The sequence below is a fragment of the Telmatherina bonti genome (genome assembly GCF_933228915.1).
Source record: "Telmatherina bonti genome assembly, chromosome: 15".
NCBI classification, from domain to species: domain Eukaryota; kingdom Metazoa; phylum Chordata; class Actinopteri; order Atheriniformes; family Telmatherinidae; genus Telmatherina; species Telmatherina bonti.
The window spans coordinates 33,350,071-33,411,328 of NC_136613.1; the positions used below are offsets into that span (position 1 = coordinate 33,350,071).

Below are 61,258 nucleotides of genomic sequence, written 5' to 3' on the forward strand. Positions count from 1 at the left end.
AATAACATCCCATAAAACGGGACGTTTCCTGTTTTAGTCCAAACATGATCAATTTAGTAAACTATCCTTTTAGAAAACATTATGAAGAAACTATTTCTGCAGCAAAATAATGAAGTTTTAACAGCTACATATTTTATTTACTACATTGCTACATATATATTTAAATCAATTTAAACTTTTTTCATATCATTTACATATTTTATTTAATTTAAGATTTTTTTCCACATTTATACATTTATCACAACCTCCAGATCTGAAAAATCCCCAAACATTTGATCCCAGGTATCAGAAACTGCAAAGTACAGTAATTTACTCTGATTGTCGTAACTTTTAAAGGTCTACAAGTTATTTTAAATGTCCATATGTGTACATTTCCACATCTGCAGTAATGAGCTGACTTTGAGTCAGAAAGATGGAACAACCAGTTTAACTTCAGCTTTGCTGCCTTCATGTAGACGACAGGAAGGAAATCAGCCTCTCTGTGGTACATGTGACGATATGTGAGCTGACGCCAACATCTCAGGGTTTTTATGTGACTGTTCCTGTGTGACAGTGGAGTGGAGCACCTCCATGGACATCTGCCTGCTGCTGGCCGACCCCCTCTCCGACAACATGGCTGCTTTTGGCTGTCAAGCTGGATCCACTGACTGTAAGCACATTAAAGTTCATTTCCCAGTAAAACCTCTTCCTGGACCTGTTCCTATGAGTCTGACTCTGTTCCCTGTGGGGATCTGAGGTGCGTGGGGGTCTCTTTTCCTTGTGGGGGTCTGAGGTGTGTGGGGTTCTCTCGGGGTCTCTGTTCCCTGTGGGGGTCTGAGGTGTGTTGGTGGGACATAACACGCCCCTGTTTGTGACTTCAGTCTCGTTTCGCCGTTGTCTCTGTTTTCAGTGTTTGTCTTCAGGCCCAGTGAGCCCCGGCCGCTGTTTTCCCACAAGGCCGTGTGTTCGGGGAGCGTGACTCGCGCCGTCTTCGCCCCGAGGGAGGTGATGCTGGAGAGCTGCGAGGAGAGCAGCCAGTGGCTCAACTGCTCTCAGCTTTACTTCCTCACGCAGCACATGGTAGGTAAACACCAGATCCAGACTTCTAAAGACTTTTTTAACGGTCAGACCGTGATGGGAACGAGGCGGTGCATACGGCTTGTTACTGATCGGCATCTCTGAGTCCAGCGTACAGCTTCAGGTTGAGTTGATGTCATGCAGGGGCCGCGTTCCAGATGCATTGATGACAGAGTTACAGCTAACAGCTACTTTCCATCCAGTCAGCTGGAAGCCGATAACAGAAATACACGGTGGTAAATGGACTTTTATAACAGTCATACAGACCGCTCAAAGCGCTTTAACCTGCCCATTCAGGGGGGAGGGGGCGCTCCGGGTCACATGATCCCATAAGAGACTGATCCGCTCCTGCAGTTACAACGTCTGGTTTCTGAAGGTTTCAGCCCCGTCGGAGCGGCGACACGCATCACGCTCTGTTTACTGACCCCAGAAATCCTCCACTGCTCGCATCAGACTGATGTTTGCCTCAGAAGTTGCTTCTTCATGCTTTTTATAATTAATTAATTAGTTTATAAGACGACGGTGTGCTCTAATCTTCCATGGGAAGCTGTGGAGCGTCTGAAGATGCTCCAGCGGGGGTCTAGTCGGCATCATAAGACCCACTGTGTGTTCAGACATCAGAGCTGATGAAAACCTCCTGCTACAGGGAGGATAGTTGTTTATGAGGCTTTCCAGTTAGATTAATGGGATTAAACAGAAACCAGGAGACTGTCTGAACATTTGTTGGACCAAATAAACTCTTGTTTCTTTTGCAGGACCTCCTGACGTTTACCACCAAGGCAGAGGACGACAGGCTCCATGCCTCCAGCAAGCAGGTGAGCAGCTGTCGGGATCCGAAAGCTTGCAGACCTTTGGGAGATGAACACATTCTGGTGATCTTACAGCTGACGTGAGGCGGTAAAACGTGAAGTCAGACGTGGTGAAACTGTTAAACCTGCAGCAGAAACAACGTTTGCTTGCAGCTGAAGCTCAGCCACCCGACTGCCAAGAGGCACTAAAACTGCCAAGGGGTCAAGTCAACCATGGACTCATGCAGCTTTTGTTCTCCAGTCTCTTCTGTCCTAATGAGGAAGAAAGAGCCGAGTATCCCAGTATTCCCAGTTTCTCCCAGCGTCGCTGCATCAGAATGACATGAAGGCTGAAGACGAACCTCAGAGTCGATGTTTTAAACCTGTTTTCATCCTCTGTAACGTTTCCCCGTCTTTTCCTCCCTCTCTAAGCTTGTTGTTGACGACAGCGTTGCCATGACGCCGTTCTACCTGTTGCTGGGGAAACATCAGGATCAGCAGTGGAAAAACCGGGAGCTAATGAGCAGCGAGTCCGCTGAGACGGCTCTGCCTCAGAGCTCTGCCGCCATCAGAGAGGTCGGTGGTTTTAGCATGAGGGGGGGGGGGGGTGTACAGAAACATGAAGAGGTCTGACATGAGTCTCTGTCCAACAGCTCCTACAGACCCCCGCCCACGTCCTGCCCTCCACCTCCTTCCTCTGCTCCATGTTCGTGCAGTCCCTGCTGGTCTCCGTGGGAGACCCCAGGTCAGTGGGCGCTCCGTGTGATCCAGAGCTGCACGAGGGGAAATCTGGGTTGGTGGTTTTTCATGCAGAGTCACGTTAACGTGTTCTCTCTCTCTCTCTCTCTCTCTGCGTCCTCGCAGCCTCGGGGAGGAAAACAAGCCAGCAGAGGAGGAAATGGACAGTCAGAAAGAGGAAGAAGACTCAGAAGGGGAAATGGAAGCCAGAGTCTCAAGACCAGAGCAGGCGCCATCGGGAGGCCCGGCGGCAGAGTCCGCCGCCCCCACCTTGACTAAAGCTGAGCTTAGGGAACTGAGGAGGGTGAAGAAACTGGACCACAGCTGGCTCACAGGCCTCCTGGACTCCTGAGAACCCTGCGTGTGAAAACAGACACTTCAGCGCCGTCTGCAGCCATTTTTGTTTGTTTTACTGTTGGAAGCGGATTCCTCGTAGACGGGAAGGCGGCCGCGGCCAGGAGGAAACGGATTGCTGCAGACAGTAACCCGAAACAAATGTTGGAGAAGCGTCTGCTGCCTTGGCAGGACTGGAAGAGTCTGTTGGTGTCTGAACAATAGAAATTCCTCCGGTTGAAAGCGCTGGCGTTGTGCAACAGCCAAGTTCTGGACTGGAACCCAGTCCCACCAGAATATCCACATTACTCTGGTCTAAGCCGCTCCTGGCCAGCTGTATGTTTGCAGACTTTGTATCGTTTGATATTAAATGTTTTTTTCCACTTGTTCCTTCCTCCGACAACATATTTCCAGGTGGTGTTTATGCAACATAAAGTGTGTGTGACGCCTCAGACGCTGCTGGGCTGGGAAAAGCAAATGTTTGCCGTGTGGAGGCAAGAGAACGTGTTTCCATCCATCTGGGCCTGTAGGGAGCAGATAACGACATTTCTTTTCCCTCCATGCTTCACATCATGGCTGCTAACATATCCAGGAGTTGCTGCTTCCTGTGTCGTAGTGCAGGGATCCTGGTCCTGGTCCTGGAGGACCGGTGTCCTGCAGGAACACACCTGATTCATGCTCAGACGAGCTCTACATGTCTGCTGAACACGTTGCTGAATCAGGTGTGTTGCAGCGGGGACACTTGGACCGGACCAGGACTGGGGATCCCTGCCGTAATGTGTCCCACGTCCCTCCAGTCTGGTCATTCAGCTCATACAGCGCTGGTTGAAGGTATTTGCCCCCCTTCTACTTTTTCGTCACACTTGAATGAGTCGGATCGTCACACAGATTTCAGGACAACCTGAGTAAAACACAACATGCAGGTTTGAAATGAGGATTTTATTTAAGTCTCCAAGTCGTCATGATTCTGTATTTGTCCGCTGAATCTAACAACTGGTTGTTCCACCTCCTTTGTGAGAACTGCCAGTGAAACTTTCAGGTACTGGCGAGCTGTCCAGGTTTACCCCGCCTTTCCCAAAGACTGCTGGGATAGGCTCCAGCTTCCCGGCGACCCTTCATCGGACAAAGCGGTTAGGATGATGAATGAATGAGTCTTTGAAGTGGCTGTGGAGGAACTTTGGCCCCCAGAGTGGTTTTAACTTGGCCACATCGGAGGGTTTTCCAGCGTGAGCCGCCTATTTAAAGCCACTCCACAGCATCTCAGCTGGATTCAGGTCTGGACTCTGACTCGCCGGTCCAAAACCTTCATTTAGTTTTTATTTAAGCCAACTTGCTGGCGTGTTTCTGGTCGGTGTCCCGTTGCGGTTCCATCAGTCGCAGCAAGTCGTCCGGGTCCTGAAGCAGCAGCGCTGCCCCCGACCATCACACTACCACCACCGTGCCTGACTGTTGGGATGAGGTTTTATTTTCTCACCACATGAAACGGGATACACGCCTTTGTCTCATCAGTCCAGAGAGTATCTTCCAGAAGTCTCAGGGATCATCCAGATGTTTCAGGCAGATGTGGGAGGAGTCTTTGTGTTCTCTGGTTTTGGTCTTGGAGCTCTCCCATGATGCATTTCTGTCCCGTCTCTTTTGGCTTCGGCAGAAGGAAGAGTTAAAGCTGCCGATAAAGTTCTCCTATAAAAACATCTCCTTTCTGCTGGAGCTGCTCCCCAGCTGGAGCCTCACAGCGTCTGGCTGGAGGACCATCATGTCAGCATCCTGCCATCAGCTCCAGATCTGAAACATCTGGAAAGACCGCAAACGGAAACTGGATGGTCACAAACCAGCAAAGCTGAGATGTTTGATCTGTAGCAGGAAGAGGAGAAAGCTACTGGTGGAGAGAAACCAGAGCCATGAAGGCTGGGATCACTCCCCAAACACTGATGGCTGAATGTTCTGTGGTCCAACCACTATTTGACTGTTTATGACTTTAACCCTCGTAGGTCCTTCAGTTTGCTCTTTCCTTGCTTCCTTCAGCGGCTCTGACCTTTCACCAGTTAAAGAGAAACATGGCAACAGTTTTACAGTCTGCAAACATTCGTGAGTCTGACGGCTGTTTATCCTAACAGACTTCCTACGTACAACTTGAGGAGTAATCTCAGAAGGTGAATGAAGCCCATTAAGTGTCTCGCTCATGGATGGGTTTGTGTAAGTGTAGTGGGAGTGGCCAATCGGTAAGTGGGAGGAGTCAACATGGTTAGGTTAAAGGCTGGTTTTTACTCTCACAGCACAGCATTTGCATCACTTTGGTTGTGTCGTAACCACCGGAGGCTCTGTGTAGGTCTGCAGGTGCTCGATGCGCCTTTGTGCATCCCGGCTACATGAACACAGCTGTACAGAAGTACTCTCTTGTGATTGGTCAGAGTGTGACCAGATGGTTGGATCTGGCTGAATGCAGAACAGATATATGTATGTATATTCATATGAGTGTAAGTCTATGGCTGAATGCATGATGCAATTAGCTGCTGCTGTTGCACTAAAGCAGGAAATACTTGCTGGAGGTGAAGCAAAGCGTTTAAATACCCTGCGGTGGAGTTTACCTGCAGATACCATGCCTGCTGCCATCTGCAGAACCAACGCTAGAGAACAATCACACTCTCCACCTACGTCAGCTCTGCAGGCCTGACCTGAGGTCCACTGCACCCTGTTCTTTACAAAGACACAAAAAACAGGGTCATCATGTTATCAGAATATATATATTCTGTTAGAATAATAAGAATAACATATTTGATAGTTTTGATCAGGAAAATATGATTAAATGACATTGGGGGGGGGGGGGTCCTAATATTTTCTATTGCAGTTATTGGGAAAAACCTTCTTTCCCAGTAACTTATGGGACAAACTGTTGTTCTGAACAGAAAACAAGTTGTAATTCCAGAGTTCTTTTAAGAGAGGCGCTTTCTGATGGAAAATAAATGTTTCTGTTGAGTTTCTAAAGCTTCATTCTCTCTTTTTATTACAGTTCAGCTCCAAACAGTTTGATTTAGAAACTAAGAGAAATATTGTCAATTTATTTCCCCAAACTCGCTCCAATCGAAGAGAAAACCTGAGGAGTTGATCATGTTGTAGTCTTGTTTTCTCTTTTCAGCGCTGCTGTGACCCTTTTGCATAACCTGAAGTATGAAGTCTGACGCTGGGGTAATAAAAGTACTGCTGGTATGGATTACTTTGCTCCAGAGTCCTTCAGCCTTTGTCCATTGTTACTATTGTGATGTAATTCATTAAAGTAGAGTAAAGGTTACAGATTCCTGACAGAACTCTGCTCAGGCTTCAGTCTTATTCATTGTCATTAGAAACGTGTTGCGGGCAGCTTTTCCTGTAACTGTTGATCAGTTTGTTTTCTTCCAGGAGCAGCACATTACGCCCCTGCCAGGTCAGCTGGTGCAGAATCTGAAGCTGCAGTCCTGAGCACGCTTCCTGCACGGCGACGGTCACGTTTTGTTCCCAGGGTTGGATAAGACAGCAGCTTTTCATCTCAGCAAATTTCAGTTCCTGCGTGGATCAGGCGCTGCGCTCCTCCAGGGGCTCCTGACCTCTTCTTTCTGCTTTTCTTTTAACATCTCTGTGTTCTACAGCTTTTAGTTTCCTCTAGCAGATCAAACTGGGCCATCTGCAGGTCCTTATCAAGCTGCACCCTCTCACTTACTTTCAGTGTAGAAGTAGATGTGATCGCAGATAGCAGACATGTCTGGGCCAAATCCAGGCTGCTTTCAGCTCTTAGCCTCAGCTGCAGCCCTGGCCGGTGTCATGTGGGCCAGAAGTGGGCCACGAGTGGGCCAGATGTCCGTTGTTAGCCTGGATGTGAGTTATGGCTGGTATTTATACGGGAAGCCTTCCTTACAGCAGCTTCCTTGTGGACCACATCAGGGGATGGTTTGGTTTATTGTTTATTTCGAACAGTAATTAGATTATAACTCAAACATGAATATAAAATGACAAAGCAAACTAAATTAAGAAGTCACACGTGTGACACAAAAAAAAAAAAAAAAAAAAAAATTATATATATATATATATATATATATATATATATATATATATATATATATATATATATATATATACAAGGGAACAATCTATGTGTTTGAAAAGGAGTAGGAAGAAGTGTAAAACCTATTAACTGTTAATTGACTGTTAACTGATATGCTATCAGTAAGGTATCATCCCACCATAAAGACAGTAAAACTGCTTTCCTGGAACATCCACTTTCATTAAAACCAGTGAACGGCTCACCGAAGCAGGAGATTCTGACAAAACAGCCTCAGTATTTCAGAAAATGGATTTATTTCCTCACACTGATCATTATTTTAGAAAATGTGCACATAAAGAAAGATTTCTTTGCTTTCCGTGCTTATCTAAAGTTCCAGGTCCTGCCTGTAGACGTTGGACTTTCACCAGTCAGTAGCATCCTCCTCTTCCTCCTCCTCATCACCACAGGTCTACACAGTTCACTGACCTTTCATATTTTCTGTGCAGTCATCAGTCCACTCAGTTTGACTCTGAGTGTTCAGAAGGACGGTGCAGAGCGTGTTCTGGCTGTCCCAGCGCAGAACATGTCAGAGTTGCAAAACAGCCTTTAATCAGGGAAAAGTGTCACGTTTTTAACACACGCCTGGGATTTTATTTTTTAATTGTCTTTTTGTATGTTATTTATTCTGTTTTTTTAACCCCCCACAATGTGGCCCTTTGGTCAACACTCTTGTTTTTAAAGTGCGTTATAAATAAAGTTGTATTATTTTCTCTTACTAAATATAACATGCCTCTAGATCTTTCTCTGGTCTAATTTACTGGTCAGTTTCCAGTTCTCAGCTCCAGTCTGGACCTTGTCAGGTTTCCCAGACTGGGAACCACAGCTCTAGGTCACCGTGCAGCAGTCGACCACCAGACATGATGACTGCACAGCTCGATGATGCTGAAGGTAAAACTGCTGATTTGTTGCTAAAAGTGTTTTTTTTTTTTGTCTTTATAACTGAAAACTTTGTGTTGCTGTGATTAAAGTCATTCAAACATCCAGTGTAAATGACTTTTTAAAAATAAAAACAGGTGAATCTGGTCAAACATGAAGGAAGCTCAAACTGAATAAATCCAGCCGACTCTCCAGCCTCGCTTCAACACCGGCTGCCTAAAGGCGGGGGGAGGGGGGGCTCGCTGCTAATGCTGCTGTGGTATGTGACCTTACACAGCAGCAGCTGACTTACACACACACACACACACACACACAGCACAAAAGACTTTACAGACAAGCAGTAAATGTTTTATTTAACACGTTTCACTCATTACAAGCAGTACCACGGTGTCATGCCAAGCAGAGTGCCATTACTACAGAACAATTTGTGTGATTTCTTACTGATTTCTGGCTCTCACATGGCCTGTAAAACTACAGTAACACTGCATGTATGTATGTACATATATGCATACAGGTAGATAATATATACACATATGTAAATAAAGTCATGTCAGATTACAGCAGGGTACTGCAGATATATTCCGATGAACGGCACACAAATTTCCAAAAAGTCTTAAAGAAACAAAGTGGCATAAGGAATATAAAAACACGTAGAAAAAAAACTCTGACAAACAGAACAACAACATTAACACAGATTTTTATGTTTATTTTCTAATTACACAATGGCTTAATCTACATAAACTCCCAGCTAATGTTATTTATATTAAAAATATAAAGTTTCTGTCCTGAATCAGCAGAGAGACGCTCAGCTGTTTGTCTTGTTTTCATGCCCAGACGGGTCGGACCCTGTGGTCCACCTGCGGACGCCCCGTCAAAGCGGGCCCTGTGTTCGCCCACATCTGGCGAGTCTGCTGCTGTTTCCAGACCAAACATTTCCCCCCACCAGGACTGGAAACCTGGCTAGACGTGATCCCAACATGTGTGCGTTAAGCAGCTGTCAAGGCAGGTTTTTTAATAAGGCGTCTGAAATTACGGTCAGAAAGAGGATAAAGCTACATCAGGTTCATTTTACAGAAAAAAAAGTGGAACTTGGAGGCAAACTTGCCTGTTTTTTCTGGAATTATCCTCGTTTTACCTGCCAAGTTCCATCAGTTTTCCACCACAGCATGCAAAAACAAAGCCACACACTCTGACTACACTAGACTCACAAGGCGAAAGGTTTAAGCATATTCAGCCTCTGTTGAAGCTCACGGCATAGAAACCCTGACCGAGTTATAAAGCAGTGCGATGTTCTGTAAGGGTGCTGACTTTTTTTTTCTTTTTTCTTTCTTTTAAACCCACAATCCTCTCACATACGACACATCACTGAAATGCGGGTGTGTCGGCCGGGGGGGTGGGACTGAGGGGCAGTCAGGACTTCAGCCTTGTGCAAAACATAATGAACTAATACCTGATCACGCATTAGATGACGGATGTCAATCACTTAAAGTGCCTGAGTAACGACAATCACAAATGAAAAAAGAATCACAGAAAGAGACGAAACAATCAAAACTTAAACGTAAACTAGCAGATTTAAGTACAATCTCCACATGGTTAAGATATATTCAGACAAACTAAGGTTTTTACCGCTGCCAGCAGATGTAAATATATATTTGGAATGATTCAGACAGAGAGCTGGTTTCCCTCACTTCCTTTTACACCATATGCATATGGACTTTGGTAACTGAGAGCTGTTATTACTATGGTGGGTCGCAACAAACACAAGACTGACGACAAAATATATATAAAAACCACCGTCTGCATTTGCTGAATAAATAAAGTTAAACGCACAACCCTTATAACCAATATTAAAGAGACTAGATCCCATTTGTGTTTGGTTAAATATAAAAAAAAATCCACCTTCTCTCTATGAAGGCATCCACAACCTGCTAGTCGTACTATGCATGTACAGCCTGGAAGCTGAAGCAACCAGAGGAAGGTTTTCAGAGAAGCGTGAAAAGACGCAGCACCAACAAACTTGCTGAGAAGCCGCAGCACCTGCTTCCCTGCAAAGACTTCTCCCTCATGTTGCCCGTTTGTTAGCTGAAGCACCAAAGTTCCAACCAGCAGCAGGAGAAGACGTCACGGCGCTGCGTGTTTTACAACCCAGGTGATGGATCTTTGTTTGATGCTATGTGCACATGTGAATCCAGATTTCCTGACTGGAAACGTTACAGGAAGCTCGCCTTATCTATAGTTACACTAGAGTTTAGTTTCCTGCGCCTGGAAGCTGTTTTCTGGTCTCTGCTAACAATGAACGCTTTGTTAAAGACTGGTTAGCATTAGCATTCTGCTAGCTACAAGCAGCGATGTTAGATGGGTAAATACGATGCAGAGTAGGGTCGAGTTTGGAAAGAAAGCACCCAGGATGGAGTCTCTTTAATGGGCTTAGACGGTGGTTGGAAGTGAGGGGCTGTCATCCGTCTCCACCTTCTGCTCCGGCGAGCAGCAGAGGAAGAGGCGGCTGCCCAGGCTCTTGAAGGCAAACTGAAAGTACATGATGTGACCCATGGCCACAAAAGAGACGGAGAGGATGACCAGCAGGCCGAAGGCCTCTGGGTTGGGAGCCAGAATCACCATGATGAAGTGCAGCAGGTCTAAGAGGTAATTCATGGAGTTCTGGACGCCGTTGATGACACCTCGCTCCGACTCGATCACATTCTCCTGGATGAGCTGGATCACTGTCAGGTCGAAGGACCACAGGCCTGCAGAGCGAAGAGCAGCAGTCAGTAAAACAGACGCACATCTCAGTAGCCGCAGTGGGAATCAGGAGCGTTCGTGGAATCAAAGACTGGGAAAATGGCTCGGATATCTGTGACAGATTCTGGTCACGTGTGAAAACGACCTGTGAATCGGCACCGTAAAACGTAACACCGCTAGAGGAAATGCAGAACGTCGGTAGGACATAAAACATCATTTCATCTGGTGTTTTAATAAATCACCACTTCAGCTTAATCAATGCGATTACAATGAGTAGCAGGGGAGGGAAAATCTAATGGAAAATCTGGATCTTTTGCTGAAATTAGCTGAAATTACCAAGTACATTTGGAAAGTACTACTCGGCTAATCAATACTTCAAATGGCACAAAAAGGATTCTTATGGTTTCAGTAGGAGGCAGAAAATGAGAAACAAAATAATAAAATGTGGTGGCGTGACGCCACGGCTCTGCAGTTACTGTCGTCGCTGCAGCGTATCTGAGGGGTCTGACGTTAGTTTAGAGAGGATCCCACCAACATATAAATCCTAAAACCACCATGTGTTAAAAGTTAAAACCAGATTTTGTGACTTTATATGGAGTTTATGTAAAATTTATTTAGTTTGTAAAAGTTAATGAAACTCAGTAACGTCAGCACAAACTTGGACCTTTTGAAGCAACGAGTATGCACATTTTTTGGAGAAAAGCCAACTTGTCAGGTTTTACAGTGTGCTTTAGTTCATTCAATCACATTTTATCGTGTTATAGAAGGAAGTGGATGTGCCATTACTGCCCCTCTGACTTCCTTTGGAACATGACTTCCATATCTCTCAATCTAGGCTGAGTCAGAGAATTTTTGCACTTTGGAGCCTCCGTTTGGCTCCATTTTACTCACCAACTCTAGCAGCGATGACGCCAGCAAACAGAAGACTAACGGACATGTAGGACTGCAGAGGCGGCACCTCTTCAGCCGGCGCCGCAGTGGTCGTGTTGCCTCCGCTGAGAACGCCAGTGAAGCTGTGGTCCACCTCCGGCAGGGCCTTCTCTCCAACCAGGTGGGTGTAAAGGTCCTGAAAGGGCGAGACGCTGAGGTCGAAGTGGCTCCCCGGAGCGAACACGGAGACGACACACAGCATGAGGCAGGAGAGCTGGGCCATGCCTGAAATGAAGCCGGTGCGGATCAAGCCGCACTTCTTGCGAACCCAAGTGAAGGCGACGGTGCCGCAGATGCCCGAGATGGCTGAGGCCCCCATCAGGAGGCTGAGCACTGAGCCGTTGAGGCCCTGCGTGTAGGCGTAGCCCGTGGTGATGCAGTCGAAGCCAAGCACCGTCATGTAGAGGAAGGCCAGGGACATGCCAGCGTAGAAGATGTTCTGGTTGTAGTAGGCCACCCAGCCGGTCTTGAACGTGCGCAGCGGCTCGGTCACCTGGTAGCAACAGCCCGACTGCTCGGGAGGGTCAGAGCTGGGCTCCACTGCCGCTTGGTTCATCAGTGGCTGAGAGGAGTCCTCAGGGCTTTGGCCGTTCTCCATATCTGGAAGAAAGCAGAATAAGAGATGATTCGGGTTTGTTCCTACAGCCGGAAATGGTTCAAACGAGCAGCTAGCGCACCTCTGGAAGGGCTGAGCTGCTTGAGTTCGTGCTGCTGTTCCTTTTGTCTGGCTTTCATGGCCAGTGCTGGCGTCTTCTGGTACACCTTCCACAGCAGCGCGTACTCCACGCACATGGAGCACAGGTTCCACCCAGAAATGAAACCGCAGCCGATGAAATGGGAGCCAAAAGCCATGATCTGGCCCACTAGCATGGGAGCCAGAATGTTGGTCAGCTGGTCGATAATCCGCACCGTGGCGTTCATGTCTGTTTGGACATGGAAAAGTTTCACATTTTAATGTCTGACAAGAGTGAAGGTACCAGCGCAGCACATCAGTTAGGGTCAGCAGGTTCAGCTGAGTGTTCTGCACCATGTGAGCAAATCTTTTAAATAGCTTATAACAATCGGGAGAAACTGCAGGGATATAAAAAGTGGAAAACCAGAGTGAGTCACCAGCTGGGGTTCAAAGTCTTCCCAGCTGAGGAGGTCATGTGACGCCTGATAAGACACACTGACCTGCCAGCTTGCTGCTGTCCTGACCCGCCACCACCACCACCCAGTCCCTCTGGATGGTGATAGACATAGCCGTGCTGGCCAGGTTGGCGATGTTGGCGATGGTGATGACCAGAATGTAGCAGGTTGTCTGAAAACAAGCATTTCCACACCTCCGGGTTATTGCTGAGAATCACTGATTCCTTTTTCTTTTCCTGATAAAGATTTTTTCAATAAATTCCATGAAGAAGAGAAAAATAATAAAGTAACTGGGCCCCGCTGTCATTTCTTTACTGGGAACACAGACAAACACTCACTTCGCTCAACATACATTGACCTGGAGCCAAAAACAGTCGAGCTTCCGCCTGGCTGAGAACCACCGCAGCTTACCCGTCTCTACCGGATAAAATAACAGTTTTAACCTGCTGGTGCATGAAACAGTGCCAGTTTTCCTTTTCATACTCAATATTTAATATCCACAGACGTGTTACAGTGATGCTTTCTTACAGTTTGTCATGATAGACTGAATATAAAAGACTGGTGGAGCCTCCATGATGTTAGATATCTGAAGAGTTCAGAACTCCGAGCTGCCTCTAGCTAAGAGTTACCGAGCTAATCTCAGAGCTAACAGGAGCTAACCAGCTAATGGAGGTAAGCGGGCTAAAGCTAAGTCACGTTGTTAACCGGCTAAAAACCGCGGTTGTTCTACATTCTTGTATCTTGCAGCGGGATATCGAGTATCTGTCAATCAAAAGGACACGCCCCTAAATATGATGATGTTTTGGGATTAAATTACTTTTAAGTAATTTAATCCAGGTAGAAAAAAATTCACTCCCCCCACAGTTGTTATGAAGGTAAACATGACCTATTAAATCTAAAATGTTTTTTGTACATGTTTATTTCTGCTGTAAACATGTTTATTCTTGCTGTAAACATGTTTATTCTTGCTGAAAACATGTTTATTTCTGCTGTAAACATCTTTATTTCTGTCTTTTTAACATGGGAGTCTATGGAGATTCACTTTTTTGGAGCCCCTAGTGGATGAAGGGGGAACTGCAACATTTGGCACTTCCATATAGCCTTCACTTTAACCTGCCAGAGGTTTCCGCTTGTTTGTCTTCATACTACTACTACTATCTATTTCTTCTTTACCACCTTTATAAAATATTCATGAAACAATAAACAGTATTTTATATCTATTCTATAAAATTATTTTGGAAACATTGTGTAACATTTTCTGTTGTTTACTGGCCAAAAGTGTGTGTTTTTACATGTTTTATCAGTGGTGTATTACAACCTTTGCTAATAATCTGACACCTAGTCTTAAGCGAGGAATTTTAGACTTGTTTATACACACTACAAGTATGCAGGCAGGAAAGTGTCATGACAGTCTATCATTTTGACACTACAGCTGCCAGTAAGGGACAAAAAGCACCAGCGTGAAGTGGCTAAGACGCCAGAGAAGATCGGTGAGAAAAACTTACTACCCTGGCAAGTTGGAAAATATGTTCGGCAGCTGCTTTCACCATCACCAAGAAAGAGAAAAGGGGACTTGAAAGGCAGCGTGACCAAAAAAGTAAGGATCAGTGTGCGGCTCAGGTGGAAAGAGCTGAAGAGTTTAAAAGGCGCTGAAGTTGCAGCTTTCTCCTTTACAAGTCAACTGTCCAGCCTAAATTAGCCCAAAGCTAATGGTTTTCAGTGGGTTTTGTGAGACAGCATTAGCATGGTTAGAATAACAGTAGATTCTGCTAAAATACACCTCATTGGTACAGGAGTGGATTCAACAGGTTTTCTAGTCACAGTAAACGCAGCTTATAAAGTCTTCCCACTAGTTTTTAGTTCAGCTTTAGCACAACTTGAAGCTGCTGCAACCATGTAAACATGCAGTTTAACCAGAGGACTATAACCAGATGTAACCAGACTAATGACGCACTGCAGTTTGTACTTTCTATTAAATCACAAACCTTTTGGCCTGAGTGAACACTACATGAAGTGTGGGATGGCACGGTTTCCTCAGTGTTTACGTGGTTTTTTGATGCACGGCAGCTACCGTTGTTGCGACAGGCGTATGAAAATGTGAGGCTCTACAATGCATCATTTATTTAAATGTGATTCAACATTAGATGGGAGTATTTCTTACAAAATGTCTCTTCAAAATAACATATGTATATAAAATAGGGGTGGGAAAATCAAATCAGTTTTTTGCTTCACCATTTAAAAATGGATTTTTTTTGTTTAAAAAAAATCTACTTTTTTTCCCAAATAAATACAAATATTCCATTACAAAAATTTTATTGATCTTTTTACTTGTCTTCTTTAGCATTATAGCAGCAGAATGATGGTCTGGCAAATGTGTTGTTTTTTCCTAATTAAGACCAAGAAAAATGACGGGTGAAAAAAGGTTTTGTGCATTTTTTTTGTTTTTAATCTACAAAAATCAACTATATCAAAGAACTGTGAGAATTGGAATTTAAATCAAATCAGCACCCAAAAAAATCGGAATCAAATCAAATCTGTACAAAAGCATATTGTTACAGCCATAATATAAAATCTAACCTAATCTATTCCATAATAAATAATAAAATACTATTAAACCTTTATATGTATTTTATAAAAGCGGAAAGCTTTTAAATGGCTGTTTACTGGTGTGACCACGGCAGACCAAAGGGTTAAATAACCCAGAAGGTCTTGGATTATAGTGAGACACCCAGTACAGAACACGTGGCTGCAGGGGATTTGTTGGAAATAAGGCATAGAACAAACAACTTGGCTCTTTAAGTTAAATGTAAATATACAGAATCAGACACAGAAATAAGCCTGAGATGAGGGAGAACCTGGTTCAGAGATTGTTGAAAAGGAAATTATCATTTATGGCAAATATTTTATCAATAACTAAAAACGATAGTCAGGTTTTGTTTCACATATAAACTAAAACAAGCGACTTTATGCTGCAGAAAGATTTTCTGCAGCATAAAGTCGCTGCAGCATATGAGTTGTCTGGCATAGTGCAACACTCTGCAGACTAAACACTGAACAGGTTTCCCGTCTGCAGCAGCTGCTCTGCTCGTCACGCCATCACTAAGTCACCCCCCCACACTCATTTAGTCATGTGATAAGCCTTGAAGAACCTGCTGACTAAACAGCCTTCGACAAGCCACTATCTCCCATTTCACCAACCTCTCCCCAAACCTCCACCACCAGCCGTCTTGCTGAAAACCGCCCCCCCTCTTTTTTTTTCTGGGGACCCAAAGGCGTCTCACAATGCAGGGCATGCTCTGCTAACAGACAGGCTTTTGTGTGTGGTGAACAGAAACCTGACAAAGTTTCTGCATCTCAGACTGAAACCTCTTTATATTTGCCATAATTTTAAAAAAAAGCTGATGTTATTGATGTGAGAGCTCCTATCAGCAGCTTCAACCCGGGGTCAGAGGTTTACAGTCTGACAATAAACATGGCACAACTGTTTTCAGTGAAAATCCTGGTCAAAGCCGGCTGAAACAGTGAGGATCTTACCAGAATCCATCCGTTGTAAAGCTCCACGAGCTGTTCTTTGAACTGGAAAACAACCATCAGGAGGACCCCGCAAACGATGACACAACTGTTCTGGACAAGCAATGAAGTCTGGGCCACTGTGGAAACGCCACAAGAGGTAACAGAGAAACAAGTCTTCATCAAAAGTCTTTCAAAATATGGAAGGACACGTTTCCCGTTTAATCTAATAATGTCTCATGGATAAACATTCCTCATGAAGTGCAACCAGGAGTAAAACAGCACTCACTTCATTTTCAGTTTTCTGCTTCCTCACCTTTGAGTCTGGGATTCCTGTCCACCCAGTCCCCGATGATGGCCCCCAGCAGGAGCACAGAGCCGGCCACCACCAGCCCGTACACTGCAGTGAGCAGCAGGCTGTTCCCATACAGCTCCACCAAGAACACAGCCACGGCAAAGTTCCACATTCGGTCCCCCTGGAAAATCAAACTCTTATTAAAACCAGGCCAACGATCAGTCAGGACGTCAGGGTGTGTCAGGAAGGTGCTTCAGATTGTGGCTGTGTTCTTTAAAAAGCTGACACCCTGGAGGCTTGAGAGTTATCTGGACAGACCTGTTGTTGTGATAAATTACACATGGAAAATGTGATTTATTTTCTTTTTTATTGCATTTTCACTTTTACTCACATTCCATGTACCAATAAGGCATAAATGCAGCGTAAGCACAGGTTGGAACCTGGACATGTATATAAAAAATACTACCCAAATGGACAAAATGATGGTTCTCCTTTAAACTCAATGATGTTATCAGAGCCTAACTTTCCTTACCCATGTTGACAGCGCGTGTCCCATGTAAATAAGGAATTTAGCTGAAGTGAAGAAAGTCTGGATGGATCCTGTAAGGAAAACAGACTGTTAGAAGAGTCTCCCAACATGTTAGAGCTGGTGGTCGATGTCCACCCCCCACCTCCAGACATCCCATCGATGAATAATCATCTGCTTACAGAAGAAACAACTCACCGCACCATGTCTTCTTCGGTCCAGAGTTATCCATTTTAAAGCTGTCCGGAAGGCAGAAACGAAAAATAACCAGGTGCTTTTTTTTTTTTTTAAAATTATAAAAGCTCCTCTTTTGTAATGTAAAGGAGGTCAAACCCGGTTACACGAGCGTGAACAAAAATAACATAAACCACGCGATTTCTTCCCTTTTCTCCTTTCCAAACTTAGCTATCACTGTAGCTGAAGTCGGAAAGAAATAATCTTATGGTCTAAAGAACCGGGGGGGGGGGGGGGGGGGGTTACTGAAAACACAAAGACTGAGGGTGTGGGGCGAAGGTGTCCTCTCCGCAGCGTACCGATCGACGCTTCCCTTCTCTCTGCTGCTCTCTGTTTACGTCCCACCTCTTATATATGCCCAGCGTGTCACGTGACCGGCAGTTATTTACACAGCGTCAAAAACAGATGCGGTCCGCCCACCGCACGCGCTCAAAATAAATAAATAAATAAAAATAAATAAATAATAAAAAGTCACTGCCTCAAAAGCGCAGATAGACCCTGTTAGTTCCCACTACAAAAGGACTGGTGGCTTCTTATTTTGTTGGCCTCTTTTTTATCAAGCTGTTTACTACCTAGCAACAGGCACGGCGCGCGCATGTCACCTTGTGTGAATGTTTTCATCTGGAAATGACAAAAGAATGAGTAAAAGAAAATAACTTTATAATAACACGTAGATTTGTCTTCTAAAGGTTTAGTTTTCAGAGTTGCTTGTTCCACTTTAACAAACCACTTTATCCCCGGCTCTTATCACAGGTCACGTTTTTAACGTGTTATTAAAACACTAACATGTTATTATTATTAATACAAATGTATTAGGTAGCAGGAATGTGCCGTTAGCCTTAGTGGAATTAGTGGTCACTTTGTTATTTAATTTAATTTAATTTAATTTAATATCAATTATATATATATATATATATATATATATATATATATATATATATATATATATATATATATATATATATATATATATATATATAGATAGATATATAGATATATATATATCTATATATATATCTATATATAGATAGATAGATAGATAGATAGATAGATAGATATTCCCTTCAAACTGTAAATACACAATAATTTGCTTCAACCACTAGTAAAAAATTATGAAATAATATATTTTGGAAGATGTTAATTATATTTTAAAACAAAAAAAAAACCCCAAAAAAACTATTTATTGTCGAACATGTTGACTTTGTAAACATTCCTAAAAAGTAACACAGTTGTGATAAATTTTCGTTTGGAATCATTCATTGATGAAGAAAAATGAATGACCTTCATCAATAATCATAAAAGAAATCTAAACTTTCAGCTGACAGATGAGCTTTGCAGGATTGAATGTCTGCATCAATCATTCATTAGCTTTAATGTTCAGTTAGTTGTTCATTTCTAGTTTCAGTGCATATTTTCCTTTTGTTACGACTGGCAGCTTTGTGCTTGTTCCAGATTTTACTCTCAGCTGACGGGGGACAATGTTTTTCCACATTTCTTATTAAGTTCCTTTCTTCAGGAAGTTTTGTTATCATTTCCATGTGTTCACTTTCATCTGTCCAATGGGTGCACAATCTGGTCAAGAACTGTAGTACAAAAAGGGTTGCTTTCTTTTCATACTACAGACTCAGCATGCTCAAACCTGGGAGGTTTGGAAATTATGCGGTGATACCATATTTATTTTTCAAAACAAATGAATGATTTAAAATATTTCTCTCTATTTATTTTATTTTATTTTATTTTATTTTATTTTATTTTATTTTATTATTTCTGTCAGGTGAAAACCTTAAGTGCGACTGGGTTATGTAATAAGAGAATTATTAAAAACCAGCTGGATGATCAGCAAAAACTGCTAAATGTAATTATCTTTTTTATTATGCAAAACTAACATAAAACATTTTCAGTGAAGAGAAATGTTTCCAGAAGTTCTGCAGAGCGAGAAAAATATTTTCCAAAACTTGTCACCAAGTTATTAAACGTTACATAGTTTCACTTAAAAATTAGTTTATTTACACAGTGTATGAAACAATTCCACCTTAAATGAAATGTTTTTGCAGCTGCAGCTTTGCAAATTCTGGTTACATCAATACAAATGTTTCAAAATTAGTCTTGCACTTTTTAATATTTAAAATGGATCTTAGAAATACTAAATGAGAACTGAGCAGCAAGTTGTAATTACTGGATGAATGAAAAGTTGTAGTGATGCATGTTTCTTTTAACTGCACGATGAAATGGACTTAAAACAGCATTAATCACCTGAGTAGGAGCCTTGGTGTCATACAGCAGGTTGAAACCTCAGGTTTTAGGATGAATGGGACTTTGATAATCAATACACCCACACACGCACACACACACACAGTCCATTGTGGGGTTTCTATAGCTGGGAACAAGTGTTTGGCTGTGAAGTACTTGTACATACAGTCCTGTTTTATGACTAGTCAAACTCAAAAACACTCGTGATGATTCTGGTCTTGGCAAGTCCACCCTGGTGTGTTATGAAAGCTCAAGTATGACAGCAAATATGCACTCCATCAAGTTTCAGTTCTCCTTTGAGCATAAAGCATCTTAAGAAAGCAAAAGGGATGTTATACATGTAACATACTTTGCAAATAAACTTGAGGTTAAAGCTTTCGACATGTAATCTCTTCTATCCTCTGGCATTTTCCTTACACTTCTATCAACCCCAGATTTTTCACCAAATACATCCCGACATTCACATTCATATACACACACAATCTAACGTCTAGTTCTCTGTTTTCTTTTAAATGTACTTTTATGAATGTCACTGCAATCTGGAAAGTGATATTTCTGGAAAAGTGCAAACATCAGTCAGCTTGTTTCTTGCCAAGATGCTGACTCCCAGCAAAATGAACACACCACCATCTTTAAAGGTATAAAGTGAATTACAGACATCTAGTGGTAAAGATGGGGATTATAAAGTACTTAAATCCTATAAAGCAAATTGTATCATATTTAATACATAGAGTTTCTGAGACATTTGCATCACTTCATGGAAGAAACTTTATTCCCATGGTACATCATATAATGCCAGACTCTTGCCCCCTGTTGGACACCAGAAAGCAGAAAATTACACTACAATAATTTTGACCTATCATGTGGTAATAAATAGAGAAAATATCAAAAAAATCAACTGATATTTTTTCCAATTATTGTTAAAAGGCCAAATAAAAACTTAAGGTTTAAAAAATGGACTTTTCTGCCAAGTTATTTTAGGGTTGGTCTTTAAAAGGTTAAATGCAAAGCACAGTAGCAAATGGACGGTGGCCATCAGTGGCCAAAAATCAACCAGACATAACATGTTTTTATCTGTGAGTGGCTCAATTAGCACATTGTTCACATGTGAACTGTCTTCCTCTATGGTCCTTTTAAGGTTTTACTATGGTGCTCTGATAGTTGCTAAACAGAGCCAGTACTGCAGTTGTAAAGCTCTCACTTTACACCCAGTTATTTGTCCTTTCAGAGACACCATACACCAGCTGCCACGTGTGTAAGCCCCCAGGAAGTTTATACACAGGGATTCTATCTATCTATCTATCTATCTATCTATCTATCTATCTATCTATCTATCTATCTATCTATCTATCTATCTATCTATCTATCTATCTATCTATCTATCTATCTATCTATCTATCTATCTATCTATCTATCATTAAATCTGTTTAGAAGCTGAACGTAAAGAAAGCAGCTGGTACAGTAAGTCATTAAAACGAGCCTAACAGCCATCAGTGGAGACCACTCATATGAAAGACAACAGTATGAAAGAGATGTACGTAAACATCTCAGTTTCATCCTAAACTCCAGTTTCAGATAAGACAACTTCTTTTCCTGGAGTTGTTTTTCTTCATTGTTCCTTCTTCCTTCCAGTTTACATTTTTATGAATCAAACCTGCAACAGTAGGCTCTAAAACAAGCTGGTTAAGATGATTTCACAACATATCTAAAGTTAGGAAGAGGATAAGATTTGTCCACACTGCATCTGGACAGTATTTGCTGGTTAATGCATCAACTGGAGAAATTGTTTCAACGCTGTCTAGAAGCATTATCTTTCCATTTCCTTTCCTATCATTTATACTGGAGTTTACAGATGAGAGGAAGGGTATGGTGGCCTGGTTTCCAGTCCACCACAGTCCATCAACGGAAATCCTGCTTGGACAAGCAGACTGTTTTAGTGTCAGAAAGTATGAACCTTGCTGAAACTATATTAACAGATGGGAAATGATCTTTATTTAGAATTTCATGAGAAGAAGATCCTTTCTGGACAGAATGTAGTTTGAAACACGGATATTTCCTAAAAGCTGCTTCCAAACACGTCTTTTGTAGGCCTTTAATGGATATTTGAAAAACACAATTCAATCCTTAAATGGATGTTTTTAAACATTACATTCCTAAAAGACTTAATATGCATTTTTAACTGAACTAGAAACTAGAAACTAGAGTGGGTTGTGCACCCGGGTCAGCTACTGGGTTATAATAATACAGTTTTGCAATGCAACCACTAAATGAAAAAGTTTGACAATACTGTCTGTTCAGCTGAAAGATGCAAAAGTAAACAGAACATCTAATAAACAACGTAATTGCAGCTAATGATATTCCACCTGCACTGGAAACAAACTCCAAATGTTTGCTTGAAAATTGCTGGTTGGCGACTGTTGGATCAAATCTGCCGTTTGTTGTTTATTCTGCTAATCTAAGCAAAGTATCACAAAGGTCATTGTGCTTACTTTTGTATTCATTATTATTAGCTTCATTGATATTTTCTGTACAGATGATCATTTATCCAGTGTTTATAAAAGTGGAACATTCAGACACATAAAACAGGCTGAGTAGAATAATGCAGCATGGTGAGTCTCTAACTTATTGTTTATGTATAAATACCTCATTTTGACATGAAGAAAAATTCATTTATTCATGTGTTTTTAACCAAAGTATATGTAAAACGCTTGTTGTGTGATCTAAATAAAGTGTTTCCTCCAATGTTTTCTCTCTTAAGCAGCAGCAGGTTGACCTGCTGGATGCTGTCTCATTGCATGAGGGAGCAAAACTGACAGCACTAAGTAACATAAGCACGTATTTTGAGCCGAGTGATAACAATAGGCACATGAATGCCTTTGTCGTCTATTCAGGGATCACAGAAAGCCTGCAGCCGTTTGAAAATCTGCACACATTGAGCTGGTACAAACAGATTACCTGCCGCGCCATTAGTGGGCTGGTGTGTCAGGTAGCTGTCATCAGCGGTCGCACGGCTGCTCTGTTATTTTGTGGCCATGTGACCTGCAGGTATGTCTGCCTCTTATACAGGCCGGCTGTGGAACAACAAGCTGTGTTTACGTTGGCTAAATTTATACTACCAGGATAAAAATATGAGATTGACTGGCCTCCTGTGGCCTTACCAAAGAAAGAAGTAGTGGAGGATGAGAAATCCCACCTGAAGTGTGTTCATCTAGTCTTTACACACTTAATACACGCTGAGCTCTTGGGTCGTGTTGCAAAAGAACCAAAACGTACGTAGGAATAATATTCTTTTGCATTTCAACAAAACCAGTTGGAGCAGTTGTTCCTGAAGTCTCCACCAATCCTATGAGATGACCAACCATCTTAGTGACCAGAACGTACCAGAAACAATGATTTTTCAGATCGATACAAAGCTGCAGCTGGGTGGGCAGCAGACCAACGTGACAATTTACTCAGGTGTGTTTGTCTGCTCCGCGGCACGTTTGACTGTGTTTGATTGACTGTTGGAGCAAATACCAATAGTTGCATCATGTGTGCCAGTTGTTGACCCAGTAAAGCTCAGCTGCTGATAAATATCTCTGTAATATTACACCACCTGCAACTTCATTTACTGGAAACACAAAGTGTGTGTGTGTATGTTTGGGGTTAGAGAGCACTGCTGGCTGAGTGGCTGGTGCTCTTCTTCTGAAGAAAGGGACAAAAGTTGGTCCAAAATCTTATATTTAAACTGAAATATAATGTAAAACTCAGTGTGTAAAGATGTTAAACAAGTGACTACAGGGTTGGATCGGTCCGATGACCTGTTGTAGCAGCTTGTATTACTTTCATCTTGTCACCTGTGTGTATCGGTCTGGGTGTGGATTCTGTTTCTTGGAAGCAGCTCTGAATAACTTAGTAGGTGTTTAAATATCCAACAGCGTCAGTCAGTGCTTTGGTGTTGCAGATATGTGTAAACAGTCCCGATAAACAGTGTCCTTCAGACAAAAACGGAGATCATGTTCAAAGATTGACGTGTGAAGTGGGAGTACTTACATAAGAAAGAGGAAAACATATCATAACACCATGCTTTTCTCTCTTTGTGGTTGTTTGGGTATCGACTCTTCAGACGATGTAAATTTATCTGGAATGAGGTATTCTGAAGGACTGATGAGGTACAAGATTTTCTGGTCAACAGAATAAAGATTAAAAAGAATATTTAATATTTTTCAGTAAATTCCACTTTGCCTTAGATCAGTTTAAATCAGCTTTGTTCCAGAGAAAGGGGTGTTGCTGGATCCTGTTCACACATGGCTCTAACATGTTTATGTGCATCTCACGGTGAACTGTGTTCACAGACTGTGACGTCTGGAAGTCTTCCTGAGTCCATGCAGGGATCTAAGTAGAGAATTGTGCCTGTTTTAATGCAGTGCTGCACCAGTAATCCGCCTTATCCCATACACACCGAGATTCCTCCTGATTCTTTGAATCTATTGATCTGGGATCTTCTAAGTCTGAGGAACATTTTTCTGAAACTGTTCCTCTGGTTTCAAACCCACTTTGTCTCAGACTGGTGAAACTTTGTCCATTTTTCATCTGAGAGACTCTGCCTCTCTGAAATGCTCTTTGTACACCCAGTCATGTCACTGACACTGTTGCCAATTAACCCGATTAGTCGTCAAATGTTCCTGCAGCTGTTTTTGATTTGTACCAATTACTTTCCCTGTCATGGTTTGTGGAGCCAAATGGAGGCTGACGAGGCAGCGGAATAAGGTTTTAATAAAGACAACTGATGTACTGACAGATGAATGGGAAACATGACAGAAACATGGGTTACACACACACACACACATGCAAATCAAATCAAACTTTATTTATAAAGCACTTTTCCTACAATAAAATGCAACACAAAGTGCTTTACATGATAAAAAAAAAAAAAAGTAAACACAACAAAGAAAATCCATCAGCCCCTCCCTTCTCACATTCAGACGCATACACACCCATACACACACCCACACAATATCAATTTCAACAGTACTCTTAAACATGATGCATGCACCTACTTAGTTATTTATTGCTGAGCACAGATGAGCCTGGTAAGGAACACCACCTGCACCAGGAGTCGATCAGACCACACTATCAGGGGCACCGTTACAGACCAAAGCATGAAAGGTGCCCCTGCAGCCACGGCCATTATGACACCCAGTGCAGAGGGCTCCCTCTGAGGAAACACCGGAAAATATCCTAAAATTGATCAAATATATTAAAAGAAGAATAAAATAAAATAAAATAGTAGTAATAATAAAAACAAGAAATATTTCAATTAAAAACAATACAATAAAGATTATAAAAGCAGATAAAAAAAAAATCCCTAATTAAAAGCTAAGTTAAAAAGGTGAGTTTTGAGCCTGTTCTTAAAAACATTAATGTTCTCTGCTACCCTCAGGTCCTCCGTCAGACTGTTCCAGAGACGGGGGCCGTAATATTGAAAAGATGCCTCCCCATGGGTACGAGTCCTGACTTTCGGAACTAGAAAACCAGCGCCAGAGGACCTCAGGGTCCGCGAGGGCTTGTAAAGTAAAAGTAGTTCAGAAAGATAAGAAGGCCAAAAACCGTTAAGACATTCATAAACTAGCAAAAGAACCTTAAAATCGATCCTGAAACACACGGGAAGCCAATGCAGTGACCTTAAAACAGGTGTAATGTGGCCCCGCCCCCTGGTCTTTGTCAGGACACGTGCAGCAGAATTTTGTAATGATTGGAGAGCCGATATATTCTTTTTAGGAAGACCAGAAAGCAGGGCATTACAGTAGTCTATGCGACTAGTGATAAAAGCATGCATAAGCATCTCCCTGTTGCACTGAGAGAGAATGGGGCGGACTTTGGCTATATTTTTAAGATGATAAAAACCAATTCTTGTTGTATTCTTAATATGTGGGAGAAAACTAAAGTCAGAGTCAAAAACGATGCCCAGATTTTTCACCTGCAGAGATGGATGTAGGGACAGTGTCTGTAGCTTTAAAATGTGTTTCTCTCTTAGGGCCTCAGGACCGATAAGTAAACACATACAGGTGAACCAATGGAGAACAGGTAAAGCAAATGAGCAAATCAAACCAGTTGTACTAATGAACAGGAAGCAAAAAGCAAAACAGAATACACACAGTTAAAATCTACAAAATAAACCAGGAAACAGGACTCTGCACCAAGGGTAGCCTGGTCTGATCAATGGCTGGTTTGATATCAAGCTCTGCACAAATCTGATGTGTATCTGTGTTGCAGCAGGGAAACTTCCAACACTTGCGGGACTGTGACTCTTGAGGACCGGAGTTGCCCACCCCTGCTCTAAACCAAGACTGTAATACAACAAACAACACAGATCAGTACAGTTGGAGCCTCTGTTCTCATGTTTGCTATTACATTTAAAATGAGCTAACATATAAGTAAGCTAATATAATGTTTTCCAGGGGATTGTTGGAAGACTTCTTTGAGAATTGGGCTTAGTTTATGTTAACCAAGTCCAGAGGAAGGCCAGGTGTGTTGTTGTTGATCCCAGCCACCCAGGCCATGGACTGTTTGCACCTCTTCCCTCAAGGACACAGGTGTCAAGCTCCTGTCCTCGAGGGCCAGTATACTGCAGGTTTTTGTTGTCTCCATGCTCCAACACACCTAACCAAAATGAAAGAGCAGAACTCCATTTTAATAAAATGGATCTATTTTGTTGGATCCGTTTTATTTGAATCAGGTGTGTTGGTGCAGGAAAACAACAAAAACCTGCCGGATGCCCCAAAAAGGACAAGCAGATTGAGATGCAGCTGTTTCCACAGAACACGGAAATCTGTCTGACCACCACCCCTCCAATAAACAAACACAAATACAGACCTCCACCTGAATAGTTGTCTAAGATACTTTTGGCACCATTTGCTTCATTGCTCATAGTCTTGTGGACATTCCTGCTGCTGATCGCATACCTATGTTTGCACACTCCTGCAATTTATTGTTTTTAATTTAGTATTTTTACTATTGTTTGTTGTGGGTTCCAATTACATTTTTAAGGTGTATATCTAGCTTTTAGGTCAGATTTACAGAAAGAAATTTCATTATGTGAATACGCAATGATTTCTTAAATCTTGAAATGGTAAAATGTCTCAACATCTTTCAACATTTGGCATGTTGTTTATGTTTCACTTGGAATCAAATGTGGATAGTTTAGATTAGTTATACGCTGTATTCTGATTTTTTATTAGCAATTTATACAGCTTCCCAACTTTAAAGAAAAAAAAAAAAAAAGGGGGGGGGGGGGGGGGGGGTTGTGAAGTTGTGCAGTGTACATCACTAACCCGTAGAAGGCAGTGAGCTAAGTTTGCTACAACTAGCCAGACCTTCATTCACCCGGAAAAACATTGGTGCCCAGACATGTGTTTAAACTGAGGTTTCCTGGGTGTAACTTTTTTAAGACTATAGCCTGTTGTAGTTTTAATGTAATTTGGCCAAAATGTCTTCAAAACCCCACGAAAACAACAATAATTCTGAGGAACAGTCTGCGGTGAAAGAGGAACTGAGCAAAAAGGTAGCGTCCCTGATGTTAGCTAGTGCGGCCAATGTTAGCTGCTGTGGCTAACGTTAGCTAGTGTGGCTAACTTTAGCTAGTGTTTTTTTGTTTGTTTGTTTTAAAATTTATTTATTATTAAAGCAAAAGGTAGCATTTTCAGAACAAGTGCATGTGAAAGAGACAAAAATAAAGAAAGGGCATTATTTAGGGCCTTTACACAGAACTGTCATGTGCAATCTCCTTGCAATTACCAATCTGTAGTCTGGTTCAGGTTCCGGTGTCGTTTATGATGGTCCCCAAGAGTCAATGCTTCCTTCCAGAAGAAGAAAGGGGTATGGTGGCAAAGACTGTCCAAAAGAGGCTGTGCATACTCTGTGGGATGATGATACCTTTTAAGACCTCACTGCCATCACTACAGGAGGCTGGAACAAGAATTTAAGTTAAACTTTTCTTAGCCTGAGAGTCAAACATTGAATAATCACAGTTCTGATTAACAAATTAACAAAACTTCCAATGCATTGAGTCTAACAAATATATCTACAAATACATAAAAGAATATATATATATATATATATATATATATATATATATATATATATATATATATATATATATATAAAAATATTAAGAAAATAAACACATTAAATAAAGTTATTAATACTAGCTAGTGTGGCTAATTTTAGCTGCTGTAGCTAGAACAGGCTAACTAGTGTGGCTGATGTTAGTATAGCCAATGTTAACTAGTGTAGCCAATGTTAACTAGTGTGGCTAATGTTAACTAGTGTGGCTAATATTAGTGTAGCTAATGTTAACTAGTGTGGCCAATGTTAACTAGTGTAGCCAATGTTAACTAGTGTGGCTAATGTTAACTAGTGTGGCTAATATTAGTGTGGCTAATGTTAATTGGTGTGGCTAATGTTAGTATAGCCAATGTTAGCTAGTGTGGCTAATGTTAGCTGCTGTAGCTACAACAGGCTAATATTAACTAGTGTGGCTAATGTTAACTAGTGTGGCTAATGTTCGCTAACATGTAGCAAACAGTCATGGATGTAAAGATGACGGATAATAAACATGTTATTTACGTTTACGAGTTTGGGAAATATTAAGACCCTTTCATCAGATATTAGCAGTTGTAAACTTTTAAAAAACTTAATGACTAAATCAGAGCTGATACGTGTTCCTGTTTTTCAGATCAAGGAGCAGAAGATTGTTATTGACGAACTGTCTAATCTGAGGAAAAACAGGGTGAGTTGTGTGTTTATGGGACACAATCCACAAACATGAACATGACATTTATTCATTTCTGTGGCGTAGAAGTGAAGAAGAAAGCGCTGTTCGGCTTAATGCTCTGCTTTTCCTCTTCAGAAAGTCTACACACAACAGAGGAACAGTAACATCTTCTTCCTGGCAGACAGGAGTCACACACTCGGCACATGCAAAAGTAAGTGGAATTGTGAAATGCATCATTAACTTGAACATACGCTGTTATCACAGATGACCAAACAGATGTCGTGCATTGTTTGCAGAGGATCTGGAATATATGAAGAAAGAACTACAAGACATATAAGAGCAGTACAATGTGTGGAATATTTTGTGGGTTGAGTCTGTCGTCTGCTCATGTCCGCTGGGACAAAACGGTGGATGCATATTTGAGAAGAAGAGGACCAGACTGGAGCCAGGATGCCACAGTTACAGGCCCAGATTCAAGCTACTCCTGTTTATTTTCTGCACATGTTCTTCACATGCGGGGTCACCTTACCCCCCAGCCCGTTCAGGGTGACGACGGAAACATCCTCCTGTGGAACGGAGAGATTTTTGGGGGACTATCAGTGACGCCAGAGGAGAATGACACCACTGTTGTTTCTCGGCGGTTGTCGACCTGCAGTAGTCCCTCTGAGATTCTGACTGTTCTGTCTGCAATCCAGGGGCCCTGGGGGTTCGTTTATTACCAGAAAGCTGGAGATTACCTCTGGTTTGGAAGAGACTTCTTTGGCAGAAGGAGCTTGCTTTGGAAATATGATGCAGAGATCAGAGCCTTGGTGGTGACCTCTGTGGCGGAGCGCCTATCTGCAGCCGATCGTTCCAGTTGGCAGGAGATCCCAGCTGTCGGTGTGTACCGGGTTGATCTGAAAGCAGCATCAGAGGCCGGTTTCGTCACTTTTGAGATTTTTCCCTGGGCGCATGCTGGGAACGATGTCACCACATGTTGCAGTGAATTTACACTGGAATTTGTCCCCGGAGGCTGCAGTGCTGTGGTGAACCAGTATGGCCTTACACTCATCTCACCAGTGTGCCCTCTCAATGTCTCCGTCCCAACATCATCACACCAAATCGAAGTGGAATCGGGCTCGCATTCGTCTGCCAGCGATCTGGAGGAGCTGCTGGTCAGCAAAATGAAAAACAATGAGGTGAAACATCTAATCGATGTCCTCAGTGAAGCAGTGAGACGAAGAGTTCAGTCTCTGCCTGTTGGAGCTCCGGAAAGTTCCCTTCTTACTCATCACCATGCTGATATCGCTATACTCTTTTCAGGAGGGATAGATTCAATGATCTTGGCCGCCTTAGCAGACCGTCATCTACCCGCTCATCAGCCCATTGACCTTCTCAACGTTGCGTTTAAACGACACAACCCCAAAAGGCAGAAAGAGTCTGCGAAATCAGTGAAAAGGAAGCCAGCAGGCTCCAGAAGTGAAGAGGCAGGTTCCCAGACATCCAGTCCCTTCGATGTTCCAGACAGACTCACGGGGAAAGCTGGTCTAAAGGAGTTACAAGACTTGAACCCTGGAAGGCCGTGGAACTTTGTGGAAATCAACGTAACGCAGGAGGAAGTGCAGAAAACGCGCCAGGAACGCATTTCTCATCTGGTGCATCCGCTGGCTACGGTGCTGGATGATAGCATCGGGTGTGCCGTGTGGTTTGCCGCAAGAGGTGTGGGGGTCATCGTGGAGGACAACAACCAGAGGGCCTTCACGTCATCCGCCAAGGTGAAGCACAGACGTCCAGCAGTTTGTTTAGTTTACTGTTTTATTTCTGAAGAATAAACAGCTGGATCACAGATACTAAAGTGTGAAAATTCAGCCGCTACTCTCAGGTTCTGGTGTTTTATTCATGCTTTTACTCGTCGATTTCAGGTCGTTTTGACGGGAATCGGAGCAGATGAGCAGCTAGCAGGTTACTCCAGACACAGAGTTCGGTTTAAGATGTCGGGGCATGAAGGACTGGTCCAGGAACTGGCCATGGAACTGGGCAGGATATCCTCCAGGAATTTAGGCAGAGATGACAGAGTGATAGGCGACCACGGGAAAGAAGCACGGTAAGTTTCTGCATGTCGGAGCTCCAAACCATGTTTGGAAATAGTGGAATTTGCTTGTGCACCTTTTAAAAACCTCAAAAGGAATCAGATGTGTTAAGTTTTCAGTGCTTTTTCACACTGTGTGTTGCTGCCATCTGCTGTTTTACAGGAAGTAGCACAAACTGAGGCACTTTTAGAGGTGTGTTTTTTTTTGTTGCATCTTTATCCTTCCCTCTTTAGGTGTAGAGATACATTTTTTTCAACACCCACCGATCATTCCTCATGTCATCTTTTCCTCGTTTATAAGGCGGCGCCGTAAAACTGGCTGCTGGTAAAACTAAGCTTTTAGTTCGGTTCTGTAAACTGGTCAAATGTAAATGTCTGTATGTCTAACCTTGGACGAGCTGGCTTCAACCTTGAATTTCCCCTCGGGGATAAATAAAGTATCTTTGATCTGATTTGACAAACCTGATAGATGCTCCCGTGTATGTTGACCAGCAGGCGGGCATCATGGAAGCATTTAGACTAAATAGTGTTCTAACTACTCTGCATTTGATATTTTTATTCATTTTTCCAAAATAATAAATGTAAAAGAGTAAAAATAAAAAAAAATAAAAAAAAGATCTTTGATAGTCTATATTAATATGGACATATATATTAATCTAGATCAGTGTTTTTCAACCACTAGTGTGCCATGGGAGATCATCAGGTGTGCTCTGAGAAATAATCCAATTTCACCTAACTGGTCTGAAAAGCCGCTCTATGTTCATCCAACAGGCCCCGGTGAAAGATCATAAAATTCCTTTTTCTTGTGTTTATCTGATTTATTTCAAGACACTTTGACACCTTGGATTTTATATTAATGTGTGCTGATTTTTTTCAGTGGAAAGGTGTTGAAAAACACTGATCTAGATTTTATAAGTAGCGATGAAAAGTCTTTTGCTGCAGTCAGTCTAAATCCAGATTATCATGGAAAACTTTCAGAACATTAAATAAAACATGACTCCACCGCTGGACGTTGCATCCATGCTGCAACGTGACAGACATCCATCAAGCATTCAGAACTCGTCAGCATCCATTTAGCATAAAACTGGTTAAAATAATGGGGTTTTATGTTTCTGAGCCCACTGCAAACGGGCAACGTGTGCACGTTAACACGCTTACAGATACAACTTTGTCCTCAATCCTGGTCCTCAAGGGCCGGTGTCCTGCAGGCTTTCTAAGTATCCCTGCTGCAACACATCTGATCTAAACCAGTGTGTGTTTAGCAGACATGTGCAGAGCTTGTCGGAGTCCAGTGTGTTCCTGCAGGACAGCGGTCCTTGAAGACCAGGATGGAGGATCCCTGATCAAACGGCAACACCGCCATGTTGTTATTTCTGCTCAGTGTCTGACAAACGTGTTGTCCGCAGGTTTCCGTATCTGGACGAGGACGTGGTGAGCTACCTGAATTCCCTGCCTGTGTGGGAGAAGGCCGATCTGTCGCTCCCGCGAGGCGTCGGGGAGAAACTCCTCCTGAGGCTGGCCGCCAAGCAGCTGGGCCTCGGCCCATCCGCCATCCTGCCCAAGAGGGCCATGCAGTTTGGCTCCCGCATCGCCAAGATGGAGGACAGCCATGAAAAGGCTTCTGACAAATGCTCGAGACTCCTCCCCGGATAGATTAGAAATAAGTTTATTAGAAAATATTCATTATGAAATTACAAACAGGTTGCATCTAAAGGCGTAAAGGTTTTTAGTCACCGTTCGGCATCCGTCATATTTTTCATTTTCTAAATATGAATCTTTTTAAAACTTGATTACAATAAACATTTTTCCTGTTTCTTCTAAACCATGTAAGACTTCGTATCTCTGAGCTTTTCTTTGAAATAAAGGTCACATTGAACGTAGGAAGACAAGTTTCCAACATCGAACCGTCCGGATATCGGATGAACGTAAACGGGTTTCCTGCAAGAAGAAGCCAGAGTGGAAAATGACATGAAAACAACACATTTAACCTCCGTGCTGCTTGGAGATTGAGCAGTTGTCTGCTTTATGACACGATTTGAATGATTTTCCTGCAGCAGAACTCGCCTTGGAATGATCCAGGACACAAAGTTTCCCGGAGCGTCTTTCTCCTCGATCGGTGCGTTCTGTGAAAACAGAAAATCTGCAGTCAGGCATTAAAAAACGAGGCTCCGTCTTAGTAAAGATCACAATTTAATAAGACTTAACCTTCTTTTCATCGAGGAAGACGTCTAGGAGAGGAAGGCTTTTCTTTGAAAACACATAGAAACAGGGACACTGCAATGAGAAGGAGACGGATGTTGGAGTGAAACCCACCAGAGTTATCCGAACGTACAAAAAGACCCGAAAGCCAATGGAAATGGATTTGTGTGCTGAAGGGCGGACCCTTCCTCCGTCACCATCTCCCACAAATCCTGCTTAACAATGAAAATGAAAAGAAAAATACTTTATTAATCCCAAAGGGAAATTCAATATTGTAGTATATAATAATAATTAACTAGAGGAGGTCTTGTTCCGGAGGCTGATGGATGCTGGCAGGAATGATCTTCTGTATCTTTCAGTCTTACATCGGACCTGAAGAAGCCTCTCACTGAACACACTTTGTTGTTTCATCACTGTGTTGTGGAGAGGGTGTGAAGAATCCTCCATCATCTTCATCAGCTTGTGCAGCATTCTTCTTTGGACAATCAGCTCCAGCGGCTCCAGAGTTACTCCAAGCACAGAAGCAGCTTTCTGGATCAGTTTGTTGATTCTCTTCAAGTCTCTGGTTCTGATGCTACTACCCCAGCAGATGCTGCAAAGCTGACTGCACTCTCCACAACAGACTTATAGAAGATATGCAACATCTTGGTGCCGACGTTAAACCATCTCAGCTTCCTTAAGAAGTGCAGTCTGCTCTGACCTTTCTTGTAGATGTAGTCAGTGTTGCATTTCCAGTCCAGTTTGTTGTCCAGCTGAACTCCAAGATACTTGTATTCCTCCACCACCTCCACCTCCTCTCCCAGGATGGAAACAGTGCTTTGTTTATTCTTCTTCCTCCTGAAGTCAACAATCATCTCTTTTGTTTTTCTGCTATTTAATGAGATGATTGTCGCTGCACCATTTCACAACCTGACCAGTGTAAATAATAAACCTCTCATGAAAATCTTTGTCTCAGACGAAGTGTGGGAGATAAATGTCTGGAAACTTTCGTGCATCACCTGAAGGACCATCGCAGCTTACCTCCATTAAACCTGACATGATACTGCTCAGCACTCCATCCATCATGTCAGGGTTAGGTATACTTCAGTACAGGTTTCCTTCCTGTTGAAAGGGAGTTTTTTCCTTCCCACTGTCGCCAGTGTGCTTGCTCAGGATGGGAGATTGAGTTGGAGCCTCCAACGTGGTTTCCTTATGTGGACTATTATGAATTGGCTTTCATTATGTTTGTTTTTTCTGTCTGAGATGGCATTGCCATGATTTGACACTATATAAATAAAAAAAGAATAGAATACTTTTTCCCTTTGCTGTCCCATTTCTTTACATGATTTTCGAACTAGTTTTTCTGTCATTGTTCATACACATTATTTGTTGTCAACATTTGGTGAAAACTCCACGTTAACAGCCTCATTAGAAACGTGTCCACTGAGTAAAATGTCATTTTAACACCTATTTTACCTGCTTTATTTAACTGTTGCTGTAAAGAAAACTGTTTTCTGATGGAAGACTGTTCCATTGTAAATGTAGCACACACGTGGAACAGCATCGGACTAGTTGGACTGCAGAGGCAGAATATCTGGCTGTCGACCCAGGCTGAATCCTGGACGACACCTGCAGGCTTTGGGACAAACTCACCGCTCTCCTGGACTTTGTCTCTGAAGGAAGAGGTTTCTCCTTCATACAGAAGGCACGGAGATCCTCGTCTACTTCTAGTATTCCATATTTCTGGGTTTCTGCAGAGACGTCAACACAATTAATCTGCAGGATTCTGCAAACCAGTCGTCTTGTCTTCCCTAAACCAGAACTCACCCTCGTCTCTGCACTGGTACGACAGCACCAGACAGCTGTCTTCACACCTTTCCTGCATGTCTGAGAATTTCTCTCTCACTTGGCTGAGGCTGAAATCCTCTTTGAAGAGTGTGTCGCTGTTGAGGAAGGACAGAATCACAACACTCAAACACACACCTGACCCTGCAAGCTGAGCAACTAAGACTTACCCTCCAACTACAACAACATGGTCTTCAATGCTGAAATGTTTCACTGCAAGCTGCAAGCAGGCCACAGCTCCAAGGCGCTCCTGGTGGAAGGAGGAGAAGAGGAGGAGATGCATTTTCTTGCTTTTTGGTGACAAACTTGATCATTAAGATGATGGTTAAAATTTTATTTACATCATTAGTTCTTGTCTGGTCACTGAGAATCCTGACATTTGTGAAATGTGCTGCCCATTCTTCAAAAGCAGGCTTGTATAAAGCATTAGTCTGGAGATGGACAGGAGGTTGGACAAGGTCACACCTGGACATTACTGATGAATGACAACACCAGTTCCCAACCTACACTACGTTGCTTTTCCAGCAGAGATTACAGCTTATAGAAGTACTTACCACAACATATATGCAGTCTACACAGTCAGAGGCGGTCAGGGCCTGCACCCAGTGAGAAATGAGAGGACATGGTCCCACCTGGAGGAGAGGCTTCGCTACGCCGGACAGGTGAACGAACCTCCCGCTACTGTCTGCAGCAACATCCCTCTGGAGCCTGGTTCCGTAGCCGGCGGCGAGAATTACGGCTTTCATTTAACCCAGGAACCACAAAAAACCTCGTCGAGTTGTTAGCAATCCCACCAGGCGGCGGTATGTGGAAACAAGTTGTAAATAAAGTCAAAAGCCAAGAAGTTGTGATCAATGGTTCATAGGTCGAGTTGTCTGCTCTCGCGATATTAGCAAGATCACGCGAGAATGAGATTTTTTTTTTTAAAATATATATAACTCACATACAAGTGAATATATGCAACATAACAAACATGGCTGTGCTTTTACAATAGTAACATTTGAAATAAGGGAACAATTGTAAATAGTTCGAGCAATACATAAAAAATTTAATCAAAAGTGCAAAAATGAGGCAAAACATTGCAAAAGGTAATAAGACTTCAGTCTGAGACCATAGAGTCCAAGGGAAGCATGAACTCCCTTGAAACAATTGTACATTTATTTTGGTCTTGTCCAGCTGTTAATATATTCTGGCAAAGGTTTTGTAAACTGATTAATGATAAAATTGATGTAAAGTGTGTTTTATTCTGGAGGGATGTACTGCTAGGTCTCATAGCAAAGGATAAAAAAAAACATTTCATAACTTGTAGGTGAGTTCAAACTATACATCACCTCTATCCTTCATTCTAAAAAGCAAAAAGCAATTAAAACTAGATCTGCCTGTGATGTGTTTAAGCTGTTATTACCCCTTAGTTTAAGTTTTACTGTTATTTTCACTTATTTTACTTTTTTTTCCTACATATCTTAGTTACTTTTTTCCCCTTTCCTTTTTGTTTTCTCTTTGTCCTACTGTTATGTACTTCGTTTAAAACAACTGCTTTGTATGGATAACCTATTTGTACTACCTGTCACTGTTTTAATAAAGTTCATTATGGGAAAAAAAAAAGGAAAAATAAAAAAGCATCCCAGGGAATATCTTGTAAATAGAAATACAGAGAATGAGAACCTCTATGGGACTTCCGGGTAACCTGAATGTAACGCTTTGAATAGACAAGGTAATAACTGGACAAAAGTAAATAAAATGTAAATTTACTTGGAAAAAAGAATGAAAGAACTTATTACATATTTGTTAAACACACAATGTTTAATCTAAAAGAACTATTTAGTTTGGTGTTTAAGCAGCACAACTCATTTATAGGAGAGTAGAAGTACTTTATTGCAGCCTCCATAAACAACTGTGTTTATAACACAACAACAGAACAGTATAAAATGAAAAACTATTAGCAAAACGGTTGAGAGGAGATAAACAACATTGGTAACATTCTGTTATCTTTGACACAAGGAAGAAGCATTGAACAGTCTTCTTGAGGTGGGCAGGAATGATTTCCTGTAATGGTCCATGTGACTGCGAAGCTGTCTGAGCCTTTTGGAAAAGGTTCTCCGCTGTCTGACCAGTACAGGCTGGAGAGGCTGGTTAGGGTTATCCAGGATAGACAGCTTGGTGAGAGTCCTCCTCTCCACTACAGCTTGAAAAGTGTCCCGTCTGCAGCCGATGACAGAGCCTGCCTGTGCTGTTGGTCTTCCATTTCAGTCCGCAGTCAATCATCACACCCAGATATCTGCATCATCCACATCCCTACCCAGGATACAGAGAGGCGTACGGGCCGACCTCTGCTTCCTGAAGTCTATCACCAACTCTTTGCTCTTGTCCACGTTAAGCAGCAGGTGAATCAGACACCTTCGTTTTGTTCACAAAGCTGGTGAGAAATATTCAGGGCTCTAAAAGTAAACAGCACACTGTGTGATAAAGTATCTTTTGATATAAATCTAAATGTGATATCCTCAGGGTGATGAGCAGTGAGTAAGAGTCACATGGCTGCATACTGTACCTACAGCTGACCAAAGTCATGTCTAACAAAGAAATAATCCATCAGATTCATGGCAGGCGGATGAAACAGTCCACCGATGTCCCGGCTACTCCCCGAGCTCCAGGGGATGTTGAAGTCGCAGAGTTCCAGGTTTTCTCATCAGAGCACTTCACTGTCAGATGGAGGTTTACTTTACTGGTTCCTTAAAGTAAAACTGGGGGCAGAACCTCCAGTTCTCAGATCCTCTCTGTGGAACCATCTCCCAGTTCGGCCTCTCTGTGGAACCATCTCCCAGTTCGGCCTCTCTGTGGAACCATCTCCCAGTTCGGCCTCTCTGTGGAACCATCTCCCAGTTCGGCCTCTCTGTGGAACCATCTCCCAGTTCGGCCTCTCTGTGGAACCATCTCCCAGTTCGGCCTCTCTGTGGAACCATCTCCCAGTTGGCCTCTCTGTGGAACCATCTCCCAGTTCGGCCCCTCTGTGGAACCATCTCCCAGTTCGGCCCCTCTGTGGAACCATCTCCCAGTTCGGCCCCTCTGTGGAAGCGGCTCCCAGTTCGGCCCCTCTGTGGAACCATCTCCCAGTTCGGCCCCTCTGTGGAACCATCTCCCAGTTCGGCCCCTCTGTGGAAGCGGCTCCCAGTTCGGCCCCTCTGTGGAAGCGGCTCCCAGTTCGGCCCCTCTGTGGAAGCGGCTCCCAGTTCGGCCCCTCTGTGGAAGCGGCTCCCAGTTCGGCCCCTCTGTGGAAGCGGCTCCCAGTTCGGCCCCTCTGTGGAACCATCTCCCAGTTCGGCCCCTCTGTGGAACCATCTCCCAGTTCGGCCTCTCTGTGGAACCATCTCCCAGTTCGGCCTCTCTGTGGAACCATCTCCCAGTTCGGCCCCTATGGGGAACCATCTCCCAGTTCGGCCCCTATGGGGAACCATCTCCCAGTTCGGCCCCTATGGGGAACCATCTCCCAGTTCGGCCCCTCTGTGGAACCATCTCCCAGTTCGGCCCCTATGTGGAACCATCTCCCAGTTCGGCCCCTCTGTGGAACCATCTCCCAGTTCGGCCTCTCTGTGGAACCGGCTCCCACTTCGGCCCCTCTGTGGAACCATCTCCCACTTCGGCCCCTCTGTGGAACCATCTCCCAGTTCGGCCCCTCTGTGGAACCATCTCCCAGTTCGGCCCCTCTGTGGAACCATCTCCCAGTTCGGCCCCTCTGTGGAACCATCTCCCAGTTCGGCCCCTCTGTGGAACCATCTCCCAGTTCGGCCCCTCTGTGGAACCATCTCCCAGTTCGGCCCCTCTGTGGAACCATCTCCCAGTTCGGCCCCTCTGTGGAACCATCTCCCAGTTCGGCCCCTCTGTGGAACCATCTCCCAGTTCGGCCCCTCTGTGGAACCATCTCCCAGTTCGGCCCCTCTGTGGAACCATCTCCCAGTTCGGCCCCTCTGTGGAACCATCTCCCAGTTCGGCCCCTCTGTGGAACCATCTCCCAGTTCGGCCCCTCTGTGGAACCATCTCCCAGTTCGGCCCCTCCGTGGAACCATCTCCCAGTTCGGCCCCTCCGTGGAACCATCTCCCAGTTCGGCCTCTCCGTGGAACCATCTCCCAGTTCGGCCTCTCCGTGGAACCATCTCCCAGTTCGGCCCCTATGGGGAACCATCTCCCAGTTCGGCCCCTCTGTGGAACCATCTCCCAGTTCGGCCCGTCTGTGGAAGCGGCTCCCAGTTTGGCCCGTCTGTGGAACCATCTCCCAGTTCGGCCTCTCCGTGGAAGCGGCTCCCAGTTCGGCCCCTCTGTGGAAGCGGCTCCCAGTTCGGCCCCTCTGTGGAAGCGGCTCCCAGTTCGGCCCCTCTGTGGAAGCGGCTCCCAGTTCGGCCCCTCTGTGGAAGCGGCTCCCAGTTCGGCCCCTCTGTGGAACCATCTCCCAGTTCGGCCCCTCTGTGGAACCATCTCCCAGTTCGGCCCCTCTGTGGAACCATCTCCCAGTTCGGCCCCTCTGTGGAACCATCTCCCAGTTCGGCCCCTCTGTGGAACCATCTCCCAGTTCGGCCCCTCTGTGGAACCATCTCCCAGTTCGGCCCCTCTGTGGAACCATCTCCCAGTTCGGCCCCTCCGTGGAACCATCTCCCAGTTCGGCCCCTCCGTGGAACCATCTCCCAGTTCGGCCTCTCCGTGGAACCATCTCCCAGTTCGGCCCCTCCGTGGAACCATCTCCCAGTTCGGCCCCTCCGTGGAACCATCTCCCAGTTCGGCCTCTCCGTGGAACCATCTCCCAGTTCGGCCCCTATGGGGAACCATCTCCCAGTTCGGCCCCTCCGTGGAACCATCTCCCAGTTCGGCCCCTCCGTGGAACCATCTCCCAGTTCGGCCTCTCCGTGGAACCATCTCCCAGTTCGGCCCCTACGTGGAACCATCTCCCAGTTCGGCCCCTACGTGGAACCATCTCCCAGTTCGGCCCCTCCGTGGAACCATCTCCCAGTTCGGCCCCTCCGTGGAACCATCTCCCAGTTCGGCCTCTCCGTGGAACCATCTCCCAGTTCGGCCCCTCTGTGGAACCATCTCCCAGTTCGGCCCCTCTGTGGAACCATCTCCCAGTTCGGCCCCTCTGTGGAACCATCTCCCAGTTCGGCCCCTCTGTGGAACCATCTCCCAGTTCGGCCCCTCCGTGGAACCATCTCCCAGTTCGGCCCCTCTGTGGAAGCGGCTCCCAGTTCGGCCCGTCTGTGGAACCATCTCCCAGTTCGGCCTCTCCGTGGAACCATCTCCCAGTTCGGCCCCTCTGTGGAACCATCTCCCAGTTCGGCCCGTCTGTGGAACCATCTCCCAGTTCGGCCTCTCCGTGGAACCATCTCCCAGTTCGGCCTCTCCGTGGAACCATCTCCCAGTTCGGCCCCTCTGTGGAACCATCTCCCAGTTCGGCCCCTCTGTGGAACCATCTCCCAGTTCGGCCCCTCTGTGGAACCATCTCCCAGTTCGGCCCCTCTGTGGAACCGGCTCCCAGTTCGGCCCCTCTGTGGAAGCGGCTCCCAGTTCGGCCCCTCTGTGGAAGCGGCTCCCAGTTCGGCCCCTCTGTGGAAGCGGCTCCCAGTTCGGCCCCTCTGTGGAACCATCTCCCAGTTCGGCCCCTCTGTGGAACCATCTCCCAGTTCGGCCCCTCTGTGGAACCATCTCCCAGTTCGGCCCCTCTGTGGAACCATCTCCCAGTTCGGCCCCTCTGTGGAACCATCTCCCAGTTGGCCTCAGGAGACCCTCTCTAGCTTCAAACTCTCCTTTTAGAAGAGATGAACGGTGACAGCCGGCCCGGTGACCCTCATGCACCCTGAATCCCATCGAGTTCAGATCCCTTCCCTCTTTATTTCCCACACAGAAACATCCGACATTGTCGTCATGCATTCGTGTTCCTCCTCCTCTTTCTCAGCAGCATCTCTGGTTTAGCCTGATGGTGTTGACTCCCCTTTCCTGGACTCTCCCACTCCCACCAGTCCAGGCAGATGGCCATCTTCCTGGTTCTTATGGTGATTTTACTTCTTTGTTTTTAAAATCAGTTTTTCTTCCTCGTACAGCTCAGAGTGGAGGATTGAATCAAAGAGCGGGTTTGATACAATCTGTTTCTTTCTTTCCATCATAAGATTTAGTTTTTTTTTACTGGATCATAGAATGGATTTCTTTTTAATTAGATTATGACTGGGCTGCATCTGCTGGGAATAACTGCTGAATTAGTTTTGTACAAACAAAGCTGAATGGACGGTGAAGCAGTGTTGGATTTATTCCTCATCATGACATGAAGAAATATGGAGGCTTCTTACTCACAATCTGTTCTAAAAAATACAAAAACCTTCTGAAAATCCTGAACATCTGAGGTTTACTTGGAGAAATGTTCGTAATCTGAGTGGCTTCTTCTAATCGACATCTTGGCTTCCAGCCTCAGCTCCGGCGACATGAGCCTCAGCATCTTTCACCTGGTCCTGGCGGTCCAGCAGCTCAGGCCGAGACTCCTCCATCGGTTCCTCAGCTGGGTCTGGATGAGTTGTCGGGCTCTCGGGAGGTTTTTCCAAATCCAGCTGGAGAGAAGCAACATTAAATATTCTGTTTTAATCAACCCTGTGAAGTTTAACTGGTATCTATCATGCACTTTTAACCAGTGGAGCACATAACACGTCTGGCCTTGCTTTCAGAGGAAACCTTCAGCTTCTGCTCTCTGAGGAAACCTTCAGCTTCTGCTCTCTGAGGAAACCTTCAGCTTCTGCTCTCTGAGGAAACCTTCAGCTTCTGCTCTCTGAGGAAACCTTCAGCTTCTGCTCTCTGAGGAAACCTTCAGCTTCTGCTCTCTGAGGAAACCTTCAGCTTCTGCTCTCTGAGGAAACCTTCAGCTTCTGCTCTGTCCTCGTGGTTTTAAATCCATTTCTTCTTTAATCCGCCTCAATGGGGAACAGAACTGAGGGAACCGTGGATAATGTGACGTATAATTTAATAAAAAGTGAAAAGCAGATCAGAAGGTCTTATATTTAAACTATTTGCTCTGAAAACTAAAGGTAAACGTCTTTTTCTAACACTGAAAACCAACTAAAACAGCTTCCTATAGGAGTTACTGTTTTAAAGCCCTGAATGTTTCTGTTAACCTACAGATTTCCTCCTCCTCCTCACTCTCATTCTGTCTTCTATTTCACAAACCCAGCTTCTCAAAAGGCTGGAGGTTTTAGTTCTGGTATAACTAACTGGTTTCTGTCTGCCAGACTGGGATTTCAGGGAATATTCTGCTCCACATCTCTGTTTATCACTCATCTGAAGCCAGCTGACCTCCTACAACCACTATTCCACCCACAGGCGATTGTTTAGCGGTTTAGACTCAGTCGGGAGGCGGAGGAACACCGGAGGAGTCGCTGATGGCGGTGCTTCTTTACAAGAACGGCTCATAACCACTAAGTCGGGGCGACCAACCTGCTCTCAGACGCGCAGGAAAAAACCCTTTTAGCTGCTCTAGCTTTAACATTTTGCAGACAACCGAACCCGTCTGACAGGAGCCATGACGTTTAGCTCTTCTTGGTTTGTCTTGAAGCAACTTTTCGGTTTGTTTTTCCTGTTGCCAGACGTCTGCTGCCCCCAACAGGCCAGAAGATTAACTGCACAGTCGTCCAACACACTGCACACCCATCTATCCCCAACGAGCGCTGCAGCATTTCACACGGCACACCAGCATCTCTGCACATCTGCTACATAATCTAGGAAGTTTCCCACCTGTGAGGGACTGTCTGCGCCGTCTTCCTGAATCACTGGATCGGCCGCTTCTTGTTCCATCGGTTCCTCCTGATCCTGAACGACGGCCAGCTCTTGATGGACAGGTGTCTCGGCCTCTCTCTGCGCCACGACCAGCGTGTCCTCTACAACCAAAGCAGCTGGAGCGGGCTCCATCTGTCAGATTACAGAGGAAATTACATGAACATGACACATTAGCTTCAGCTCTTCTTCACACATTTTTCTCCCTCATGTCTGAAATGACATCCGAATAATAAAGTACATCTTACATCACAACTACAGCGGCTGTGTATGATCAGAATTAACATGCGTTCCTGAGTCACAGTAAACTAATCTGGAACGCAGTAGAAAATGTAACGTCATGTGACAACAGGCCTGCAGAAGAAACCCCTAAAAAATAAATCTAAAATAAATAAATACCCCGATCCCTGCCCCTCTCTCCATTCTACCCCCCCTCCCAAAGACACCCCTCACCTCTCTCACCTCTGCCCTACCCCCTTCCTAGCCACTCTCCCTCCACCTCCCCATACACCATTCAACCCACACAAATACTCCTCCATACACACACCCCTATCTCCCATACACATACACACACACCTCTACACAGCGCGTTGTCCGCTGTTGTTCTCCTGTTTTTTACTGTTCTGCTGTGGAATTGGACTGTGTTTGGTTTGGATGCGGATGCCTGGAAGAGTCTTTTAGCCCAGTTTCTCCCCGTCATGATGCATGTAGTTACTGATGTCCCTGGTGTAAAGACGTCCTGTACTGTGTGTAACTCATGCTGTCCCCTGTACAGCAGCATAATGGCAGCAGTAACTCAGGATGAATCGTTTGGAATGAAATAATTCTCCCTCGAGTTTCCATGGAAAACACGTTTATTTGCTTAAACTCTGCTTTAGTTCAGTTGGTTGGGAAGGATCGGACGGAGGGCTGACGTGACGTTCTTACACTAAGCAAACTCCTGCTTCTTGTCTTTTCAGCTATGACTTGGAAAACCGCGCAATAAGAACTGTTTTCACTTTGATAGTAACTTTGAAGCAGCGGCAGCGCGACACGACCGCACTGCTTCTGTTTTGTCAGTAGCTGAAGAGGAGAAGGAAGATTAAGTACCGGAGTCAGGAGGCAGAAAACCCCGTGGTGCATTATGGGGACTGGAGCAACTGGAACTAACATGGAGTGGAATAAAGGGTTACCAGATAGGATTTGGATTTAAAATGGGAACAAACAAGTCACGTCCTCTAGGATGAGGTTTAATTTCAAGCTGTCATTTGCATTCACATTTAGCTGTCTGTGGTTTTTCATCCATTTAAAGTGGATTCAACTTTTATTTGGAATTAAAGACTCATGTAAACGTGGCTGCTGTGACGAGGAGGTTAAACTACGGCAGCAGAAATGAGCCAGAAGTGTTGTGAAGAAAAAAATAAAGGTAGACTGAAGAACCAAAAGTGTTACTACAGAACTGAAGTCTCATTTCCATGTTAGGTCTGGGCGATTAATCGGATTTTAATCTAAATTACAATCTGGGTTTCCATCGATGATAAAAATAAAAGGGTGTGATTATTTTCCTCTCTGCAGTTTCCTCTCCTGCTGTCTTCAGCTGCTAATCGAGCGTCTCTGGCGTTGCAGCGCTGTGCTGTAAACTCCTCCCACAGCCGCTTTGCTTTCATTCAGACACTGTTGCCAACTTGGAGACTTTCTCACTAAATCTGGAGACTTTTTTTGTTAAAAGCGACAAATCCAGCAGCTTTTACTGGAATTATTAGAGACTTTTCTGGTGTTGTGGCGACTGACTTGAAGGCACATATTGTTCTGCAGTTACTGTAAGGAAGGAGCAGCGGGAGCCTCTCCCGTCCTAAAGCACTCCCAGGCGGCCAGTCTCAGTCGGCTCCGGCTGCAGGTCAATGTAGAATAACTGCAGTAGGTTGTGGAAGTTCACCTAAACATAGTTTATACCATTGTCACTGACAACTGGCTGCATTATTTTCCTATACATAGTTCGGCCAGTTAAACACTGTAATATCCCTCCGTTACGGGGCGTTACCATAGCAACACGTTAACCAGCTGGTTCAGATCAGCCGTCTTTTAACAGGTGGATGAGAGAAACGCGCTGCAGGCTGACAGCGGTTGTTTGGTATAAAACGTAAAATAGTTCCTATATAAGCGGTAAAAGAGGATTAAACAACTTGGAACCGTACATTAGACGCTTATAATGCACGACACGGAGTCTAGAACACCACGACGCGCAGCGTTGTTTATAAATACTGGATAATTGTTAAATAATGGAGATCAGTCAGAATAATCATGATTATGTTTGTCATAATCGATCAGCCCTAGTATCCATTGGTTACCTCCTTCTCCATGACTGGCTCCACTGGCTTTGGCTCCGGCTTCTTATTGGCTTCCAGCACCGCCATGATGGAGGCAGGTATGTGAGCTTGCTGTTGCAGACAAGAGGCAGACAGTTCATGAGGAGAATCCAGAGAAATAAAATGCGAGTGTAGAAAAGAGGGTCAGTAAACGGGAGCTGGAACCTGATGAGGTGTGAAGGAGTGGACGTGCTGCAGAAGAGGTGCTCTCATCTCCGGACAGCGCTCAAACACGCTTGTCAGCTGTGCAGGCGGCAGCTGCAGCAGCACGCTGTAGGACTGAGGCTTCGTCCTCTGGCAGCATTTCACAAATCCCTCCCACACCTTGGGATATTTCCACACCTGCAACACAACAACCACCTTCAGGCAGTGTACAAAACTAAAAACCTTTATCAAGTTAAAGGAACAATCCTCGCTGCTGACCTGCTTCACGATGAGACGCGACAGTATGTTCATCACAAAGCCCCCCAGCCGCGGGTACATGGTCAGGGACTGGATGACGGTGCGCATGAGCAGCATGGGGAGAGGACTCTGCTCCATCAGCTGCTGCATCACCACCGCCAGAACCTCGGACGTGTACACGTTCTTCTCCCCGAAGCACAGGTTGGTTGCTGTGGTGCAGAAACAGACGATCAGCACGGCCGCTGCTGCAAACAAACCCTCTGATTCGTGCTTTCTGCTTCACCTTTAATGATCGACTTCATGTCGCATTTGGTCGAGTCGATGTTGTGTAAGGAGATGAGCAGGTCTCCTGGGGTAAGCGGCGACACGGAGGAGCTTCCCTCACCTGTAAACACAGATGCAGAAGTCAGAGCGTGCGCGACTGAAGGAAAGAGAAAGGAAAGAAGCGCCAGATGAAAGCTTCTCTGCCAAACGGTGCCGTGACAAGCGGGTCTTACTGTGCTGAGTTCCCAGCAGTCTGTTGAAGACCTCCTTCACAACGATCGGGTTGAGCTTGATGAGCTTCGGCAGGGCCTGAATGACTTCGTTCTGAAAGGAGGAAGGAAAGCGGTGAGTAACATCCTGGTAGGAACACATCATGGTGTATCCAGAGGGTTTTATGGAGAAGACCACCTTTTCTAGACCGTTTATGACCGGGATCAGGAAACGGACATCTGGCACTCGCTTGTGGTAAAGGTCCCGCACCCGCTCCACCAGCTCAGGTGATGGAGGCACTGAAGGGAAGAGAAGACTCAAGTGTGTGTATTTAATTAAAATACAGTGTCAAACAACAACAAATAAAATGTAAATAAAAACAGATTCATTTATTTTCTACGGCGCTTTAAGACGGCAAGTCTCTGCAACGAACAGCCCGACAGGACAGAACGTTTAATTTCTTCTGGGAATAAAACATGACTGCATGAGATTCACACATCAACCGAGCCAAATCTTCTGTCCAGGTGGAGAGTAACTAGATGCTTCGTCTGTGTGTAGTTGTGTCGTGTTGTTTTACCTTTATCCGTCAAAATGTGAAGGCAGCGAGTGACCAAAGTCTCCGCTCCTTTAGGACAGTTTTCAACCAGAAGCAGCAGGTCAGGCGAGTTCATCCCCATTCCACGGATCTACAGGAGAGATGAGGAAAACACGTCGGTACTGGAGAAGTCTCTGCTACAGCCGAGCAGCAGCTGGAGGAGCCGGCAGCCCCCCCACCGTGAGCCTGTACTAGAACAGGTGGGTATGAATGGATGGACATCAGCACCGTTTGCTTTAAATGCAAATTTTCTTTTAACCTCAGTTTACTTTGGGAAAGTAAAACCCTGATCTGAACAGAAACGACTGATGAAGAATAAAACATCTGCAGGCGTTTTACGTCTTTGTGCTGCTGGAACTAAGATACTCTGTTCTGGGAAACACACAAAGAAACAGCAGCTTGAACTTTACCCTGAGGGAAACCTTCCAGCCATGAACAACAGTTGTCACCAGCTCATCTCCGTGTCCTGTAGCAGGTTTGTCAGCTGGCTGCAGTTTCCACCTCTAAGAGCTTTGATGGAACTGAAAGTAGAGATGTTGCTTTCCTTTTCGGGACGCTTTGACAAACAAAGCTGATTCTGATTCCCGCTCAGAAACACGACGGGATCACTGGACGCCACTTTGGCTGCTTCCAACTCCAGAAGCATCAAATAAAATAAACAGCAGAGGTGGAAATTCCTGGTCCAGAAAGTAAAAGTCCTGCCATGTTTCTGGATCTACCTAGACATTTAGAACAGGTGTTTTCACTAACAGGCTCGTTTAGCTGGTAAATAAACTCTGCTCATTACATTCAGCTGGTTTGGTCGGAGCAGGAATTCCCACCTCTGGACAACACTGTTTTCCAGCTTTCTTACTGATAAACAGCTTTTCTGGTTTCTACAGAAAGGACCAAAGATTTGTTTAAACTTTTAAAACTATTAAATTTGATCCATAAATATGAAATGGATCTTCTTTAATCTTATGGTTCAACATACTAGATCTACTGATGATGTGAGTCGTGCCCTAAACGCTGCAGTTCCATGTGAGAATCCAGGACCGCTGCACATGGAGAGGAAACGCAGACGTAACACACATGGATGGCTTTTTGAATGAAGAAGTTCATTAACGTGAAGCAGGCGTGTTGCGTGACACAGGTCTACAACCAGATCTTTGAGCTGGAAATCTACTTTTCCCACAGATCTTCGTTACCTTGTTAGCTGTGTAAATGTTTCATGCAGGAGGAGCAGTAACTTTCCTTTCCCAGAGATTCTGCAGCTTAGAAAGATCAGAAATTCCAAAACAATGTTTTCTTTGGAAAAGTCAGCACAGAGGTGAAAGGCCTGAGTGAAGTGAGAGTGACGGCGGGCTGCTGCTTGACCCCACACGGCGGGACGAAACCCACACAGCTCTGAGCCGAGCCAGCTGAGACAACAGCCTCATGTCGACTCTCCTTCACATGACACACACATCTGCACACACCACTTCTCACTTCCTTATGTAAGATGGTGCGATTAGGTTCATCATGTCTACTCGGACTTTTAGACAAATTGTTTATTTTTAGTTTCTCAGAAACATTGTGAGGAAGACTCAGGTGACAGTCGAAACGTGTCAAAACTTTCTGAAAACGACTCTGTCTGAGACCAGGAACCCGGACATGTAAGACAGGGGTTCCCAAGTCCAGTCCTGGAGATCTACCATCCTGCAACCTTTAGATGCAACCCCTGTCCAGCACAGCTGAGTCAAACAGCTGAATTCCTCTTCTGCATGTCTTCCAGCTCTGCAGAGGCCTGCTAACCAGCCACTTATTTCATTCAGGTGTGTTGGAGAAGGGATACACCTAAAAACAGCAGGATGGTAGATCTCCAGGACCGGACTTGGGAACTCCTGATGTAAGATGTAAAAGTACCCCAACCAGCAGCGGTCCAGGCTAACTCTGCATTTTGTGGCACTCTGAGGAAAACACGTCCTCCACTTGACTTACGTTTAATCTTTGTCATGAGAATGATCTGCGTGGACCTGACTTTAGTGAGGCAGATCGTCTTCAGCATTGGTGACGATTACATGATGTTTTTTTTAATTCAGAATGAATAATTCAGAATTAATGTAATTCTCCTACAAGTTCACAGGAAAATAATTCCAAATGAAGGTTTATATGAAACACGTCTTTACTTTATTCCTCTTCAGAGCGGCGGGTTGGGAAGGGTTCTGATTGGACAGAGGGTGCACGTGACATATGACGTATACCAGAAATAAACAAAGTTGGCTTCCTGCTTCTCATCTTTTCAGTCGTAACTTGTAAAAACTACATAATAAGAACCAGTTTCACCGTTATTTTTATTATAAATGTGAAGTAGCAGCTCAACACGAGCATACTACTTCACTTTCTACAGCAACTGAGAAGGAGAAGAAAGATAGACCACCGAACACGGGAGGCAAAACAACGCGCGTCATCGGGACAGGACGAGGTAACGAGCATGCTCAGAACGACCGGAGGTAACTTAGAGCGGAACGAAGGTTTACATGACAGAGGAATTAAATAGTTTGAAATTAAAATGCGAATAAACCAGACACTTATATTGGGAATAAGTTTAATTCCCAATAGAAATTATCATCAGGAATTAAGTGTTTACATGGTCGTTTTTCATCTGTTTAAAGCATAATTAACTTTTATTTAGAATAAAACAGGAACTAAAACTCCCATGTAAACGTAGTAAGTGTTATAAGCCACGCTTGTGGCTGTAAACCTCCTCCTCCCCTTTCAGCTTTGTCCCTTTCTCAACGGGTCGCCACAACAAGTCTCCTGCTCCTATCGATCCCGTACAGATTCACACGTCCTCACGCCGGATGACCTTCCCGACGCAACTCTTGCATTTATCCAGGCTCAGGAAACCCTGGCTTGTGCCGCCCTCCGGGTTGCATCATAAGGGACTCGAACCACTGACTTTCAGGCCAGTGGACATCAGCAATCGTAAACATCCATGATTAATTATAAATTTATTTTAAACACACAACAGTTAGGGCCGGGCGACATGACGATATATATCATCTGGATGATAGAAAATGTCCATCGTTTCATACGAGGCTCTACTGTTTACGCCACAATAAGCTGCTTTACTGCAGTATTTTACGTCAAGATGTGCTTTACGATATGCATGCTGTAATATATAAAGAAACATGAAGGAAGACGGCAGCAGACGTGTTTCAGAGGATAATTCAATAAAAGATGAGCAGCCAACCCAAACTGATGAGCTCGTTCCTGAAAGAGGGAAGTTTCTGTCTGGATGCGGTTTGGATATAAAAAGAGTGACGTGGAACCGACAACAGACTAGCTCACAGTCCCAACAACGGACTCCGACACAACCAACTCATTTTATCACCTGAACAGGAATCAGGATAAAGAATACAGAATAAAGAATAGAGTCAACGAGTAAAAGCAGCGTCAAGTGGAGGCGAAAGCTCAGAATAAACTCCAGACCAAACGCTGCAGCAGGACATGAGGTTTTGGTCACATCGCCCAGCCCTACATAACAGTCTTTTGGACCAGAAGTTTCTATGACAACAACAGATCTTCTGCAGGATAACCTGCAGCTGTAACACTCAGAGCAAGTTGGACGTTTTCTGCTGCTGTTTGACTGAATATGCAGACAGATAAAACAACTGGAAATGGTACTGGTGCACCAGTACGACATCTGTCATACTGACTGGTCCTGAACAGGTGGGCAGATAAAGGAGGAATTCCTGACTAAACAGGCTGCAGCCCTGGAATAAATCTGATTAATTTACGAGCTGAAGAGAAAGGAAACGTTCCAAAGAGGAAAATGAGAGGCTTACAGGTTGCTCTATGGCTCGCAGGACGCTGCGCTTGATGTCTGCGATGGCCTCGGTGTAGACAGAAGCCAGCTCGTGGACCAGCCGGTGGTTTAGGGGAAGCAGTGATAGGTAGAGGAAAAGACACTGCCTCACCGTCTCTTCATTCCAGGGAGCAGCCACCTCTGTGCCAACACATATGCATGGTTTAAGAAGTAAACAGATAAAAAAAACTACTTTTTTTTTTTAAAGCTCCAGCATTGGATGCTTTGTGAAACTAAGTGGCTTTGTACCTGTGTCCTTGTCGGCCCCGAAGAGCAGAGATGGAGGGTTGGGGTGGACCAGAAGCTGTAGGTAGTTCAGGGCAAACTTCTCTATGTAGTCCCTGAGTTGGTCTTTCTCATACATGTGCTTCAGAAAAGCCAAAGCGGTGGTGCGTACCTGAAGAAAACAGCTGTTTTAACTCTAGACAACGGCAGGAATCAGACGTGCCAGCGCTCTGAGGACGGGAGCATCACCTTCTCCTTCTCGTGTGAGCTGAGATCCAGAAGAACATGCAGATACTGAAACTGCCTGGAGGGCCTCTTGATGATGAGCTCCTTCAGAGTGGTCATGCCCAGGTAAACCCGAGACTGAAACAAACAGGAGAGCTGAGCAGACATGTCTGGAGAGCGCAGCTGATGAGAAGCTGTGTGTGTTTCTCACCTCGTCCTCACAGTAACGTCGGATCACTTCCAACGCCGACTCCGTTATGATGGGAGCCTCCAGGACAAGCTTGGTGAAGAGTCTGGAGGAGACATGTCAAGCATTACAGATGGAGACGGCTGGGAAGGAAAAGTTTATGAAAAAGTATTTTTCTTTGTTTTGTTTGTGTATAAAGCTGGAGTCAAACATAAAAAATACCGCTTGGTCGGGTCCAGGATCATTTAATCTCTTTTTTTCTTCAAGAAAACACTGCGTGAAAGGATTTTCTTTTAACGAAATGACCTAAATCCTCCTAAATCTTCTGAACAGGCTTGTCTTCTTGCATCAATCTGTCCCTCTTCCTCTGCTTTGTGCTGTTACATTCACACAGCTGGACATCAGGGGAGTGATTTTAGATGACAGGTGTAAAATCATTTATCATTGGATCAATAAAGAAGCTAAGTGAATGCTGATTGGCCAGGGAGGATCCTGACAAAGCCAATCACATCACGTTTTATCTCTCACATACACACCCATCTGTCCGGCGCCCCTCGCCTATGAAATGTATTTATTTCCACAGAAAGCAGATAAACAAATACACACAGTTCTCAATAAATCTCAGCAGATTACAAACTAGGTGCAACACTGTTTAAAATGTATGTAAGTGATTTCAGAAGAATTCTGCACCATCTAGATAATTTATGCTTAGTAGTGGAAGTAGATGTTTGGATGTGGCGGCGCTGAGCGCCCCGTGGTAACAAGCTAAAAAAAAAAAAGCTAAAAAGAAGAAGGACCGACGAGGATGTGGTCTCACCCGTCCCGCTGCTCGGGTTTCTCCTGCAGGCCTGACAGCAGGGTGTAGAGACAGTGGTCGTAGCTGTCCAGCAGCCCCGAAGGCAGCTGGCTGAGGTAGGTGTTGTACTCCTGGTAGAGGAGAGAAAACGCCAGGTCGCTTCTGGTCCTGATGTCATCCAGAATAAACGCCAGCACGTCTTCTTTCATCGCCCCTTCAAACTGCGTCACCAACCTGGAGAGGAGCTTCACTCGGACCTGTCACGCATTGAAGACAAACTATTATGACGCAAAACATCCTCAAAACCAGAATTCACTAACTGATCTTATCTCAACTAGATGACTGTCCAGTCGTTTGGTCAAATACCACAAGAGATGAGTTAGACAGACTACAACATGTAGAAAACAGAGCTGCCTGAACGGTTCTGAAGTGTGATTTCAGGACAAATATCATCACAATGCATCAGAAACTTAACTGGTTGTTGGTCAAAGACAGACTCCTATACTCACTGACAGTTGTAATTAGAAATATTCTGGATTAAAACTACCTGTTATGTTATTTAATAACCTTACTTTTAGTGCTGGAAATCACAAATATACCATAAGACATGCAAAAGATGGAACTTTTAGCTTGTCCAAAGCCTAATCAAACGCCATAAAAAGAACTGGGATGTATTGAGGCATAAAAATATGGAATTCACTACAGAAGAACATTAAATTAACCACTGACCTAAAAAACTTTAAAGGGGTGCTATGATGGTATTTGGAGTTTTCTGAACTTTCTACAGTGTTACAGTGTTGAATCCTCATCAGACATGTGAACAGAACTGTTTTTTATCACCTAAACGCATGTTTGAGTTTGAGTTCCAGCGTTCTCTCCGTTCGGTTTCCAAGGCGACGAAAAACACGTCGTTTTAGAGAGTTTTTTCTACTTGGAAATCCTTGTGACGTCCCGGGGGATAAGGTTCGGTGATTGGTTACCTTCTACTGGTTAACAAGGGCATGTACAAATACATCAGGCGGGTGGAAAACGTGGGATAAAGTTATTTCCAACGATGGCTGGTGAGTTTACCAAAGAGAGACATCCTGCTGCATTCGTTGCTGTGGGTTGCTGTTTTCCACTTCGTTTTCAGGCTCTGATTCAGGTTCCAACATGTAGGGCTGGATGCTATGTGGTGACATTGTATTTTGTTTTTTTTATTGAGTTCATATGAGCCTAATCCTTCTGTTTATGAGACGTTACAATGACGGTGAAAGCAGGTGCGGTGCGCGCTCCCGATGTAGTGCAGTGGTGGGAGGCGGGGCTTAATGTGGAAGAGTCTCGTTTTGCCCACAGGCTGATCTGACAGCCTACGGAGAGGGTCTGTCTGAAGTAAATAAAGCCATTTGTGACAATAACTCCATCAATCCCAGCCCTTCTGGTCTCAGAAATAAAAATAAATTAGCCTGAAATGCACATAATAGTTCCCACTTTAAGATATTATTTAAAAGACTATTTCTCAAAAGTATCTATATATCTGTATCTGTAACTTCTACTTAATTCTGCTTGTAATTATTTTACTATAATTTATGGTTTTATTTTATTTGTATTTTCTTTTATGCTTTTTTTCTGTGATGCTTTTAATGTTTTATGTAAAGCACTTTGATTTTTCCTGTACATTAAAAGTGCTGTACAAATAAACTTGCCCTGCCTATATAAATCATGATTATAAGGGTTTGGTGATAAAAGTAGAATAAATACAAATGTATGTGTAATAAACTAATTGATAATGTGGATAGAGGTCTACTAGAAGATTTGTATTATAGATAATTCAAATATATAGGTTGATATCTAATTATAAACAAGTGTATTTTTGTGCATGAATAGAGTGTGTATTACAGTAAACTGTTTATATGATACAATGTATTTATGGTAAAGTAGCGGATATAACATGAATGGACATGACTTGCATGAACTTAGCATGTAAAAATGGATGTAAAGAGATGGATCTGAATATGTAAAGGACTGAACAGAAGTGCTTGATGTGTAACTTTTACAAGGTTTTGTTTTTTCATGTCATAATTGTGCCGGACCCCCAGGAAGAATAGCCGTAGCTGCTACAGCTAATGGGGATCCTAAATAAACTAAACTAAAACTAAAACTAAAACTAAAACATTGTTGATGTGGTTATCTCCGAAAAGAGATGCTTCTTTTCGAAGTGACTGAGACGACATACGTGCGACATCCCGCTCCATGCAATCGCCTTCTCTGAATGCAGAATGCGCTTCACTGCCTTCGAACTCAAAGTCTCGATCTGGGTGTCCGATAAAGGCTGGACCACGTCTGACAACCGAAACACTTTTTTCCTCCCGCTTGCCCCCGTCATCCTGAAACACAAGACAACTGTTGGTGGAAATAAGCCCAGCAAACCGGGCAACGGTGCCCTCCTTCATGAGCAGGAAGACTCACTTGGTCTGTGCAGAAGGAAGGATGGGCTCAGGAAGCCTCTTGACGGCAGCAGAAGCTTCAGAACTGGATTTCTCTGCGTAGCCTCCCACCACGGAGATGGCTTGGCCCACCATCACCGCCGGGAGTTTGCGCTTGATGAGCATGTCTTTGGAGTCCTCTTCATTCAGCTCTTCTTTAACTGTGCCGTCTTCTCTTGCTTTGCACTGTTCAAGTCCTAAAATATAAAGTATCAAACATGCGTTTTCATTTCAAGCCCCGAGTAGCTGCTTTCATGGACAAAAAGCTTTGGTGATGCAGAAAGAAAAAGCAGAAAAGTTTTATAAAATGCAGCAAAACTTGAATCTGTAATTTTTCGAAACCTTGAAAAACAAAGATTTTTTGTTTCTTCACTGAAAAACTTCATTGTATTTAGAAAATAAAAACCATTTCAGGAATTGGTGGCAACACTGGATTTAACAAAAAGGACAACTAATTACAAGCAACACTGTTTCAGAACATCTGACATTAAAGGATTATTGGTAAAAGGTAAGGGTGTCAGGATTGAGTATAAAAGGAGCAGCCACCAGAATTTTTTATTCACAGGGAGGTTAAATCAGCAAAACAATGCCAGACCTCGTTCTGCAGAGCTACAACAGTGCTGCTTCATCAACACACACACCGTCTACAGTTCACACACACGTTGCTGATGATGATAGAGAGTGCAACAACAACCACATACTGTGGAGCGGCAGACATTTTTGTATTTAAGATATGAAAAAAGTCTTTTCTACTCCCTTTTCCAAGCTTTTATTACCAACCTGGACCAATCCCCGCTGCAGTCATCTGTGTAGCCATCAGCCTGGCGAGATGTTTGATTTGGGCATCAGTGCCTGCTGACTCAACTGGTGTGTATGTTGCCTGGAAGGATGCCGGCATGACATCGGGCAGGTAGACCATGCTGATGAGCACCTAAGCATCAAGACAGATAACTGAGCTGCAGGGAATAAACAGTAAAAGGTAAGACAGGTAATGCGCCTGCAGCAGCTCACCAGGTTGGCTACGTTCTCAGGGTTCAGCAGTGGGCGGAGGAACTCGGCGGTGAGGTCGATGGCGGACTGTGTGACTGGGACAACCACTGGCTTCGGGGCCGTCAAGGGGGCCGGCTCCTCTTTGTCCTCGTCGTCTTCAATCAGAGCTGGTTCTGAATGCGGGTTAATAAAACTCATAAATACCGTGTTTTCACACCAACAACCTGCAGAGGATTTTGGACTGAAAATGTTTAAAAACTCAGTTTGATTCAGAATTTCAGAGACAACATGAATTAAAAAGTCAGAGGACGTGCCAGGCTACGTGACGGGGGATAAACTGAGGGAAGGGGGTCTATTGGTCAGAATGTGGCGATACGATATGTATCACAATGCGGGCGAACAACACGATATATTGCGACATATCAGGATACAATAATCAAGACAATTTATTGCACTTTTTCGTTCCTAGTAGTAAACACTGAATGCTGCTGCATGACAAACTTATTGAATAAGAACAGAGGACCTACTTTTCACTGCAGAGGAAATAAAAACACTGATCTTTATGTATAAAATGAATAAAGAAATGAAAATTCGCCTCATTAGTAAAGATCTGGTGATTTATAAAATTGATACAGTGCTTCTGAATAACAATATTGTCACAAAATAGGACGATAAATATATATAAATACATTATTGCACTATGTATACAACGATACATTGATATATAAATATTTTCTTACGGCCCTCGTGAATGAAGACATACAGTTAAAAAAAAAACTGGAAAATCTTGATATTTTCATTTATTTCTATAAAACATCAGTATTCCCATGGCTGCCTGGAGAATATTGTTAGTATGGCTGCAGTCTGACTCACCCATCTTGACTTTCTTCCCCTCTGTGTACGGTTCATAACGTGGCCTTTTGCGCTGCTCGCGTGGGGGAGGTGTGTATCGGGTTATTTCGCTCTGAGGCATTCCCAGGTCCAGCAGCAACGTGCTGATTTGACCCTGGAACTCCAGGCTGCACGGATGCTTGAGAACCGCCACCAAGTGCAGCTTCAGATTCTTTCTAACACTGCTGACTTGAGACTTGGCCAGGGTGGGGGGCAGGTTGGCTGAAAATGTAAAAAAAAAAAAAAAAAAAAGCCAAAACAAAACATTAATAATTACCATATATTATAAAACTTATCACTGGAGGGAACTGAGACGTAGAAACAGTCACCATGCAGCGTCTCGTATGCTTGCACCACTTCTGACATGAACATTGGTCTTTGACGGGCGATGGTGGCCAGGGAACCCAGCGCTGTGGTCAGGTTAATGCTGGAAATAGCGGGGTGGACCATGAACTTCAGCAGCTTGTCCAGCGCAGTCTTTCCCTCCTCACACAAAGCATCTGATGGTTGTACACAACATAAGAACCATGTGGTAAAAACCTTTAGCACATTAATGCACCCAACTAGATTCTGAAATGTGTACCGTAGCGAATGTACGAATGATCCTTGGGAACTTTGTCCAGGCTGATGTCGCTTTCCTGACGTTTGGGGACGTCGGACTCGGACGTCCGCGGCGACAGAGTGATAATTAATGATTCTGTAAACTTGATGGCGTGAGTGCGAACACCATCATTCTCCGAGTCCAGTAAGACCAGAACATCCTCCTTCATCTGCGTGACTAAGTCCCAGCATGCCTCCTGCATGTCTGATACGGTTTTGTTGCGCACCAACCACTGACAGGAAACACAGGCAGAAAAGGACAGACTGTAAACGACCACGCTGCATGCCTGAGGCGGAGTAGTCTGACAGATTTACTGTGGATACCTGTAGTGTGACTTTGTACAGCTGAGTGAGGGTGAGGATGGCTTTCTTCACCACATTCACACTCTCATCCTTCAGCAGCATGTTCAGGTTGGCAATCAGCCTGAGGAGCAGCTCGTTGTCCCTTTTGCTGAGGAATGTAAAACAACAAAAGATCCAGGAAAATGTATGCACTGTAAATGCAACTCAAACACAGACGAGAATGTTTAGTAACTCACCATGCTTCCTCGATAAATCCTATCACAAACTTCCTCACTTCAATGGACTTGTCAGTCTGAAAAGCAATGATCTCCTGCAAAATAAAAAGGCCAATCATCAATCAATCATTTTCCTAACCGCTTATATTCAGGTGCGTTGAATAGTCCGGAAGTCACAGTATGTAATGTGGAGAATAGTATGTAGTTAGAGTCACGTGAAAAACGTATTTAACTTTACAAGAGGTGCTGCTGAGCCTGAGAACTTCCTGTATTTTTGTTGTGTTTGAACTTAAAACAAAGACAAGTCATTGTAGTTAGATTTAAATTTGACTGTATTTTCTGTGGAAATTATTTTAGAGCTATTTATTTAACCTTTAATTCAACTTTATAAGAGATGTTTCTGAGTGTAGGGAATTCAGGCACTTCTGGAGCTTTTATTTTCTATTTGTGGGATCCAATAAAAATGCTTTAGGCATTTCAATGAAGTTCAGTGTTTGCATTATTCGATTTTTTTTTTTACGCCAATTTTTACACTTTTACCATAAATGAATATCGGATCCAAATATCGGTATTGGCCTCCTCTAACTACTAATAATCGGTATAAGTCCTGAAAAACCCATATCGGTCAATCTCTATGCTTGTCCACTTAAATGTCTTCTGGAAGCTGGAGCCTATCCCAGCTATTAATGGGGCGAGAGGGCAGGGTACACCCTGGACAGGTCACCAGTCCATCACAGGGCCAACACAGAAAGACAAACAACCACTCACACTCAGGCTAACTCCTAGGGACGATTTGTGGGAGGAAGCTGGAGTACGCAGAGAGAACCCACTCATACAAGGAGAGAACATAAAAACATACAAACTCCACACAGAAAGGCCACTGTTTGAACCCCAACCCCCCACAATCTACTTGCCACAGAGCAAACCACTACACCTCGGTGCAGCCATGGCCAGGGCTTGTATTATTAATCAAATTTTTATTTCCACACCTGATAAACAGCTACAAACAAGAATTAAGTAAGATAGCTGCGTTCATTCAGGCTGTTAAGAAATACTTTAGTCCCGATTCGATAACGATTTTTAGGGTGCCGATTTGATTTAAATTGCGATTTTTAAAAAATAAAACAAAAAATTTTTTCTAAACTTTTTTTGGTAGTTATTTTTCTTAATTTCAACAAAGTAGACAGACCATCTGTCTGTTTCTACAATTCCCAAGACGACAAGTAAAAAGATCAAAACAATAAAAATTACAAAACATCTGATCATGGATTTTTATTTATTTATAAAAATACAAACTCAATTTTAAAATTGTGAAGCAAAAAAATCCCGATATTTGATTTTTTATTTTTTTTATTTTCCCACCCCTAGCATGCATGTTTACTTACATCCAAAAAATTGTCAAGTAGAGATGGATCCTTGTTGATGATAAGCTCCTGAACCTGGAGACAGAACATTTCTGAGTTAGTACATAACATACACAGTCACAGAATACAGTGCTGCATAAAAAATACAACCTAACCCATTAAAAGATGGATACATGTTTGGAAAAACAATCTTATAAGTGCAAAATAAGGCATGTAAATCAGCTATAGTTCCAATAGAAAATACCTCACAGGTTTTATTTGGTGCTGACAACAGTAAATGTGATTATATTTAGATTAGACAACAAACCTGTTTGAGAACAGTCAACTTTTCATCTGTTGGGATCAGAGCAGCCTGATTCAGAAGCTCTACGACCTGTAAAGGGGAATCAAACCAAATGGATTGATTTATTTGCTAGTTTAAATTACAGCAACAGCAAAACTGGTTATCACATAACCTATGCAACTAATACTACTGTTAAAATACAGGAAATACTATGGAAATGTAGCATTTTCACATTATTCACAAGGTTCATCCACAGATTAAACTTTTCATGCAGAGAAAAGGGTCACTTTAACACAGTAAGAGCAAACAAGACCCCTGGATTTACATTTCTTTACGATGTCTTCATTTAAAAAGCACAAGATCTCTGGTTATTACATCCATATGACAGAAAATCTCTGGTTATTACATTCATATGACAGAATATAAACACATGCCTTTTCACTGGTGGTCATATCCACCACACCGGCAGTTTCCTCCTCCTTTGCAGTAAGCTCCATGTTGCAGCAGCTCTGTGCCTCTCACTGTGCTAACTGCATGGTCCTCTTAATGTCTATAGACCCTGGACCTCTCTATGGTCCTCTTAAGGTTTTATAAACCCAGGAACTCTGTAAAAGAAAACTCTGTAAAGATGAAAAATGAAGGTATCAGTTGTTGCAGTCGAAGTGGATCACAGTCAAAGCTTCAGCGAAATGCTAGCAACCAACAACGCTGCAAAATTATAGACTTCACTGTCTTATATTGTTCTGTTTCACCTAGAGGTGAAAGATGTTATCAGTAACGTTTTATTAGCAAAGTTTTAGGTATTTTTATATTGTTTTTTCCACCCACCGCCGCGTTGATGTCAGCCAGTTAGCGCGCTAGCCTCATGCTAACCCAAACGGTACTTCAACCAGCTGCTTTTCCTTTATCATTACAAATATGTGACAACTACTAAATGCTTGGTTGTCACAAATCTTCTGTATTATAGCTAAATCAAATACAGTCTGTTTTACAAACTTAGAAATATAGCTAATTTTAATAGATCGTTTAGTGCAACACCTTTGCTAGCTAACAAAAGTATGCTACGATATATAGCGGCGACGCTGTTCTTCTTCTATGGTGGATGTTGTCTGTAAAGCGGAAACGGTCACCATAGAAGAAGAACATGGCCAGAGAGTAGTGTCTCGGATAAGAATGTTTTTATTTGCTTTATCCATCCTACAGTAGGGATATTAACATCGTACAGCAGTAAGAATGGAATTATGGAGGAGTGAATCTGCTAAACGGCAAAGACAGTTAAAGATATAAGAGAAAAATACATGAAGAAAGAGAAAATAAAAACAGCAATAATCACCAGTTATATTTTACAATGATTTTTATATATACGTGTGTGTGTGCATGCTTGTGCATGAGGAGAGGGTATAATGGGGTTAACAGGAACAGAATTGTATGAATGGACATGTATATGGAACTGTAATATTTTCTGATGGCTGTTGGGAGGAATGAGCTGCATTAAGGATGCAACAAGGGGTTGCCATGTCATGAAGAAGGTGCTATGCAGGACGCATTGGGTAGGAGGAATTGTCCATGACAGACATTAGCTTTGTCAACATCCTTCTATTTGCCACCATCTTGATGGAGTCCAGTGAGTAGCCCAGGACAGTTCTAGCTCTTAACCAGTTTGTTAAGTCTCTTCCTGTATTTGTCATAGGCTTTTCACCATCATTGATGGAGTCCAGTGAGCATACCAGGACTGATTTAGCACTAAAATATTTTGTTGAAATTCTTTCTGTCTCTATTGAAGACTACAGAGGCCAATGTGGTGTCATGAGAAGTCAAGAGCAGAGCTCCATGCACATCGAAGGACCTTAGTCTTCTGAGCAGGTGCAGGTGACTCTGACTTATCCTGTACAGAGTGTCAGTGTTGTCTTGGGGGCTGTTCTGCAGACAGACAGCTACATCAGATTCACAGCCACTCACCAGCATGTGGTCTATCAGATGTCCAGGGAACATGATGTCAGTCCATGCCAATGTTCTTCATGTTCTCCAACAGCAGTAATGGCCGGATGGTGATTAAAGCATCTGAGAAATAACAAAATGTAACTCACATTGCTCCCTGTGTGAGACCAGGCCTGATGCAGCCAGAAGGTCATGCCGTCATTCACCCCAGAGACAGGTCTGTAGGTGAATTGCATTGGGTCCAGCGTAAAACTCACCTGCGTGCTGAGATAGTCGAGGAAAATCATTAGATGGGAGGTCAGGGAGACAGATCTCTCTGAGTGGACTGTTTTGAGAACTGATATGCAGGAGCACTTTCACAGGACTGGGACTTTGGGCAGTCAAATCTATTGGAAAACAGGTTTGTTCAACATAAAAATGCACGATAAACAATAAAAAAGTGTGAACACTGAAAGCTTCTTTTGCTGTTAAAGTTACTACAGTTTGCTCCAATCAGACGGTGCAGTCAAGATTGCGCCGTCTGATGGCAGCAAATTGCAGTAGTTCTGACTTTCTATCTTGATTTTTTAAAAGTACAAACTCTTCTCACATAGATATTACCTCAAATCAGGTCTTTTTTTCTGAGGATTTCATGCCGGTTCGGAGGGTGTGCTGCAAGGAAGATTTTTCTGCATATTTTTGGCTCTTTCAAGACTTGTTATGAGTCTCCATGGCAACAAAAGGAAGCTGAGATGTTTATGAAGCTTCTTAAGGAAGCTGCAATCTTTTATCATCTGCACCAATAACCAGAACCAGAGACTTGGAAGAGAATCAACAAACTGATCCAGAAAGCTGCTTCTGTGCTTGGAGTAACTCTGGAGCTGCTGGAGCTGGTTGTCCAAAGAAGAATGCTGCACAAGCTGATGAAGATGATGGAGGATTCTTCACACCCTCTCCACAACACAGTGATGAAACAACAAAGTGTGTTCAGTGAGAGGCTTCTTCAGGTCCGATGTAAGACTGAAAGATACAGAAGATCA

General features: G+C 43.7%; 5 protein-coding genes across 6 annotated transcripts in view; 2 read left to right on the top strand and 3 right to left on the bottom strand.

The window, feature by feature from the left end:
* wdr75 (WD repeat domain 75) overlaps positions 1 to 3,301 on the top strand; it is a 21,023-nt gene extending 17,722 nt beyond the window's left edge. The window contains exons 16-21 of the mRNA XM_079253845.1: positions 554 to 649; positions 890 to 1,059; positions 1,812 to 1,871; positions 2,277 to 2,420; positions 2,498 to 2,589; positions 2,709 to 3,301. Of these exons, the coding sequence (XP_079109971.1) occupies positions 554 to 649; positions 890 to 1,059; positions 1,812 to 1,871; positions 2,277 to 2,420; positions 2,498 to 2,589; positions 2,709 to 2,934 (788 nt within the window). The 3' untranslated portion in view covers positions 2,935 to 3,301. The remainder of the gene's footprint in view (positions 1 to 553; positions 650 to 889; positions 1,060 to 1,811; positions 1,872 to 2,276; positions 2,421 to 2,497; positions 2,590 to 2,708) is intronic.
* Positions 3,302 to 9,632: 6,331 nt separating this feature from the next.
* slc40a1 (solute carrier family 40 member 1) lies at positions 9,633 to 17,306 on the bottom strand. The gene is made up of 8 exons (XM_079254580.1): positions 17,190 to 17,306; positions 16,998 to 17,065; positions 16,487 to 16,646; positions 16,195 to 16,310; positions 12,706 to 12,832; positions 12,210 to 12,455; positions 11,494 to 12,132; positions 9,633 to 10,607 (listed from the first exon to the last, which is right to left on the bottom strand). The coding sequence occupies exons 1-8, from the start codon at positions 17,221 to 17,223 to the stop codon at positions 10,291 to 10,293; spliced, it is 1,707 nt and encodes a 568-aa protein (XP_079110706.1). The 5' UTR covers positions 17,224 to 17,306; the 3' UTR covers positions 9,633 to 10,290.
* Positions 17,307 to 26,884: 9,578 nt separating this feature from the next.
* asnsd1 (asparagine synthetase domain containing 1) lies at positions 26,885 to 32,107 on the top strand. Of its 2 annotated transcripts, none has more exons than XM_079254617.1 (7): positions 26,885 to 27,018; positions 27,272 to 27,332; positions 28,192 to 28,245; positions 28,366 to 28,441; positions 28,527 to 29,984; positions 30,132 to 30,313; positions 31,705 to 32,107. In XM_079254617.1, exons 5-7 carry the CDS (start codon positions 28,578 to 28,580, stop codon positions 31,949 to 31,951), a joined length of 1,836 nt encoding a protein of 611 aa, XP_079110743.1. In that variant the 5' UTR covers positions 26,885 to 27,018; positions 27,272 to 27,332; positions 28,192 to 28,245; positions 28,366 to 28,441; positions 28,527 to 28,577; the 3' UTR covers positions 31,952 to 32,107. The 2 variants fall into 2 exon arrangements, with proteins under 2 accessions (XP_079110743.1, XP_079110744.1); XM_079254618.1 differs by having other exon boundaries at positions 26,892 to 27,018; positions 27,262 to 27,332.
* Positions 32,107 to 35,109, bottom strand: LOC306766780 (mannose-1-phosphate guanylyltransferase catalytic subunit beta). The gene is made up of 7 exons (XM_079254619.1): positions 34,876 to 35,109; positions 34,663 to 34,752; positions 34,492 to 34,571; positions 34,304 to 34,419; positions 34,130 to 34,227; positions 32,504 to 32,572; positions 32,107 to 32,421 (listed from the first exon to the last, which is right to left on the bottom strand). The coding sequence occupies exons 1-7, from the start codon at positions 35,065 to 35,067 to the stop codon at positions 32,116 to 32,118; spliced, it is 951 nt and encodes a 316-aa protein (XP_079110745.1). The 5' UTR covers positions 35,068 to 35,109; the 3' UTR covers positions 32,107 to 32,115.
* Positions 35,110 to 40,587: 5,478 nt separating this feature from the next.
* sympk (symplekin) lies at positions 40,588 to 59,371 on the bottom strand. Its single transcript, XM_079254615.1, has 27 exons — positions 59,130 to 59,371; positions 58,736 to 58,921; positions 58,326 to 58,391; positions 58,040 to 58,093; positions 56,676 to 56,749; positions 56,461 to 56,587; positions 56,120 to 56,369; positions 55,866 to 56,036; positions 55,519 to 55,758; positions 54,667 to 54,818; positions 54,436 to 54,586; positions 53,639 to 53,852; positions 53,406 to 53,556; positions 51,212 to 51,447; positions 50,419 to 50,500; positions 50,232 to 50,345; positions 50,007 to 50,154; positions 49,738 to 49,898; positions 45,911 to 46,019; positions 45,532 to 45,632; positions 45,357 to 45,447; positions 45,143 to 45,244; positions 44,881 to 45,068; positions 44,623 to 44,799; positions 44,440 to 44,529; positions 42,074 to 42,247; positions 40,588 to 40,899 (listed from the first exon to the last, which is right to left on the bottom strand). The coding sequence occupies exons 2-27, from the start codon at positions 58,796 to 58,798 to the stop codon at positions 40,738 to 40,740; spliced, it is 3,648 nt and encodes a 1,215-aa protein (XP_079110741.1). The 5' UTR covers positions 58,799 to 58,921; positions 59,130 to 59,371; the 3' UTR covers positions 40,588 to 40,737.
* Between the last annotated feature and the right edge of the window lie 1,887 nt (positions 59,372 to 61,258).

Coding starts and splice junctions, on each gene's coding strand:
- slc40a1 (XM_079254580.1), bottom strand. CDS start 17,223: ATGGATAACTCTGGACCGAAGAAGACATGGTGCG. Junction 17,066..17,189: donor ACCGAAGAAGACATGGTGCG/GTGAGTTGTTTC, acceptor TTTTCCTTACAG/GATCCATCCAGACTTTCTTC. Junction 10,608..11,493: donor CGTCATCGCTGCTAGAGTTG/GTGAGTAAAATG, acceptor TTCGCTCTGCAG/GCCTGTGGTCCTTCGACCTG.
- asnsd1 (XM_079254617.1), top strand. CDS start 28,578: ATGTGTGGAATATTTTGTGGGTTGAGTCTGTCGTCTGCTCATGTCCGC. Junction 29,985..30,131: donor CCTTCACGTCATCCGCCAAG/GTGAAGCACAGA, acceptor CGTCGATTTCAG/GTCGTTTTGACGGGAATCGG. Junction 30,314..31,704: donor GACCACGGGAAAGAAGCACG/GTAAGTTTCTGC, acceptor TGTTGTCCGCAG/GTTTCCGTATCTGGACGAGG.
- LOC306766780 (XM_079254619.1), bottom strand. CDS start 35,067: ATGAAAGCCGTAATTCTCGCCGCCGGCTACGGAACCAGGCTCCAGAGG. Junction 34,753..34,875: donor TAGACTGCATATATGTTGTG/GTAAGTACTTCT, acceptor GTCCATCTCCAG/ACTAATGCTTTATACAAGCC. Junction 34,572..34,662: donor ACCAGACAAGAACTAATGAT/GTAAATAAAATT, acceptor TCCTTCCACCAG/GAGCGCCTTGGAGCTGTGGC.
- sympk (XM_079254615.1), bottom strand. CDS start 58,798: ATGGAGCTTACTGCAAAGGAGGAGGAAACTGCCGGTGTGGTGGATATG. Junction 55,759..55,865: donor AGCATACGAGACGCTGCATG/GTGACTGTTTCT, acceptor TTACATTTTCAG/CCAACCTGCCCCCCACCCTG. Junction 54,587..54,666: donor CTGAGAACGTAGCCAACCTG/GTGAGCTGCTGC, acceptor CTTGATGCTTAG/GTGCTCATCAGCATGGTCTA.